At 34.6% G+C, this 72089-nt stretch overlaps 1 protein-coding gene and 2 pseudogenes across 2 annotated transcripts; all 3 read right to left on the bottom strand.

Moving 5' to 3' along the window:
- Window positions 1-16900: 16900 nt before the first annotated feature.
- Window positions 16901-38333, bottom strand: LOC143537613 (chitin elicitor receptor kinase 1-like; annotated as a pseudogene). The gene is made up of 12 exons (XR_013136088.1): window positions 38270-38333; window positions 38147-38186; window positions 37301-37521; window positions 20878-20886; window positions 19935-20047; window positions 19279-19368; window positions 18332-18425; window positions 18095-18246; window positions 17919-18001; window positions 17356-17495; window positions 17157-17255; window positions 16901-17072 (listed from the first exon to the last, which is right to left on the bottom strand). The product of XR_013136088.1 is annotated as a chitin elicitor receptor kinase 1-like (transcript).
- Window positions 38334-46550: 8217 nt separating this feature from the next.
- LOC143537611 (triacylglycerol lipase OBL1 pseudogene) lies at window positions 46551-48355 on the bottom strand (annotated as a pseudogene).
- A 217-nt stretch (window positions 48356-48572) lies between these two features.
- LOC143537610 (triacylglycerol lipase OBL1-like) lies at window positions 48573-49246 on the bottom strand. Its single transcript, XM_077031347.1, has 2 exons — window positions 48955-49246; window positions 48573-48769 (listed from the first exon to the last, which is right to left on the bottom strand). The coding sequence occupies exons 1-2, from the start codon at window positions 49244-49246 to the stop codon at window positions 48573-48575; spliced, it is 489 nt and encodes a 162-aa protein (XP_076887462.1).
- Between the last annotated feature and the right edge of the window lie 22843 nt (window positions 49247-72089).

Genomic DNA, 72089 nt, shown 5'->3' with positions numbered 1-72089 from the left:
AAGTAGAAGTGATACAAACTAAATATCCTCGATTTAATGTGGAAAACCATTTTGAGTTGTGCATGTCTCCATATACATCTTTCCGAATGATAGGCAGAAAAGTGATTACCCAGTCATACACGAGCCCGTGAGTGGTCTTATTCCCGAGAAGATAGTGTTAAGTACCTGCAGTGATCCAGATTCGGGACTTGCAATTTGTCTTCAAGTTGAAGTTGTATTAATGTCATTATTTGTATCAGTATTAAAAATAAATTATTATGTATAGTTTAGGCCTTCTAAAGCTTAAAGTGTTTCAAATATCTAGAAAGAGACAAGAAAGAATATTTCAAGCAGAAGAAAGAACGGGAAGAAGACTCTAAAGATAGATGTGTGCTCATTGATTAATCAGACACTACGGGTCGAAGTCAACTCGGGGTGACTTTGGGAAAGCCAAATACGCTTTGAGAATAGATAGGAGGCATCACAATCTCTCATGTGATATCCATCGAAATGTTGAGCTCAATTGAACCTAATCCGTATCACATAAGCGATGAAAACCATACTAAGTTTTATACCTGCCTACAACCTGCTTCTTTATGTCATAATACCGCTGAACATGAATCTGAGTGTCAGCCGCTTAATCAGTATGATTCCTGTTCGGATCTTTTCTAAAACATGCAGGTTCTCGAAATGACTGAAATTTGAACCCGTTTATTTAATTATCTTTACTTTGTTTTATATTTTATACCTCGGTACGTTTTAATAAACACTTGGTTACTTGTTTTGATCCCTTTTTCTTTAATTCTAGTCAACTTCTCCTAAGGCGAAGTTTTTGTTTAAGCGTAGTTTGATCTGGCGAAGTTATCAAAATAGCGAAGTTGACCAGCTGTTTGACCTTAGGCGAAGTTGTCAAAGGGGCGAAGTTAACCATAACTTCGCCCCTGTATTTTCAAAACTATATAAAGGTGAAACGGTGGTCAACTTGGTCAAATAATTTCCAAACTTATAACCCTCGGCTAACTTATACCCATGAATTAACCCTCATTATAATCTGATTTTTGTTCGAGTTAAAGGTTTGTAAGATCATTGTGACCCGTAATTCGTAAGACTTGGTAATAATCGGCGTCTTGATGATCCAATGTGTGGCTTCGGTTAAACGGACCTTAAAGCCTCATTCAACATCTTGTGTTAACTGTGTTTTAGTCTTCATATGGTCATCTGAGCCTATATCGGCTACCAATTTCATGTTTTCATTCGCAAAATCGATCAAACACAGCCCCAATTGGGTCATTATGATGCGCCGATTAGAGAAGCGAAGTTAAGGTTTAGGCGAAGTTGCTCATAACTTCGCCGACTGATTAACTTCGCCTTATCAGAAACTTCAACCATAAGTTATCTGGTTTATTTCGTTTTACTCAGGCGAAGTTAAGCCACAGCGAGGTTAAACATAAAAGATGTCATAACTTCGCCACTGGTAACAGGCGAAGTTATGATATGTTAAGAAACTATTCTAATTTAGACCGTTTGTTGTGCAGTTATGGCTGCTGTGGCAGGGGCTGGTGGTGCTGGTGGTGACGAAGGTGGTGACAACAACCGACAGTTCTTACCGGGTCACAACATGTATATCACTTTGGATCCGGATGCTAGTGGTATAGACGACTATCGTGAGATCATTTCATTCCTCGTTCGCTCACTTATTTTTCACGCCATCACGACTACTCTCCCCATTTCGCTACCAAAGATCGAAGACTTTTGGCGAACGGTTGAATATGACTGTAGAGTTGATCCTCCGGTTATGCACAATACAGTGAACAATCAGATGGTACAGTTCTCGGCAGATCAAATAAGGGTTGCTTTACAGTTCGGGGTTGAAACTACAAATGATCCAACAGACTTTCCGGCTACATTCAGGGATGGTGCGTTTCTGCGCATGGGTTATTCGGGTCCGTTGGGTGACACTCAAAGGAGAAAGGGATTTTTATTAGATCAGTGGCGTTTTCTAATGCACGTGATGATAGTGTGCATGTCTGGTCGTAAAGCTGGTACAGACGGTATGGGGGCAACGATGCAATCTGCAATGACTGCCCTGACTTACAACAAGCCCTACAGCTTTAGTCAGATGGTGTTTTATGAGATTGATCGTCAGAGACGCGCGGTCGCTAGGGAAAGATTTTTTATGTATCCGAGATTCCTACAGATGATTCTGAATCACGTAGCTCCTACGCTGCCTCAACTACATCCTATCCGTTATGTTGAGAGTGTGAGTAAGAGGATTTTTGCGCAATGCCGGTCATCAAGTGCTCGTAGCAAACAAGAACTTCGTCCACGACACACTGCATTGTTTGGTTATTTCGTGAATCCTGCTTATGTTGCTCCTCCAGGAGACGAATTTCTTGATCCGGAACCGCAACAGGCTGATGTTCCTCAACCACCTCTTGTGGTTCAACAACCACCTATGGTATAGCAAGCACCGACTGCTGATCCGATTGCAGCTCCGGAAGAACAGGTTGACCTTGAAGTCGCCTTTGGAGGGCAAGGGTTCTTTGACATGGAACGAATTAATCCAGCTGCTGAGGTTCGAGCCTCAGTAGCTGAGGCGTCTGGTGTGAATGTTTCTATGGTCGCTACATCTGTGGCGGATTCTGAGAGAACCGACTCTGACTCCTCCACTGACGATATCGTTGAAGCACAACAGATTCTGGCCAGACAAGAAAGAATACATGGCAAGAGAAAGAAAGACTCGGATGACAGTGAATCTGACTATGAGGAGGAGTTAGACAAGTTGGTACGAAGATCGAAGAAGGCCAGGGCTGGTGAAAGTTCAGGAGTTGGTGAAAGCTCAAGGGTGGTTCGTTTCTCTCCACCCTCGTTATCTGATTCCGAGAGGATAGCAGCTCTTGAACGGGTGGTTGCTGAACAATCAAGAATTAATCTCATCCAAACTCATGTCATCCAGAGACTTGTGGCAGAGAATCAGTTACAGTCGTCCCTCCTTGTTGAACAAGGTAAATTATTTGATGCCCTTAAAGAGTTCTTAGCATCTCAGGGGGAGACGAGCTGCAAGGGCGACGAGTTGAGAACCAAGAAGAGACAAGATAGAGACGATGATCCCAATACATCGAAAGGTGCAGGTGGTGAGTTTCCAAGAACTGAACAAACTCTTGGGACTTCCACATCTGAAGGGGAGTCAACTGGTACATCTGGTGGATCAGGTGGTGAGAATGTCGTTGTTGTTGATGATGAGGAAATGTTGGGTGATGATCTAACAGATGATGTGTTAACTATTGGTGAAATTGAAAAGATAGGAGAGCAAATTATGATTGATAGTGAGATAGAAGAAGGTGATTGTGGATGATAGTGTAGAACATGATATTCCAGATGTTGACAAGGTGAATGTGAGTCAAGATATGGATGTGTCAGATGAGTCTGAGTGGGAAGAACATTCGAGATGGAAAGAAGGCTGTACTCAGTGGTTTGTCAAGACAAAGAAGCCAGCGGTTCCAACAATGTTTAAGAAGAGTTACAACATCAAGGGATACGCTGAGTCAAAGAAAGGTATTATTTGCTGGCTGTATGATGAACAGTTAAAGTTGTTTGTGATTAAGCGTTATGATGGAATTCAATATTTTAAGAAGACATTGAGATCGCTAAACACCTTGCCTGAGTGTGAGGTGAAAGATTTGGCTCGGTTGAGATTGATTAATAGGAGTGATGATGATATTGCAAGAATAATTGGAAAGATAGTATGGAAGGAAGCTATTAAGGAGAAAAAGTTTGAGCTTCTAAAGCCTCAGAAAGGAAGATTGGTTGAAGATAAGGATCGGGGAATGAGGGCTGATGGCAAGCCTTGGATGGTGATGAAGTATAAGCCGATTCGGTGTTTGAAACAAGTGCCGATGAAGATGATGCCCAAGGATGTTTTAAAGAGTCTCAAGTGGTGGTATGTTGATAGTCAGACAGCTGAAGCTGTTACGGAAGATGAGGACGAACAGGAGATTCTGAGAGTGTATGATCCCATGCACTTGGTAAATTTGTCCCAGGCTGATTTGCAGGTACTAAACGATAAGCAGATATTCTACATTCCTGCGAGGAAAGATGAAGCCAAGAAGTACCAGAGGGTGGTCTCTGTCTGTGTAAGACAGGGCGTTCATGCTTGAAGATGGGTGGCACGAGATTTTTGGGATTACTAGACACGAGAAAGAAGATAGAGATATGAAGCTACTGCCAAGGGGGATTCTGTTGGTGCATAATGTCAGTAGTTCAGTATCTTGTGTTTTGTCTGTGTCTGTAATTGTTTAGTTTGTTTGTAATGTTTTGAATATTGTTTATTGTATGTTCGCTAGTGTTAGGCGAACTTGGAGGATAAGTGAAGTTATGACGACTTCGCCTAGTATGTTAGGCGAAGTTGTCGAGGTCTATTTAAACCTCCACTTCGGCTTTTAGGGTTAAGTTTTTTTCAGAAATCGTGTTGTTTTGTGAACTTGAGTGTCACGTGTTGGTGTTTGGAAATATATCGAGTTTAAAGTATTACCCTGTGTGTTTGTTCAACCGATTCAACGTGTTATCTATCTTACACTCGTATCGTATTACGTGGGAATTCTGCACCCTCGTGTTACGAGATATTCCTGTGTGATCCGGCTGGGAACCTACATTATCACTAGAGTTATTCTTGATTTAGTTTTTCCTAAGACTAATCAAAATAACTCATATGATTCATGCATTCCTTCTAAATTCTAACTATAAGGTTAAATGGTATCGTTGAATAGATCATAATGTACAAAACCATGACCCATAAAGTTAAGGGTTTACACATGAAAATAAGTACAATTTTATAGTACATTACATACTAAAATTTTCAATAGTACAATTTGGTGCCTTAAGAATCAACTATAACACTCAGAAGTACCAAAGGAAAATGAGTGTGTTGATCAGCAACATATGTACAAGAAAATAAATGCCTAATATGGGAAATAAGATGTTATTCAACTCACACCACTAAAACTTAAAAGAGGATAATTCTAAGGTTCATAGAAAAAATAAAAGTATTACTTCCAGCGTCAAGTTCTCTAAAGAGAAGTCTCGTAGCAAATACATGTCATTATATTAGGCATAAGCATTACAAGACTATCTATAATTCAAAAGAACAACCGACTAAAACTGATAGTTGTATAATGATATTTAAGTTTTCTAATCCTAATATTCATCAACACATGATTGATTGAGTCTAGTTCTATAAGTTTCTTTACTGATATCAACAAAAAACTAACATGAGTGTTAGTGACAAAATTTAAATGTTAAGGCTATTATAACCATGAAACTGTCTACTAATTACGCTTTATGATACCTTAAATATTCTAGAGATTAATAAAAATTTAGTATCAATACTTATGCTACAGTATGACAGTTGTGAGGTTTGCATAGCCAACATAAAGTCACTCTTACCCTAAAATCTCATATTATTTGTTACCAGTATCTGGGTTGAAACATTTATAAAATAGAACTAGATGATACTACATGCTTTTACAACTTTTGCTATTATGCAATAAAGATTTAACAAAAGACAAGTGAGACTTATAAAATTCATCCATTAAAACCAAATTTCATGAGAAATCATGACATGGTTGATGAGGGTGATTTTTTCATCTAATCTCATTCTTAGTGATTTTAATCTTGTGTTAAATGCCATAAAACATTACTTGGCTTAAGGAATAAGTATGGGTCCACCATAAGTTATATTTCACTGACATTCGTGGAACTTATTCAAATAGAATTTCAGACACAATTCTTTTATCATTTAAAAGGCTATTCACTTGTATCTAATATGTCTTCTATGGTCAACAGTCTTAAAGGGATTCATTCATATATAATTATTATGATTTATTCTAAATATGTCCCTAAGTTTATTATGACATCTGGACGTTAATGAAATCAAATAAAGTCTAACATATATATGACAGATTCCCACATCACGCCCATAATTGAAACTTCTCTTGTAGTTTTCCTAGAGATATTAAAAAATCAGTGGTAGCCTTAAGTGTCTCAATCACAACTTATAAGATTTATCTTAATTACACCTCTTGTACAAGACACTACTCCATCACAACACTATTCTATCAAAACTTATCTCTTTAGAATTTACAACTACACTTACAAAAGTTTCATTGCTTCTTAAATGTGGGCATACTCCGATGTCTTACTAAAATAATCCTCACAAGAGAAACTACAACAACTTATATTATTAAATTGCTTCTCTATTAGAATCTGTTGGTCTTTAAATATTGACCATAGGCATGTAAATTTCCTAAAGGCTTCTAAGGTTAGTGGGAGCAGTAAAAGTCCTTAAAATGACTTGTCAAAAGTACAAGATGCGGGGGGAAGAGAGTCATTAAATTTTACTCCGAATTTCACTCCAATTACACCTCTTCTACACCATACTGCACCAACTCTTACACACTTAGAATCCTGAAAATGATAATAACCTAACCAAGAGCTAATCCTTAAAACCGAGACTTTTAAAATTACCCAATAATCAACTCAGGAGCCCAACTAGGTTTTAAAACCTACTAACATTGATGATTATGTAACCTCCCTAACTAAAGTTGAAATGGATGTTGGAAAGTTTAATGATCTCACCCCTTATAATTAAACCATTAGCATCAATCATAATTGACTTCATAAGTCAGGCTAACGCTTTGAGATATGGTTGAATAACCTAAGTGTGTTCATAACTAAACTAAATCCCAATACTAAACGCTAAGACAGTAAGAAGCACGATTGATTGTAAAAGGTTATATTCAATGATAAACCAATTATTAAAGAATCTTCTTACCTATATTATAAAAGATTTCTTTAAGGATCATTATTGTTCTAGTAGCCTATAATAGTTAAGAGCTACATAGATGAACATTAAAACAACTTTCCCTAACAATCGGCTTACATATTTATATGTTCATAAAACAACCTAAAAGTTTTAAACTGAAGGTCAAAGAACATTTAGTCTATAAGTCAATAAAATCCATATATGGGTTATTGCAAACATCAAAATGTGATGAAATCTTTATTCAATTATTCTCATCAAAAACCAAGTGGATTAATGTACATACCTCAAGATGAGTGGGAGCAACTAAATACAAACTTGTCCTTATATAGATGAGTATATGCTACATAAGTCAAAGCATTGTTTACACACTTTGATATTATAGATCTCAGATATATTCCTTACACATGTAACAAATAATACTGCTCCTTTAGAGGATAATAGGAACACATAGATTATTTCCGTATGCTCCATTAAGTAGAACCCTTATATAAGTTCAAGTCTATACTCGTTTAAATATTACTCAAAATTGCAACACACTAGATATGTCTAGATTAATATGAAGCATCTAAAAGAGTACTAAGATATCTTTAAAAGAAACGAAAGACTTGATTTAATAGAAGAAGTGAGAATTCAAACCGGTAGATTACTCTAAATTTTGTCATATTCAGAGAAAAGAAAATGTAATTTTCGGGATATATTCTTATGTCAATAGACAAATCTATCTCATGGAGGAGTCATAATGAACTGATAATAACAACCTAAGTCATAACGACATAATATGTTGATTAATTACAAAGTTGTTGTCAATAAATGTTATTGAACATTTATTAGTGGAATCATAAGTTTTATTAAACTCCATATAAATTATATATTGAAGACTTATTGTGATAAATTCAGCTACCATATTTTCTCAAACAGTAATAGTTTGAGAGGTGTTGCATTAAATTTTGATATGAAATTAATTATTCTTTTATGAACGAATTGAGGAATCTAAATGTTCATATCGAATACATTCATGATATGCTTAAGGATCCTATAACTAAAGGTCTATTACCCATAAATATTATGAAAGCGCTAATAATCATGAGGGGTTTATTGATGACCGCGCACAACTGCATATCGTAGTATGAATGAATAACTATTAATTTTCCTCATCAGTTTTGAATTTGTATGTCTCTTAATATGTTCTGCATGCATAATGACACATAGACAAATTATTATACAAATAAAACGTTTGAAGGGCTTACTTGAAATTATGATCATAACTACTTAGGTTTTAAATAAGGACTGTAGTATGATTAATGGGGGTCTTGAGCTGATGTTCAATTCAAAGACTGTATTTCTCTGCTCTACTTTAAGTTTAAAGCTAGAATGAGTGTTAACTCCTAATCAGGCTTATCTAATACTCATAATAAATGATTACTCGGCCAAGTGGGAGAATGTATGAATAATATATAATAATATATATTTATATATGGCCATTATAATCATTTATATTATAATAGATCAAAATATTAACTATACCTTATTATATATTAGTCTGGTAATTGTTGATGGGCCATATTACCTATAATTAACTAATAAAGGGTTTCCCCTTGGGTGTATATAGAGAGAGATAAATATTAACATCATAACCTAATTACACACAAATAACAATCTGTGTGCCTCCTCTCTCCTAAAACCGGTTTCCTCTCAAGAAACCTAACAATCCTTAACTATACATTTTAAAGGGGAACTCGATCAAGATGACAAGCATGTCGACTACATCATACCCTGTTGCGGTTACTACTCTTCATGCTGTAACAGGTTCATAGGTTTAATACTTATCATGTTTTCTATTACTTACATGAAGAACTGAACAACAAATTGAAAATAATTTGGAGAGTAATGGAATTTTTCAAGCCACTCATGTCGGATGGTTGGAAGCAGCTCTTTTATCTTTGTATTTGTGCTAAATAAATGGCGAGAGATGTTGCAATCTTACCATTTATGGACAGCATATCTCAAAATAGGGTTGTGGTATAAATGGAGTTTAAGATATGAAGAAGGTGTGCGGGCATTGTAGAAATGTAGAGTTACGATTACGTTTCAGAGGGAACTGAATTTTGCCGGTATTTTTCTTGGGTGGGGGGGGAGAGGTGTTAAGTTTTTTAGATGGAGGGAAAAGATATTAGGTAGGCGGGAAATCAAAATAAATTTTTTAATAAACTAGAAGTATTTAAAGAATTAAAAATAGAGTTGTAAGCGGACCAGACCGGACCGAATCGAACTGATCCATATGAGACCTTATCCGTGTTCTTCTGTTAAGTTTTTGTTAGAAAAGTGGACAATTCACTACTACTTTACCAAAGGAAAATCGTGTTTGTTCATTAAGAAATTGAGTTTGCTAGTGTTTGTTTGTGTTTGTATGTTAGCATTATAAACGGACGCTAGCGGACACTAATGGACAACTAAACACTAACAAACACTAATGTACAAACAAACATCAAGGGACGTTAATGAATGCTAATGGAGAGAAAAACATAAACATATCAAAATACATCACATAAACACTAATGATCAGTACACCATATGATATTAAAACATACTAAACACTTAACAAAATAACCAAACACATAATCATATAAAAATAATGTTTTGGAGTTCAAAATCCACAAACTTCTAGTGTTTCACGAGAAACAAGCATCAAATTCTTCATTTATCAAGTAAATTTGTAAGGCCCCGGTCCCGGTGCCCTACATTGGCGTTTGATTTACTCATAAACACAGTCATAAATATGAGAGTTAATTAAAACTTTTTGTGGAATAGATAAATGAAAACCATTCATCACACAAGTCTTTAAATTTAAATCACATAAAACATGTCTTAAGTTCAAACATCATAAAATTAAGTCTTCATATGTCAGCTTCTTTATTCTTCTGCCATGTGCCCCTCTTTAAGCCAGCTGTCTCATCATAGTCACCTGCGTGAATTCTAAAAGTCTGCCGGTCCCTTTGATTTCAGCTGGATCTTGAAATAAGGAAGAGAAAACACCGGTAGATTGTAGATCTGGAAGAAAAATGAAAAACAGAGTTGCTGACGGCATACGTTTGTAGGCGAACGTACCGTAAGGGCAGGTGAAAGTGGTTTTCTCCTGGTCATCGGGAGCTATGGGAATCTGGAAATACCCGGAGAAACCATCCAAGAAGCAGTAGTACTGCTGACCCGCTAAACGCTCCAACATTTGATCAATGAAGGGTAAAGGAAAGTGGTCTTTCCTGGTGGCATCATTCAGTCTGCGATAGTCGATGCAGACTCGCCATCCCGTCACAGTCCTAGTGGGGATAAGCTCGTTCTTCTCATTGGTGAAGACAGTCATGCCACCCTTTTTAGGAACCACTTGGACTGGACTCACCCAAGCACTATCAGAAATAGGGAAAATGATCCCCGCATCAAGGAGTTTAATGATCTCCTTCTTTACGACCTCTTGCATTTTCGCATTAAGCCGCCGTTGCGGCTGGACGACAGTTTTGAAATTATCCTCCATGAGGATTTTATGAGTGCAGAACGAAGGGTTGATACCCTTGATGTCGATAATCTTCCATGCAATCGCCTCTTTGTGCTCTCGTAGCACCCTCAACAATTTCTTCTTCTCGACCTCGGTCAAAGCAGATGCAATGATAACTGGAAGCTTCTTTTCTTCATCTAAAAATGCATACTCAAGATGGGCAGGCAGATCCCTAAGCTCTAAGGAAGGAGGAGGACTCTCGACCGAAGGTCGGTCCATCGGATTGTCTCGTACGATCTCAGCAGACACACCAGATTCAGAGGTATGCGACTCGATGTCGTCATCTAAGGACTGATTGGTCATGGCAACCATCTCAATCTCAGGAATCTCCCTATCGAGAATCTGGGTGTCGGAGGCAGATCCTCCACAGATCTCGCTGAAAAACTCTCCAACATGCTCCATGATGGTATCGATGAAGTACAAGGAGTCATCAGCAGACTTGGGGTGTTTCAGTGACTGTCGAACGTCAAAGGTGACGTTCTCATCCCCAACTCTCAAAATCAACTTACCCTCACAGACGTCGATCAACGCCTGTGCAGTGGCAAGGAATGGTCGGCCTAAGATAAGTGGGACACTATCATCATCGTTCATGTCAAGGATGACAAAGTCCACCGGGAAGATGAACTTGTCGACACGAACTAGCATGTTCTCGACCACCCCTCGGGGGTATTTTACAGAACGATCAGCAAGCTGGATACTCATACGGGTAGGCCTCGGTTCGCCTAGTCCCAACTTGCGATACACGGAATACGGCATGAGATTAATACTGGCACCAAGATCTGCCAGCGCATGAACGACCGTATTATCACTTAAGATGCAGGGAATCGTGAAACTCCCAGGATCGGACATCTTTTCCGGTAACTTTCTCTGCAAAACTGCAGAGCAACCAGCACTCAGCGGGATGGAAGAGACCTCAGCTAACTTCTCCTTATTAGAAAGAATATCCTTAAGGAACTTTGCATATTTCGGCATTTGAGTTAGTGCCTCAAGGAATGGAATGTTAAGGTGAAGTTGCTTCAGGAGATCAAGAAATTTAGTGTTCTGCTCCTCATCTCTCTCCTTGCGGACTCTCCCAGGAAATGGGAGTCTAGGTTTGTAGACTCTCGGTGGTGTGCTGGGTAATGGCTGGTCCTCGGCCTGTGCTGTACTTACTGGGCTTCGCCTCTGATGCACCTTGGCCGGTGGAGACTCCATCTGGATCTCCTCGTCTACCTGCTCCTCAACATCTACTGCAGGCCCCTGATTCACTGCTTACTATGTGCCCCTGCACCGCTCCTCGTCGTTACCGCCTTCGCGAAGGCCTTCGGGTTCTGCTCAGTGCTACTCGGAAGTGTACCTGGCGGCCTCTCATTCAGACGATTCGCTATCTCTCCCATCTGCCTCTCAAGATTTTGAATTGACGCCCCCTGATTTCTCATGAATGACTCGTGTTCCCGAAATTTCTCTTGAGTCTCCTTGTAACGGGAATCCTCTCGAGTCATAAGCTGCGACAGCATCTGAGTCTGCTGTGCCATCATCTCCTCCAGCGTGGGCTTCTTCTCCCCACCACTCGCTCCTTCACCGGAATCCTGGAATAGACTCTGACGCGGCTGGAAGCCGGAATGATTTCCGTTCCTCCAGTTAGGATTTTGGTTACCTCTCCAACCCAAATTATAAGAATTAAAAGAATTAGGGTTTCGGTTTGGATTGTTAACATAGTCGACTGCCTCCTCCTGGAAACCTACAGGGCACTGAACGGTATCATGCCCTCCTCTACAGATCTCGCACAATTTACTCTTCACCTACAGGTCCTTCACAATCTTCGCTAACGCCTCAACCTGTGCCGCGAGGGCGGTGTTCGTGTCGACTTAATGCATACCGCGTGATAAAGCGTCGACGGTTTTGGTGCTCTTAGAAGGTGGTCGCTGGTATCCACTCATGGCTAAACCGTTAAATAAGGCAATGCACTCATCGGTATCCTTTGTCGTCAATAAGTTGCCTCCTGCAGCAGTGTCAAGCATATTCTGAGTCGCGTACGTCACTCCGTTATAGAACTTTTCAACAACCGCCCAGTCCTGCAAGCCGTGGTTCGGATAAAATGATGTCAGAAAATGCAGACTTGTTTAAAGCTGACTAGAGCTTGTGAAGGAAGAGAGAGAGAGAGAGAGAGAGAGAGAGAGAGAGAGAGATTGTGACATAAAGTAAACAATTTGCAAGAGAGATAAAATGATGTGACATAAAGTAAACATGAAGGAATAGGGGAAAAAAGAAAAAGTATGTGTGGATGTGTGTAAGAGAGAGAGAAATGTATATTTTTAAAATATGGTGACTTTTATGTAGGAGAGAGAGTGTGATGGTGACATAAAGTGTGTCAGAAAAATGTGTGGATGTGTGTAAGAGAGAGTGTGTAATTGTGACATAAAGTGATGAAAATGTAAAAGTAAAATTTATGACTTTGATTTGATTGATTTTTGAAAAGTACAATTCATGTCTCCCACACTCTTTTGAATTAACTTTATCACATTATAATTAACTCCTAATAGGGATTATTCAAAAATTTAAAACCCTTTACCTTATAATGGTTATATAGAAAAAAGTAATAATTAAAATGATGGTTTTGATTTAATTGATTTCTTAAAGATACAATACTTATCTCCCACACTCTTTTTTGTATTAAATGTTCATAAACTTTGTATAGCCCATCTCTCACTCTCTCTTGCACATTTATGGGTAACGCAACTATTAAAAATTGTTCATTTAAATATTAATATTCCGATACAAAAAACCATATGTTTTTGCATATTAAAACATACGTTTATAGACAAGCGTAACATATGTTTGTGCATATTAAAACATACGTTAAAAAAACATATGTTTTTGCATGTTAAAAACATATGTTTATAGCCAAGCGTAACATATGTTTTGCATATTAAAACATACGTTTATAGACAAGCGTAACATGTGTTTTAAAAATGCACGTATGTATTTTAAAAAACCTGGATAATAATATTTCCAGTACAAACTATGAACACCACCCCACTCCACTGTTTTCCAGTAAAAAATGAGATGAAGATTTATAACAAAATTCAAGATTTCTTCAAGAACTGCAACAAAAACCAAAAAAGTTTGAATCTTAAGATTTCCGGTTTATATTTTAAAAAAATTGGAGAATAATATTTTTTTCAGGTACAAACTCTAAAGACCATCCCACCCCACCCCACCATCTTATTTTTCCAATACAAATTAAGATGAAGATTTAGTATAAAATTTAAGATTTCTTCAATAATCGTAACAAAAATTAAAAAAAAAGTTTGAATCTTTTTAAGGGCCAGTAATAAAAAAAAAATCGACCTCCTCTCTACTCTAAAAATAGCAAATTTCAAAAATTGTAAAATAAGATATACATTCAAACAAAATTTCCAAGAACATCTTTAAAAAAAACTAAAACGACCCGATCTTGTTCAGAATTTTGTCCAGATCTGATACGAAATGACCAGATCTGAACCGGAAAGCGCTATCGAGTTTCAGTTTTCCGGTACACATAGACCTTCATCACCCTTGTTTGGGTTCACCCACTGTTAATAGCTTATAATTCGTCGGAAAAATCATTTACATTATGATTCGCCTGAAAAATCATTGATTAGATCTAGTGAGGTTAAATGGTAGGGATTGATGTTTGGGTTGTTATAAGCTTCTTGATTTGAAGATTGAAATGGTTTTTTTTTAATATAAAAGGTTCTTTGGAGAGAGGAATGTATATAAAAAGTGGAAAAAAGTGGAAAGGTAAGATGAGTGTGTTGAACGGATGGATTCTTGATTAATGACATAAAGCAAAAGATGTAAATTGTCCAAGTTGCCCGTACATTTTTCATGTTTTATTTAATTACAAAATAAGACTTTTTTAAATCATCAAATCTCAACCATCTATTCATCAAGATCAATGGCTAGTATAGGGTTTTCAGGGTTTTCGCAACTGAAGTGGGTTTTTATTTTTACCCTGCCCTATATATATATATATATATATATATTATATATATATATATATATATATATATATATATATATCTCATTGTAGCACACGAAAGATATAACATGCTCTGCGTACATATGTGAGATTTTCTTTCTCTATATAATTCTTTACATGTCACTTTGCTATTATGCTAGTTACCGATTTATCACTTTGTGAAATCTATCTTTTCACTTTTTTGTAACGTATTTAGTTTATTTGACAACATCATTAAACCGACCTTTTTTTTTCTAAAAGAAACTAGAAAAAAATATTTTGATCTTTCAACAAAATAAACTAAGAGAAAACCGTTGGACAGTGTAAGGCCCCGCTACCGGTGCCTCACGTTGGACGTTGGATTTACTCATCAACATTGTTCTAAACATCAGAGTTAAATAAAACTTTCGCAAAATATTAAAACTTTCATAAAACATTACATGATAATTCATAATTTGTCTTAATAAAACATTCTTGTCTTTCTAATTAAACATAAATTCATAAAACAACGTGTGTCATCAGATACCAGCTCCTTTATTCATCTGTCATGTGTCCCGCTCAAGCTAGCTGCCTCATCCTACTCACCTGCGCGCATACTAAAAGTCAGCTACGCTGAGTGAGTTCTAGTTAATCGGGTAACATACAGTACATCACATGTTTATACATACGCCTTCGAAGATACATATTATATAACTTACTTACCTTTCTTGCATACACATATTATCAAATACTTTCTTTCTTCATTCTTTTCTTTTCTTTCATACTTTTATGTTAAACCTTACTTTACATAATTCTACGTTTTAAAGAGCATTACGCCCTACTGCCTCGAGTATTATTAGGGCTCGGTTCCCTTTCTGCCTCGAGAATTATTAGGGCTCGGTTCCCTTTCTTCTATACAACCATACCATACCTGTCTATATATCCATAATCATAATTTCCATACATACATACATCATTCATACATCATATATAACAATCATATCTTTTAACTATCCCTTGACGGCAAATGCAATATCCGAAGATCGTTCATGCATCGTCAAGCATTCATTCATACATAAATCATGTAAGGTATACACTTACCACTAAAGGTAAGTGTATTAACTAATCACATCGAGTATGCACACAGCCCCGAAAACATAACAAGGAACGGGACTAGAAACTCACATGAACTCGGTTACGTTCACCATTAATGGTTATTCCTTTCTTTAGCTGAGCGTGACTAACTATATAACAATTACACGTATCAATTAACTATCACTACCCATGTCGCGTTTCTAGTTTAATTATAACCCTTAACGAACGGGGGTTCGGGGGTAGCACCCCTGGCAGCGGGGTTTTAGGGGCGGTAGCCCCTAGCAAGGTCCAAGGGGCAGATCCCATGGCTGGGGTTAATTTATAAATTGTTATTTTATTTGCTAATTTATAAAGTTCGAGGAATTCTTTTGTAATTAATCCATTTATCTTAAGTCCAGGGATCTTTCTGTCATTCTTTCAAACTTTAGTTCGTTGTTCAGCTCTTTTAACGAATGGGGGTTCATAACAAATTGACTGATTCGTTATCTCATAACGAATGGACCTTTATAACGAATTGGTCTTCATAACGAATTGAACCTTTATAACGAATTGCCCTTATAACGAACTGGGGGTTCATTCGTCAGTTCTCCGTTAACGAATTACTTAACGAATGGCTTAACGAACTGCTTCTAATTCGTTATAACGAACTGCTTCTAAATCGTTATTTCAACTTAATGAATGGTCATGACGAATTAATGCTAGTTTGTTATTTCCCCGCTAACGAATTAGGGTTAAGTCAGAGAATGTCTGAAACATTCTCTGACATTCCTTTATTCTCATACACATTTTCCGGCGCCGTCATCGCCAGAAAAACGGGTGGTGGCCGAAAAAACGTATTTTCGCACTGCTTTCACCGTTTTTCGTCCCGTTCAATCCAGATCTGAGTTAGGGTGACCCCTAAGCTCATCTTTTGACCGGTTTATACCCGATCCATACGGATCTCGTGACTTTAACGGTTGAGGGTGTCGGCTCGTCGTTTCGCGACTAGATCTAGCAGGTTTGGATCCATACAATATCATACTATCATTATCTTGGGTTGGAATCGATTCTTCTTCTTGGTTTCGGTTAGAGAAAGAGAGAAATATGAAAGAGAGCTTAAGTGTGTGTTTTTTTTGGTGTATGGAGTTAGTGGAAATGAATGGATTAATGCATAAGTATGACTTATATACTATGGGTCATGGGCTCAAGCCCATGGTCTTTTCTTCCTTCCTTTTTAATCCAAGTTCATAACCCTTATCTATTTAACCCAACATTAGCCCGACTAATAATAACTAATATTTTTATTTTATTAACCGAAACGAGAAAACAAGATATTATAGACAAAAATATGGATATTGACATGAGATTTCTATTTTGAAAACATCCATCACAACTTCTAGTAGGATATTTACAAATTAATTTTGGGTTTTAATAAGTCTCTTTTAATTCTTTTAAGTTCTATATGATTCGCAAGTACGTTAAAAACAAGTCAAGAAGTAGAATCCTATGTAAAGTGGTTTATATGGATATTAACAAAGCCGCCATGCGTCCACTCCTTGGCCTCTAACCAAGACTTGTTCTTAACCATCTTTCGGGGATGACAAAAGAATCATCAACGCAACCACAATAGATCTCATGTGTGGCCTTCGTTGGGGATCATCATGTGTGCAAGCTTTTGCGAGTTGAGCCATCTGCAACAAGTTCTCAAATATTATTGTTTTGGGTCAATCGAAAACAAATTCATTATATTTATTTGTTGTACATAATAAATCTACCTTGTGCATTGAATCCATAGGGTAGTTATCCCCCATCCTAGGGTCAATCATTTTGACCAGGTTATCTTTTGGATTAGCATGGCTAAAAACTTCATTAAACTGAAAGTTATCAAAGATTGAACTCGTTAGTTAAATATAACATACTAACCATTAGCATCTAATGAAAAGAAAACATAACCAGTTAAAAAGCAAAACTTACCAATGCAACAAGTCCCTTTGGTTCACCAGTAGAGCCATTTTTTTCTAATTATGTCTCTTTTGGCTGAAATAAGTTCATAAAGTACGACTCCAAATGCATACACATCTACCTTTGGAGAAACATCCCCGTATTGTGCATACCTACACCCATTAATTAGATAACTTGATCAATCACATTAATCATTCCATGAATCCTAGAGGATGGTATGCCTCTCCAAAAATTGTGGAAAACGGTACAAGTTGAAACTCGTAAATTAAGTGTAAGTTGAAATAGGTTGGGTTGAACCATAAGCCGCAACCGACCTATTTGTCCATAATGTTTTGAAGTTCAATTATGTCTATGGTTAAAACTTAAATACTTTAGTTTTACAAGTATGAGGTAAACAATTATTCAAATTGGCCCGTTCATAAGCAAATGGGTCAAAAACGTTGTCACTATCGACCACAATCAATAACATTGATGCAGTGTTTATGAACCCATATACAATGGTTGTCATTAGGATATTTAGGTAAAAAAAAGCATGCTAGTTGACTAACTAAATATGTTTAAAGAAGAAGACTTACTCTGGTGACATATATCCAAATGTGCCCATAAGACGTGATCTGCTTCTAACATCTGTCAGCCTTGTTAAACCAAAATCTGCAACCTAATAGAAAACACATGGCATGATAAATCAAAACCACAATTTAGATAACACCATATAAACTAACAAAAACAATTCATTATAATGTATGCAAACCTTCCCATGGAAGTTCTTGTTGATCAATATATTTGCTGACTTAATATCGCAATGTATAAATACAGAGATTGTATATTCATGAATATACTCAAGACCCCTTGCTGAATCAAGGGCAATTTGGACCCGGGTAGACCATGGTAGTGGGTCTTTTTCTGAACATTAAAAGAGGCATAACTCATTAGTTTGTTGAAATTAAAAAGTATTACAAATGAGTTTTTGTTTACTTGTTAAATTGACCTGGTTCATGTAAATGTTGACTCAAGTTTCCATTTTCAATGTACTCATAGACCAAGAAATGGAAGTCCTTGACACAATAACCTATTAAGGGCACCTGAATCACATATGACCAATAGTGAGACTTCATATATCATTTGGAATTAAAAGCTTTCAGTGATGAGCCCATTCATCAAGCATTGTAAAAAAATATAGTTCTCATCATAATGTACCTCGTGTTAGTTGATACCATAAGTTACGGATGACAAATCTTACAAGATAATGTACTATTACTGGTTTTCATAATAGGTAGTGTGCATCGGAATGGTACATTGTGTCCATCTTCTCTCTAATTCGTTAACAAATATTATAGACTTGAAATCTATGAATTAAGAATCTCTCTCAAAACTATAATGTAAACTAGTAAACAAGGAAGTTTAGCCTCTCACACACCAACTATAACCAATTGCAAATGCTACACGCCTACCTAAGGGGTAACAAAATCTACTATGAGACACATTGATTGTAGATACATAGGTGTTGATACACACAAAAAAGGCTATCTGTCATAACTTTGAGTAAGCAAAGTTTTTGAATAAATATCGGTTTTAATTAATGTTTTTCACTAAATTCACCTTTTATAGAAATATAAGTGTTTTGTCATGACTAAGCATGCGCAAAAATGAAAATGGTGATAAGAGACGTGAAACATTGAATCAGTCACATTGAAGATGCATTTCTATATGCATTAATTGTGACTTAAGTGCTGATACACAAAAAAACGCCATAGAATACATATGCAATACATTAACTACTCCTAACATTGTCAAAGATATGCACACTAGTACTAGAGGATTCGAACCCCTCACCCATAGATTAGTATAATGTTCACCATTTATTATTTGAGTGTCCCTTTTGGGAACTTTTAACACCACATATCAAATTATAAGTTCAAATTTAACACCACTTACCAGGTTTAGGTGATGAACATTTGATAAAACCTTTAGTTCGGTTATAAACTCTTTTGATGCTTGCTTATCCATCTTCTTGATAGCAGCTTTCTAAACAAGCTTAAACAAATTAGAAAAACAAGGCAACTGACACATACATAAAAACACATTATACTAGACACCTTAGATGCAGTCTATGAGATAACAAAACGTTATTAGATTAAATATGATGCCAAAGATGAAATGTAAAACCATATTCCAAAGATATAAACTAATTATGTTAATAATAACCTAATTACTCCCTTCTACATTTAAAGTGTCCATATTTCCTTTTTATTTGTCCCATTACAAATGTCCACTTTCAAAATTTATTAGTCAATTTCCAAGTTTACCCTTAAACACACACAACTAACATTAATAAGCAATAATGATGGACTCAATTTCCAAGGGTATTATTGTCATTTGGTAAACAAAGAAAACAATAATTTAATTTATCTTAAACTTTGTGTTTTTCAAACTAAGACACTTTGACCGGGACGGAGGGAGTATAAAACTTAATGTGGATTACTTGAACTTTCACCCCAAGATCATGGTGAGCACAGTAACTTTTTATTTAGATTTATTATGTGTCACATAACTGAAACAACATAATAGAATATAAAGTCATAGTTCCAGACCTTGCCTCTGAGCTCTACATAGTAAACAGCACCAAAACCACCCTGACCAATCTCATTTCCAAGACTGAAGTCATTTGTAGCTTTTGAGAGCTCTTCATATGAAAACTCCAACACTACTTTGTCTAGTATATCTGTAATCCCAGCAGCAAGTGCACAACTAGACTTTGAACCTGTATTTGAAGAACCATTGGGAGCTAAAATTGGCAAAGAAGACAAGTTAGTGCATGATTATGAACAAAGATGTATCACATGTGTAAGATATCTGCTTTAACATCACCTTACTAAATGATAATATGAGTCTACTTATTCGAATATATGAAAAGTGATAGTGGGCTAAATTTGATGAACAACTTAATTTCTTATGCCAGACAATCAAAAACAGATATTCCAAAATTGTATTATTCGGAGCAGAAATGGAAATAAACTACAACTTTTACCATGAAAGAACAAGAATGTTCCGTTTATCATGGTATACCATGTTTCAGTATACCCCAGTAGATCATGATTCAGCCACCCATATCAAGAACAAAGAAAACATCAGGGAAGAAACAATATACAGAAACTTCAATTTTCAATTATGGTTCATATAATATTGAATGTTTACATCTAATCGGCATAAATACCGACATCGGATACGACGATTCACGAATTGTCACAACAATATTTTAAACGACACTTCCTAAATGATGTAGTATAATTAAAAGTTCTTAACTTCAAGGATTAACACATGTCTTAAATCCTTTACTGCTATATATTACATTCTTGACTCTAAATACAACTACTTAATAAATGCATAATTGGCTCATAACTTTATATAAACTTGTATTCCTGACCATATTTAAAGGGTATCTCTGTTGGATCTAGTTTATTGGTTCCACAAGTCCTTATACAGACTCAAGCAGGCACCCTGCACATGGTATAATTGGTTCGCCACTTACATCACCTCTAGCAGGTTGCACAAATTTGTCTATTATAACACTCTTTTCGTGTATGAATGGGGTGCTTACAGTTTATTCGTTACTTTATGTGGGTGACAAAATCCTCACCACCTCAAACTTTGTGCTTATTCAGATCATCATTGCAACACTCTCACGATAGTTTCCATGGCCAACATCGGTCTCTTTAGTCATCATTTTTGGGAATTACCCTTTCTCGAGACAAACATAGCCCATTTTTGTCTTAGTATGCTCGTGGCATAATTAATCGTGCAGGCCATGTTCAAATCCCCTTGGATTTATTGTCAACTCTAACGCACTGTTCTTGAGTTTTTTTAAAGGAGGGAAATGAAAGAAAAACTAAGAATAGTTAAAAAATGGGTGTTCTTGAGTTTTTTTTTAAAATGGAAAGGAAAGGAGTAGGAGGAGTTAGGAGGGATTAAATTAATGTATTTTTCCAATAAGTTATCCTCCCAAAAATGGGATGATTACTAAGGATAATAACATAGTTATCCTTTCCTTTTCTCTAATTTCCTTCCAACTCAAAAACACACCTACTTAAAAAAAATTTCTTTCCCTTTCTTATCCTTCCCTCTCCTTTCATTTTCTTTCCTTGGTTAAAAAACTCAAGAACAAAGCGTAAGTACTACGGATTGGCCTCCTTTTCAGGATGCTACTCTATACTGCAGGCTCGAAGGTGTGTTGCAGTACTTAACATTTAATATGCCTAATATATCTTATGTCATTTAACCAGATTTTCTTGGTTATGCACGCACCTCATGAACCCTTCAGGGTACTCTTGACTATCGTCTTTGAAGTTCCCCTTCTCAATCGAGCTCATTCCTTGACTAGTTAATCAGATGCAGATTGGGAGGGTGTCTTGGACCCAGGCGGTCAACATCGGGTTCCTGTATTTATGTTTGAAACAACTTAATTCAGTGGTCGTCATAGTAGTTAGCTAATTAAGGAACTTACTTCTCGAATTACGTGCTTAGTTGCGCAAAGCCATACTGTTTTACTACCATATTGTTTATGTAGTCTATCTGTTCGATAATCGCTTCAGCATCAATGCCAAGTATGTTGAGAATAGAATCCATTTTGTAGAGAAAAAAATTGTGTGGTGATGTACGACTATTGCATATTTGCATGTTCGTCATAATACGCAGACATATTCACCAAGGGTCTGCCACACTGGCTCTTTCAAATCCACTTTAAGTGTATTCTTTTCTCCCGCTCTAGCTTCGAGGGAGTATTAACAACATTATATTATTGTATATTATGTATGCTTATATGAGTTTTATGCCCAATCTATAGTTAGGCTCATTGTAATCTAACCCTATAAGAGGTATCTCTATTAGAATAACACCTAAAGAATTCCATACTATAAATACTTTAAAACAATACTCATCTGAAGACTAGTTCTTATAACTAAGAAAAGTTCTGTTGCGATTGGCCTTATGCGATCAACTCTAAACATAATCGATCCACAAATCAAAATATAATTAGAAACAAACAATTTTTCTACATAAGCATTGTAGGTAGTTGGTGTTGATCAATTCCTCATGGTGATAATGGAAGTATAAAATGATAAACCCATTAATCATATGCGTACATGTTATAGCATGGAGAGTAGCAACCGCATCGGAGAATGATGTAGACAACATAGTTGTCAGCTTGATCGAGTTCCCCTTTAGAATGTATAGTTAAGGATGGCGTTAGGGTTATTGAGAGGAACCCGGTTTAGGAGTATGGAGGCACATAAAATTGTATGTGTGTAAGATTAGGTTATGATGTTAATATTTATCTCTCATTATATACACCCAATGTGAAACCCTTTATTAGTTAATTAAAGGTAATATGACCCATCAACAATTATCAAACCAAAATATAATAAAATATAATTAATATTTTGATCTAATATTATATAAATGATAATGATGTCCATATGAATATATATATATATGTTATATTTATTCTTACATTCTCCCACTTGGCCGAATAATCATTTATTATAGGTATTAGATTAGTCTAATCAGAAGTTAGTAGTCATTTTAGCTTTAAACTCAAACTGGAGCAAATAAATACAGTTATTGAATTGAACATCATCTCAAGACTCCCATTAATAATACTATAGTCCTTATTTAAAAACCCAAGTAGTTATGATCAAATATTCTTGTAAGCCCGTCAAAAGTTTGATTTGTATAATAATTTGTCTATATATCATTATGCATGCAAAACATATTAAGAGCAATAAAAAATCAAAACTGACGAGAAAATTTAATAGTTAATCATTCAAGTACGATATGCAAGTGTACATGGTCATCAATAAACTCCTCATGACTATTAGCGCTTTCATAATACTTGTGGGTAATAGACCTTTAGTTATAGGATCCTTAAGCATATCATGAATGTATTTGATATGAAAATTTATATTCCTCAAATCGTTCATAAACGAATAATTAATTTCATATCAAAATTTAATACAACACCTCTCAAATTGTTATTGTTTGAGAAAACATGGTAGATGACTTTATCACAATAAGTCTTCAATATATTATTTATATGGAGTTTAATAAAACTTATGAGTCCACTAATAAATATTCAACAACATTTATTGACAACAGCGTTAGCGTTGTATTTAATCAACATATTATGTCGTTACGACTTAGGCTGTTGTTATCAGTTTATTATGACTTATCCATGAGATAGATTTGTCTACTGACATAAGAATATATCACAAAAATTACATTTTCTAATCTCTGAATATGACAAAATTTAGAGTAATCTACCGGTTTGAATTCTCACTTCTTCTTTTAAATTATAGCCATTCGTTTCTTTTAAAGATATTTTAATACTCTTTTAGATGCTCTACATTAATCTAGACATATCTAGTGTGTTTCAGTTTTGAGTAATATATGAATGAATATAAACTTAAACCTACATAAGGCTTCTACTTAATGAAGCACAAGGTAATAATTTCAACGATCCTATAATCCTCTAAATAGAGCAATATTATTTGTAAGATGTGTAAGGACCCATTTAAGGTAAAACTTATACAACAAATATAACATCCCTTTGGGTCTATCTCAAAATGTTATGATATCTATTACATAAGGGATGTCTCTGAGATCTATCATATCAAAGTATGTATGAACAATGCTTTGACTTATGTAACATATACTTGTTAGAAGAATGTCATCTATATAAGGACAAGTTTATTTTTAGTTGCTCCCACTCATCTTGAGATAGGTACATTAATTCACTTGGTATTTGATGAAAATAATTGTATAAAGTTTTCATCACATTTTGATGTTTGCATTAACCCATATATGGATTTTGTTGACTTACAGACTAAATGTTTATTGGCCTTCAGTTTATAATTTTTAGGTTTATTTATGAACATATAAATATGTAAGCCGGTTGAAAGTTTGTTTTAATGTTCATCTAATGTAATTGGAGTTAAATATGGTGTACAAGATGTGTAATTGGAGTTAAATATGGAGTATATTTTAATGACTCTCTTCCCCTGCATCTTGTACTTTTGTCAAGTTATTATAAGGACTTTTACTACTCCCACTGACCTTAGAAATCTTTAGGAAATTAGCATGCTTAGGGTCAATATTTAAAGACAAATAGATTCTAACAGAGAAACATGTTAATAATATAAGTTGTTCCAGTTTCTCTTGGTGAGGATTAGTTTAATAAGAAATTTTAATTTACCCACGTTTAAGCAACAATGAAACTTTTGTAAGAGTAGTAGTAAATTCTAAAGAGATAAGTTTTGACGGAATAGTGTTGTGATGGAGCAGTGTCTTGTACAATAGGTGTAATTGAAATAATATCAAGTTTTTACTCCCCCACCTCTTGCAAATCTTATAAGTTATGATTGAGACAGTTAAAGCTCCCATTGATCTTTAATATCTCTAGGAAAAATACAAGAGAAGTTTCAATGATGTACGTGACGTGGGAAACTGTTATATATATATATATATATATATATATATATATATATATATATATATCTTAGACTTGATTTGATGTTATTAATGTCCAGATGTCATAGTAAAATTAGGGGCATATTTAGAAGAAATCGTATTAAGTATATATGAATGGATCTCTTAAAGACTGTGGACCATAGAAGACAGATTAGATACAAGTAAATAGCCTTTTAAATGATAAAGAATTATGTTTGAATATTCCGTTTAAATAAGTTCCATGAATGTAAGTGAATGTAACAACCCCAATTTTAGAGCCAGAATTTTTTATTTATTATTATAATTATAGCAACAACGTATCAAACATGATTTAAGAAAACTATAAGATAGTTACAGAAAAGGCTCAACGAGTCTAACTCTTCAATGGTTTATTAAGCTTAACCCCAACATGCCAAATACCATAACAATCGAACCCAAATCAAAATAATACAAACTTACAAATCTAAACCACTACCGTTTAAGTTGACGAGTTATATCATAAATATATAGACGAACTCATGCTTTAGCCACCTAATAATCCTTAATATTCAAACTTAGTATTTATTACTACATGAAGCTTATTATGAAGACTAACATATTGCCACACCTATCTATTAAACTAAAACACATGTGCATAAACTAACCAAGTGTGAATAATTCAAAAATTAAAAACCAAATTCATTTTAAAACATCGGATTTATAAACTAATATTACTTTATCTTACCTTCTTTATTTTCTTCCTTTATCAATATATAACCTCTACAACATATAATTAATAAATTCCGTATATAAATAATGGAAAATAAAAACAAAAACTGAATCTCTAACTCCCTAAAAATCCTACGATTATTATCTTTTATCTTCAATGTCAAACCCTAGGAATCTACACAAATCTCCTGGAGAATAACAAAGATCAACTGTCTACAATATCATCCCAAAAACCATCGTATCTTCCATAATCTTCAGAATTCCAAGGTCAACCCCTAATCCATCAACCAACCAAATCCCATGCAAAGACTCTCAAGATTTCATCCATGGATTTTCTTCCTCTATAAATCATTCCCCGGTGATGCTAATATTCTTCACCCATTTACCCATCAAATTCCATATTTTCTCACTAAACTCCAGGCTTGTTAAAGGGGTAATCAGTCCCTTGAAGTTTCCCTGAAGATAACTTAATCAGCCTTGAAGGGGAGTAAAATGTTCATCATGTTTGATCAAGGTAGACACGTTAAATTAACCTTCAATTAATATTTAAACCTTGATTCTATGATCTCTGAAAAACCCTCTGTTTCCCAGCCATATCCACGCCTCAGTTACTGCTGTAATTTTCGATCAGGAACCCTCCATAATCAAGCCCTAAGCAGCTCTAGATCACACCTAAACGGTAAACCGAAATCCAAATAGTTCTTTGTTTTCGCACTTGAAACTAACCCACTGTTGTCATTCCTAAGATATTATTATGCCAACATGATCTCAGGTATCTGGAAATCTTAAAGTCATCCACTCGTGCGTATTATCAGCCCTAACTCAAAGGTACATAAAACAATACCGAAACTTCATATTTACAACATTAATTTTGAGTTTTACACACTAATTAGGCACGTGTGATACCCCATATGACCAATGCCTTAAAAACACTAATAATACAGTAACCAAACCTAGTTCACCCTACTTGTTTCAAGTCATGGCTGGAAACTCGATTGAATCGCAAATTTGACTAAAAACCGTTGAAAACGATTTCACAAAACAAAATAATTCAAAAACGGTATTTTTATCAAATAAATTGAAGAACTTAGTTTTTCCAGTAGAATTAGTTCCAAACCAAGTACTTTTACAAAAAGAATCACTCGAAAATCTTTTTCTATACACCCGTGCGATTTAAAATGAGTTTTAATGTCAATAAACGGATTAAATAGTTAGACACTGCCAAAAATTATAAAAATTTACAGAAACACTAAATATATTATTCTAAACACGGGGAAAATAGGTAATTAGGTTCAGGTCTTAATCTTGTTGTGTTTATAAAAATCACTCTAAATAAATCTAGAAATGACTAAAATAACCTTACAATAAAAAATTGACCAAATAATATAACTAATAATTTTTTAACACATATATACTGTATATTAACCATAAAAAGTTATTTTATATTTATTTGATACGTTTTATATATATTTACCAATTATAGGCTTTAAAAGTGACAAATTTACATAAAAAAATTATAAATTACAGAAAGTAAATATTTAAAATACATATGAATATATATATTTGGCATAATATACTGTATAAAAACGAAATATTATAATATATACCTTAAACTTAGGTATTTTTCATTTATTCACCATTTAAAATTTAAAAATAGGAATTTTAAGAATAAATGACAAAATAAACCAAACAATATAAAATAAATACATATTTTTATAGTAATATAAAACCACAAATAGTTAATATAGTCTTGTTATAATTATAACTTTCATTTTTACCAATTAAGCCTTTAAGAAGTGACATACAGTTAAAACCGACAAGCTAAAAATCATTAAAACAAACTATTAAAATTTGATTTCTGGAAAATTAAAAATTAAGATATGCATATATATTGAAACCTTAAAAGTAAACGTATTATTATTTGTAAAGTTCTAAATATTATAAAGACACAAATATAAGAGTAATAAATAACATATGAACAACAAAAGGTCTTTGGCATGTGGCCCGACACCAAGTTAGGATACAAACACATCTAGAGTAGATTCTTATATAAGTTATGTTGTAACACAATGATATAATATAGGGTCCTAATTTATCAAGCTTACAAGACACGCATTGTGATAAAGTCATTAAGAGGTGAGTTCATGTGATCCCCCTTTTCAACTATTTACTTAAAACTTTTTGGGGCATGGAATACATACTCCTAAATATTTTTATGAATTATTTTGGTGTATTATTAATCAAGACCGATTTAGCTTCCTTAAACAATACCCGACTTTTTAGCACAATCATTAACTCCGAAAGGAGCCACGGGATATATGGGTAGTACTATCTGGGAGACCCCCGCACACAGTGGGCCTACATAATGGGACGACCACCCGCTGAATGATAAAATGTATATCTTGTGACATATATCCGCGCCATTTGTAACTTATATTGGGCAGACATAAGTGTAATTTGACCCATAATAATAAAGGGTATGGGTAAGGGGTATTCATTTTAGATGTTCACGGGTCGTGGACACAGGTTTGATTATGAACTTGTTTAATATGCACCATATTTATTTGTGTCATGTGTCTTAAACTCATGTTCTCACCAACATATTGTTGACGTATTTTGAGTATGTATTTTCAGGTATAACTGAGGAGCGATGCACTTAGGCACGATGCAAAATGAAGTTACAACTAGAAATGAAGCTAGAAGAATAAATAGACTAGATTCATGAATAATTCGTTTCGTTGTAAACTTTATATTTTGTTTTCTGTTAGTTGTATTTGGGACCAAGACACTTAGTATTGTAATAATTTTATTATTTCCGCTGCGTTTGTTTGATACCGGTCGTCACAACTAACCCCCTAGTCGGGCTGTGACAGTGTAATATAACTTCTGGTGGACCCATACTTATTTCTTAAGCCAAGTAATGTTTATGGCATCTAACACATGATTTAAAATCACTAAAGATGTGATTATGAAAAATCAACCTCATCAAACATGTCAATATTACTCATTAAATTTGGTTTAATGGATGAATTTTATAGGTCTCATTTGTCTTTTGTTAAATTAGTATGTGCATATAACAAAAGTTGTGAAAGTATATAGTATCATCTAGTTTTATTCTATAAATGTTTCAATCCATATATTGATAACAAATACTATGAGAGTTTAAGGTAAGTGTGACTCTATGTATGCTATGCAAACCTCATAATTGTCATAATTTAGCTTAATTATTGATACTAAATTCTGATTAATCTCCATAATATTTAAGGTATCATAAAGCGTAATTAGAAGACTTGTTTTCATGGTTTCTAAAAACCTTAACATTTAAATTTGTCACTAACACTCATGTTAGTTATTTGTAGATTTCGGGTAAATATATAGAAGTAGACTCAACCAATCATGTGTTAATGGGATTATTAGGATTAACATACTTAAATATCATTAATATTATACAATTATCAATTTTAGCCAGTTGTTTTTTTTAATTATAGATAGTCTTTTTGCTTATGCCTAATCTAATGTCATATGTTTGCAATGAGACTTCTCCTTAGAGAACATAAATATGGAGGCAATACTTGTATTTTCTCTATGAACCTTAGAATTATCCTCCTTTAGGTTTTAGTGGTAATGAGTCGAATAACATCTTATTTTTCCAGTACCAAACATTTCTTTTCTTGTACATATGATGATGATTAACACACTCATTTTTCTTTGGTACTTATAAGTGTTATAGTTTATTCTTAAGGCACCAAATTGTACTATTGAAAATTTTAGTATGTACTGTACTAGAAAATTGTACATATTTCCATGTGCGTGCCCTTAATTTTATGGGTCATTATATTGTATATTATGATGTATTCACTAATGTTATTTAACCTTATAGTTAGAATTTTCAAGGAACGCTTGCATCTTAGGAGTTATTTTATAGATATAAGATTAGTTTTAGGAAAAACTAAATCCATAATAACTCTATTTGATAGCATGAGTTTATTGATTATCATAAGAGACATTATGTTTGACTCATCCCATTTTTCATGCTCTAGGTTTCTTCTTTATATAGAAGGAGCAACGAGATGGTCATGTCTTGAGGATAATCAAAAAAATGGAAAAGAGCTCAAAGTTAATGAAACACTTTATAAAGCAAAACTTATTTGGGTTTTGAGATTAAAGTGGATGATTTGAATAAGATAGTTATTTATAGAAGAAAATTATAGTGAGTATTATGGGATACTAAAATAATACATATTAAAATTTATGATCATTATTAACGAAGGATCATTAATGTGAGGATCGTTGTATTTTGTTGAAGATGTGATAATCCTATTATTAACATTAAACTAATAGACTATATTTAAAAGTTCTACTTAAACAAAAAATAAATCACCTTTGGGCAGAATTAAAATTTATTTAAGTATATGTGTGCAAAACAATTGTAACACATCACATTTTGGCAGAACTGAGACAATTATTTTGATTATGCACGTTAACTTTGCTGGATATAAATCTAACATGTCATGTTTGGGCAGAAATGAGACATTTAAATCATGTAAGAAAAATTAACAAAGCTTTGTATATATACTTGAATGAGGGGTAGATGTAACACATCACTTTTGGGCAGAAGTGATAGATCAAAATTCATTCAAGTAAAGATTTTATGTTTTGTAAAAGGTTTTTAAATTTTAAGTATTTACAAAACATTTAATTAATTAACGGTAACCTTTTTAATTTGGAAAGTTTGATTTCCGGTTTTTCTAGTGATGAATTATCGATCAAATTATGAGTTATCGGTCAACACTTGGGTTCTCAGTTTTTATTGGGTGTTCGTTTTTATAATAACTATTCAGTTTTTAATGAGATCTCGGTTTTAATGAGATTTCGATTTTGATAAAATCTCAGTTTGACCGAGATCTTGGTAAGCATTAAAATACAAAAATTATTTAAGATAATAATATTTTGGTTCAAATTGTTAGGGATTAATTTTATCTCCAAGATTTGTTTAATTTTGAAATTTATATTCTTAAGAATTATTCAAATTTCAAAAAATCTTGGAAGATTTGTTTATCCAATTATTTTAGGAAAAACACAAGCATAATCGGAATTTTAACCAAAATATGCATTGTTTTCAGAAAAAAACCCATGATGAACACGAAGAAGGTCACCGAAAACCATAAATTTTTAACATGTTTTTTTAATATGAAATCGGGTTCTAAAAGTTTTAGCCAGTTTATATATAATCGATTTCAATAAGTACAAGCATAATAATAAATCAAAATTAGGGTTTATCAAGACTTTAGATTCAAGTCTTCCTGTTTAAATCCAGATTTAATGGAAAACCATGAAGAACCGATTAAACAACATTGCTTTTGATACCACATGGTGACCAATTCCTTATAGTGATAATGGAAAACATGATAATATGATAAACCCATTAATCATATGCGTACATGTTATAGAATGGAGAGTAATAACCACATCGGAGAATGATGTTGACGACATAATTGTCAGCTTAATCGAGTTTTCCTTTAGGATGTATAGTTAAGGATGGTGTTATAGTTTTTGAGAGGAACCCGATTTAGGAGAGAGGAGGCACACAAATTGTATGTTTGTGAAATTAGGTTATGATGTTAATATTTATCTCTCTTTATATTGTTCCAAATGTGTTGTTCCGGACACGCAAACCGGCCCACGCCAAACCATCTCAGGCCCATCACGTGAGAGGTAAACAGCCTCACTCATCGGCAAGGCGATTGGCGCTTAGGATCGGTTTCGAACCCGCGACCTCTAGGTTATTGTTCCAAGTCTTACGCCCCTTAACCAACTAAGCTACACGGTGGGGACATCTCTCTTTATATAAACCTAAGGGGAAACCCTTTATAGTTAATTAAAGGTAATATGGCTCATCAACAATTACTAAACCAATATATAATAATGTATAATTAATATTTTAGTTTAATATTATATAAATAATGATGATGGATATATATATATATATATATATATATATATATATATAGTTGGTTGCCCTTTTTGCCGGGTTAAAGTTGGATTTATTAAATGAGATCACTATAAACCATAGGTGATAGTTATATTATTATATATATTAAATTAGGAATTATTATATATATTAAATTAGAAATGTCTTTACAGACAAAAAAAAACATTGCTTCTTGTAACTTATTGTTAATCATTCGTACATTTCGCTACTTATACCATATGTAGTCATAATGCCCCACCTTTGGGCATTATGTGTCATGTGGCGCACAGTTAGAGTTATGGTTTTTTTTTGTTGCAAAAATAGGATGTAGTCATAATGCCCCACCCATGGGCATTATGCGTCACATGGCGTCCAATCACTTATACAATTTTTTGTTTTTTTTAAATTTTATATTAAAAATAATCAGATAATAATATTTTATTAAATAAATATTACGTTAAAATAAAAACAAAAATGACTCGTCTCCATCGTCTTCAACCTTATTGTCGTCTTCATCATCGTATAAATCGTTGCCCTCGTTTTGGTTTTCACTTTCACCTGGAAAACGCGATTCATCCAAAGATGTTGGACAAAATCCCCCTTAAATGCGTTATGTATTTCTCTTGACCGCACGAAATACGCGTTTTCAAGTCTTTGCTCCATACTTGCTGGAGTTCGTGGTGGATCCGAATCCGGTATGAAAGTTGGACATATTGCTCTTCTCTCGTCTTCGATGATCATGTTATTCATTATAATACACGCATACATAACATTTTTCATTCTTACTAAAGACCATAGACGACAAGGATTTTTAACAAAATGTCAGTGTTGTTGAAGAACCCCAAAACATTTTTTCCAAAATACCAGTGTCATAAATAATATATATATATATCTTCTTCTCCAACCTCATATCCATTTTATACAAAAATACATATTTTTTCCAAAAAAAAACTACAAAAATGAATCCAAGAAACAACCCGAACCAGCCATTCCCTCCTTTCGGGCAATACCATGGTCTGCAAAACTAACCAAACCAACCGAGCGTAAAACATTCATTGGTTCCCGAACACCGGAAACCAATCGAACCTACATTAGCCGTATCATTTTTCCGACCCGAACTTAAACATGTACGCCAAATTTCTCAGCCCCCAAAACCCCATGCTGGTGATCAGGTCTAGCCAATCGGAGCCGAAGCTGGTGTCAGAGACTCAAACGACACGGGGCTCCGGTTCAACTCAAAAGGCATCTCGTAAAAACAAAAAGAATAAACCGGGGGAGCCGATGGTGCCACATGATCCATACTAGCAATGGACGGAGGATGAAGAACTAGCTCTCACAAAAGTTTGGACCGCCGTTTCGAAGGATTCCAACGTTGGTAAGTTTTTTAATATTAAGTATTTATATAACTTTATTTATTATTTGTTAAAAATTAATATTAATTGTAAAATAGTTTTAATTGTAGCTAAATTTCAAGCCACCGGGATATTTTGGAAGAAAATATTTGAAGCTTGCCTCAGGGTAACGGGCTAACAGGAAGAATACTAGGGTAAAGATGTGACATTCGTCAATTTCGGGTCCTATTTGTATTCGTTTATCGCGTAAACCGACCCGATTTATATTCCGAACATTTCAAATATATAAAATATTGGATTTTATGTTACCAAATCATTCCCACATGTTCAATTTGAAAAAACCCCTTTTACGGATTCGAAACGCCTTTAAAACGATCAAACTACATCGAAAACGAACTTCCGGGACGCAAAACGAACCACGATAGATGAGCTGGACCAACCCCACCCCTGAAGGCCGCCGCGCCGTGAGGCCACCAAAAGGCAGGGGGTCGCGCGTGGCGGCCTCATGTCTACAGCATATATTTTGTTTGTTATGGTTTGTGGTTTATATCACTTTACCCAATCCGAATTTTTTACCCTTTATACCTCTTGCTTATCCTCTCAACCTTATACTCTATTATCAAGACCCTTTACTTCATTCATCCTTGCTCTCACTTCATCCTTACTTCAAATTCTCTCTCAATTCTTAAGATTCAAGGGTTGTTCTTCATATTATTATTAGTTTGACATCTCAAGTCAAACTAACCATAGTCTTTCATTCTAACTTGTTCATCTAACCTACTAACACTTGATTATGGTGGTACAACATATATATAATATAATACCCCTTGATACCTTTGGTAGTTGTTTCTCCGACTCCGGTCGGTGAGGTTTCGGACCTTGTAAGGCAAGGCTTCATGGAGAACTTCGTGTTCTTGATATATATATATATATATATATATATATATATATATATATATATAACAAGGTTAAAATAAGAAGTAAAACTATCCTAAGAAGTGTAAGAAGTGGTTTTTACCCTTAAAAAAATAAAACACACCGAACTAACAAAATAAAACACACCGAACAAAAAACACACTAAAAATATCCACCATCAGATGATCAAATCCAATGCCCGATATTACTTCTCACACTTCTTACAAATAACTCACTTCTTATTCTAACCTCACCCTATATATATATATAATTATATAACTTGTTGATACATACTAACCATGCTTAACTTCTGCTCATTTTAGTTTATTTACAAGTTCCATGGTTATGAGTTTGAGGGTCTATGCTTCGGTTTAACCGTAAATAGCTCTAAACTGTAAACCGAACTTTTGCTTACTAGTTTTGTTAAAATAGTTGTTTAAACATGTTTAATGTTAGATTTGAGTTTTTAAAATCATTTTTACAAGTTCTTTGATATTGGGCATGTGGAAACCATCTATGAACTTATTGGGAGATGGAAACCGAACCAAAACCGAACTCTTGTTTTTTGTTTACTTTTTGGTTGTAAAACTTAAGTTTCTTCAATTACAAACTATTATACAAGTTCTTGGATATTGGGCATGTAGAAACCATCAATGAACTATTTTTGAGATGGAAACCGAACCAAACCGAACTAAACCGATTTTCACTCGCTTAAGACACACAAGTGTGTTTTTAGCTATCAAGACTTGTATATTTCTTTAAAAATGGTTTACAAACTGATTTTAATTATTTTCTTAAGTACTTGGAAATGTTGGATCCAACTTGCCTCTCATAACAAAGTTTGGACCGACAAAACCGAACACTCGCTTAACGTACGTTGATAGTTCTAAAAAAATAGATCGACATACTTGGTTAAGTCTTATTAAGTTTTATTGAGTTATCTCATAACATTCATTATTTTGGAAAAATTGACTTTGGGTTTTGACCAATTATCAAGACCCGAAACACTCGTTAAAACCCGTTTTAGTATCTTTATTCCAAAGGGACTTGCATTCTTGCATTTTTACCCACCTTATTACTCAACATTGGTTGGGTAAATATTAAGGTTAGATACTTTAACCCGGTTTCGAGCAAACTTACATTTTAAAGGGTTATTGTTATAAATTCGTAAATATTTACATTTTAAACCTTAAATTGTTGCATTTCTTATCATTTATTCTATTTAAAAACTTCCTAGACAACCTTTTAGATACAAGACTTCCTTTCACCTAAACCTTGCCCATTAAACCTTATCCTTTCGGTTACCCGTATTTTACCGACCAAGTTTATAACTTGAATGTGAGTATTTTCATACCCCGTTTTCCACCTTTCGTTTTGGGGGTGACATTTCATACTTATTCACTAAATGTTTTATACTTGAATCTTAAACCACAAACGTTATTGTATACTTTACTTGAATAATTGCTCGATTTGGTGTTCTATGATTCTACGCCCATGTGTTTATCGCTTTTGGTTGGTTGATCTATAAATCCTAGACTACTTGGCATCCCCTTGTAGCAGGGTGTCATTAAAGTAATTCAATTAACGATAACTATAAAATCCTAGACTATCTGGCATCCCCTTATAGCTAGGTGTCGCTAACGTAATTCTATTAGCGATATCTATTTATCCAAGTTATTGCTTTTATTTATTGTTTCATATACTAGTTTTGTGGCTTTTCCTTACTATATACTATATGCACAAACTTATGAATTGCTCACCAACCTTTGTGTTGATAAACTTTATTTTATGAAATGTTACAGGTTTGACTTTGGTTGACTCGAGAACTTGACGAAAAATGTTATCAAGACAATTAGGATATTAGAAAAACGAACAATCTATTTGTTTACTTGTATTTAATTTGTTTGTATGAACAAGATGTGTTGTTTATTGATTATGAAATAAATGAGTTGATTAAATATTGTCACTTCAATAGTTTTTTGTGTTTTGGGCAATCCGTTGCATCCCGACATGTTTCGCCGCCTTTGGTCGGGGTGTGACAAAAGAAGCGGTTCAAACCCATTTGGAAGGTCATGAATTCAGAATGCCAAAAATATGCGGGGATATACAACCAGCTGACTGGACATGGTTGGCGTAGTGGGAAAAATGATGCCGACATTCAATCTCGAGCGTTAAGCGACTTTCGAACTCATTGGCAAATGGAATGGTGACAAGGGAAACCGTTTAAGCATTTAAGTTCAAGGCTACTAAAAAGTCGAGGACCTCGTCGTCGACAAATCCGAGCTCACCCGCAACACCCTCCGATGCTCGTTACTTCAACCTCGTTCACGAACATGACACTGTTAATTTAGACGACGACATACAAAAGTTGGCTCGACCCCGCGGGAGAAGAAGAAAAAAGAATACGAAAAATGTGGAGGGTTCGTTGTCGTCACGAGCTAATGCGGGGTCAACGAAGAAGGTGAACATCTAAACGAGGTGTCGGTCGTTTTGAAACCCATACCGTGGAACGTAGAGCTACCCTCCGACAAACCAACCAAAACCACGAATGGCTTGCTGCTTTGTTTGAATTGCGGCAAATTGAACGAGACTACGACTTTCTCGTTGAAACCGGGTTAAACGAAGAGGCCGCGTTAATGGAAGAACGACGAGTTTGAAAATTGAGAGAATATTATGGATATTAGTTTTATGTTTTTTTGTGTTACGTATTTTTCTTGTATTATTTTTAATTTTTATCTATTTTTATGTATTTGTTTGTTTATTTTAATGGGTTATTTGTTTAATTTAATTATAAAAAGAAAATAATAAAAAAAGATGACGTAGTAAAGGATGGGCTACAACACCATTACATATCTAAAACAGAAAACCCACCATTTATTGTTGGGCGCCGTATGTCACAAGTCGTTTCATTTTATAGTTCCTTCGCTACACGTAACCTTGAGTGTATATTGAAATCATCTTCCTCATCTATTTTACCTTTTTGTATTAAATTTCAATGTTTCTTCACCATACTCAACAAATTTATACCTAATAACGGATCGAACATCAATTTCAATAATGCTCGATGTCAGCAACTTCATGAAACAAGTGAAATTTATATATCATGTAAACGTATAACACACTTTCAAGCATGATTAAAATCAAATTATTACCGAAAGAAAAAAAAAAGTGAACTAATTGGATGACTTGAGTTTTTAAAACCTCATATTCAATGAGTTGAAATTAGGGTAGATATAGATAAAAAAGAATATGTTAGGCAAATTATTTTAGAAAAAATAAGGGCAAAATGATCATCTTTTGTTAATTTTAATGAAATTGGTAAATATGTAATATATATAATTTAAGGAGAGAAAATATTTAATTGATATTAGGAGGGTGGGTAAATAAATAATAAATGATCTTAGCAATAGGATATATGTAAATACCCTATAATATTTTAGTCTAACAAAGTTAATATTTTAATTTAACAAAATGAATAAAACGTATTCCCAGGTCAACGTGAATGAAGAATGAGAAATACCTTGTGCGGGTACAAGTTGAACTTGTGCGTTCTTTAACAACTCTGAGCTGGTTTCAACGTTTTTCTTTCTATAAACTCCGTTATATAAGCATCTTGCAAGGAGCAACACCAAAGCTACTACTCCTACAGTTATTCCAACCAGTGTTTTGAAAACTGGTCCAAACCGGTTAAACCGGATTACGCCCAGTAGGCCGGTATTTTTGACCGGTTTGCTAGAACATCATACCGGCGGTTTTTGTCTAAAATACTGGTTTTTACCGGCAAACTGGTTTTAAGCCCAAGAAATTTTTGATATTTGCGACCTATATTATTTCAAAATTACTTTTAACCCAACAATTAACATTAAACCTGTAAACTTTAGGACTATTTTTTTTAAATTGAGTGTTTTCGCATTATTTTTTTTAATATGGATTAACTTTTGAATTATTTTTTGTTGTAGGAATCATTTAGTTTTGGGTTATTTTTTTATTGAAGTTACATTTTTAGAAAATTATAAGGTAAATTTTTCAACCGGTTAAACCTCCCGGTTCAACCGGTTGTATCATTTTTTAACCCAATCCGGTTCAAGTAAAATACCGGTTTTTAAAACATTGATTCCAACTATGGTCCCATTCGATAATTGTGGTTCTGTGAATGCAGATGCCAACATAATAACTAACATTTTATTTAAGCAGATATCATGGAGTAATTAAGGCCAGTTTGTACTAATGTAAAGGGAAGGCTGCAGGGTCACCTGAGCTGCAAAAGATGATAATAACGGGGAAAGTACTTGTTAATATTTTGCTAAGAGTTGTCGACAACAAATAACAATATGCCATTCAAGTGAAAGAGAGATACCAGGTTTTTAAGCCTAGTGGATGCTTAGCATATGCAATATCTGCCAATGAACAGAACATTAGAACACATCCACTTATAAGAGGATGCTAACACTAGAGAGGAAAACAAGCCTACGCAACTAACAATTGTTGAAATATAACTCAAACTTAACTATAAATGCTATCAACCAGGCGCCGATGAACCACATTGGTTTCGCTTGCTCTGCTAACTTCTAAGAGCATTCTCACCCAACCCCTTGTTTTATGTGAGTGATGTTTTTATAATTTAGAGAGTGATTAGGGATGGCAATGGGTCGGGTTTAGGTATTCCTAAACCCATACCCGGTTATGAAAGTCCATCCCAAACCTGTCGGGTTTTAATCGGGTAATTACCCGTCGGGTTTCCAATCGGGGTTTGTCAAAAAACCCGTTGGGTATACTCAGCCTAAAACCCGTCGGGTTTCTATCGGGTTTTGACAAAATATAACTAATCGATCACAAATAATTGTTACTATAAAAATAAAATGTCTCAAATAATTGTTATAAACATGTTTCAACATATAATATATTATAAATATTTAGAGTATATTATATAAAAACATAGGTGCTGTTTGTTTTTTCAGAGGTAAAATGTCTGCAGTCTGCGGACCACATCTGTAGCAGAAGAGGTGGACAAAACCTCTGCAGTCTGCAACAAGAAGACTGTTTATTTTTTAACATCTGCAGACTGTTAAAATGAACTGAAATTTAAATAAACTGAATTTAAATAAAAAAAGGTCTTAAAAATCCAAATTTAAATAATAGTCTTGTTGCCTAGTAGGAACAACAGCATGTATCAAGGTCTCATCTAATGCACCAACCGCTCCTTTAAAAATCTTTCGCAGCCTCTTCGTTTGGATTCGGTGAATAGCTAAATGATGCATTAACAAACTCAAAAGGACCCTTCACATTTGGCAATTTTGACCCTGTCATGATTCAACATGCCCAATTAGTTAAAATGTTAAACAGTACGTGTTTTAGATGAATTAAAAAGATTACTTGCCTATAAAATACTTGGATGGAAATAGATATGTGTGCATATGAACACTCGCCGCCTCCGCCCTTCCATTCGCATCCAACGCCGTAGTCAAGGTAACATTTATTATTATTATTATTATTATTATTATATCCCTCCGTCTACTAATGTACGTAGTATTATTATTATTATTATATCCCTCCGTCTACTAATGTACGTATCCATCAATATTAATATCCCTAGGGTTGGGTTTTGACAAAATATGTATTAAAATTCAATAAGCAGCAATAATTTTCAAGCTTAAACATAAAAACATGACAAAATATGGGTGAAGAAACTCACAGCAGCCCGCATAGGTAATTAATTAAAGTGGAATTAGAAACCAAGCGAGCCCCCTGGATGGTGAGAATATGAAAGATACGCAATGAATACTGCTGGAGAAATCATAGGCGACGGCGATGGAGGAGTGGAGGAGTGGAGGCGGCGACGGTAGAGTGGAGGCGGCGGCGTGGGAGTGGTAGCGGCGTGGGAGAGACAGCAGGCTTTGGTTGCAACGGTGGAGGAGTTGGGCGGCAGTGGAGAGGAGGAGAGGATTAGGGTTTGGGAGTGAGATGTAGAAGAAGAAGTGGAGAGGTAGGGTTTGAGAGTCTGATGTTTTTTGAGAGGGAGGTGAGAAGAAATGGGGTAGAAGAGGTGAGAAGTAACAATGCCATCACTTCTAGGAGAAGAGGGCGCGCAGACGTTTTTTAATGAAACGTCTTTGGAAAAACAAACACATTGCGGAGCCCAACGTCTGCGCGCCCTCTTCTCAGTGCAGACAAAAGAGGTGGAGAAGTGCTTCAGAGGAAAAACAAACAACACCATAAAAAAGTTATGTCGGGTATATCGGGTATATAATCGGGTAAATGGGTTAATGTTATCGGGTAATCAGGTATATTACAAATCTCAAACCCGTCCCAAACCCACGAAAATTTCGTAATTAGTCCCAAACCCTAAAGGGTCATGTATTACCCGTCCCAACTATGTCGGGTTTCGGGTTTCCCCATCGAGTTCGGGTTTCATTGTCATCCCTAAGAGTAATTTAGGGTGTTGTGAGTGAAAAGTTTTTATATATTAGAAAACCCAGTGTTTTTTCTGTATATTTGAAAAGTTACTGTTCACACCTTATAATTTTTTAATATATTTTGAAATTGGTTGTGAGTGAAAAAAATAGTAATGATAAAGGTATAAAAATATATTATTTAATTAAAAAAGGAGAGAAAGTTTAATGATTTTTAATGTAATTTTAAATTTAAAGATAGAAGGTTGGATACGAAAACTTCTGTATCTTTATAACTTTTGATGTGATGGTGGTTTGGAAACTTAAGAAGAAAGCATGGCACGTGTCTGGTCAATCCAGTATAGGGCTTAAGGGATGGGTCTTGTGAAGTGAGCGTCGTATATCAGTTTTGACGCAATATTGTAATCATTTTTGGAAGAACGTTGTATCTAAATATACATGTTAAGCCTGTATATTCTGTAATCAAATACAGTAAATTGCTGATATTATGGCATACTTTTCTAAAAAAAAATAATATAAAAGTTATATGTGATTGTAAAAATAATAGAGGAATGACAAGGCAACCACCACAAGCAGATATTTTCATTTGAGCCATATCTGAGTTCATAATTCATAGTACGCCTCAACTTGAGCAACTGAGTTAGGGGATAATGACAAGATATGCATTTTATCGGTTAAATTAAAAATGTTTATTTGGTTATAGTTTTCTAAATATTCTTCACCATTAGTCTCGTCAACCCAAACACAGTTTAATCATTAGCCTAGAAGATTTTCAATCAATAAGATTTTATCACGCGTCATCAAAATAATATATTTCATTTATTTTTTGGAACCTAGGGATTTTAGGCGTCTGACAAAATTTATTATGGCGTTCGACTAGATTTATCTCATCTTCCAATGAGATTTTTGTGGCTTTGCCGATAAATTTTTTTTGACAAATAGCAAAATCAGAGTGATTAAAAATCCCACCAAGTAGTGATCAAAAGCCGTTGCTTTGACAAGAGTTAGGGATTTAAGTTTTGGAAATAAAATGGTTAAATGGTTTCTGTTCAAATATAACATTTTGATCATTTTCCCATTGTATTGGTATGATTGAAGGTCCATAGTTATTTGATATGGGGTATGTTTGGCATGAAGCTTTTAAGAGCTTCAAGTTTCAAGTTTTTAATAAAAAAGTTTCTACTTAATTAAAAGTCTTGTTTGGTTTAAGAAGCTTGAAGCTTTTAGGTCAGGATAAAAAGTCTAAAACTTCTATTAGTAGCGTTTAGAAAGAGCTACAAGCTTTTAATATTTTAATTTACTTAAATAACCTTTCAAAATAAATACATTTACTATTATTGTTTTTAGTTATGCTCATTTTAGTAATTTTATATATTTTATTAAAAGTTCCAGCTACTCGGCCAAAATCTAAATATACATAAAAAGTTACAGCTACCTGCTACAACTTTCAGCCACCAGCTTCCAGCCACCCGCTAATAGTTTCCAGCTACAACTACCAGTTAGTTTTGCCAAACATACCCATGATATTGGTAAATAATATTGATCAAGTGTTGTATTCCCACATCAATCTATGAAAAAAAAAATCCTTCAAAAAGAGTTCGATATATATATGCAAATACTGACCTTGGCCGAAAGGATGTGGCAAACTAGCATTAGATTGCACGTCGAAATCAACAGGTGGATTATGACTCCGGTTTAAGCTGGAATGTTTTTCGGAGACGGCAACCCAAGTGAAAGTATCCTTCCTCCGAAGCACGCACGGATAAAACGGACCAGTATTCTTTGAAACCGAACTGTCCCCACACGTACAGTTCACACTCACGTTAGTATAACCCGTATCCGGTAAACGATTGTAGTCATACAAATTGCAGCTATCAATCCACTTTGCAGTTGTGAAATTAGTTATATACTTGGGAATATTGCTAGTGTTTAAGAACTGGGAAACTGAAGTGCTGATATCCTTTCTTTGTTCAACGTTGTAGAAACCAGGCGTAAAATCGCATCCTGTGTTACAGATGGATTGAACTAAGCAAATGAAGAAACTTAAAATGATGAACAAAAATGCTACAAATCGGTTGAGTTCCAACATGATTTCTTTGGGTTGATCGGAAATCGAAAGATGTTAATTTGCTGAATGGATTACTTGAATTATTGGGGGCAACTTGATTGAAGATTAGGAATTTAATTGAATTGAGAAGACCCATGAAAATAAATGCTATGTAGGTTTAATTGACTAGTGACAATGTAGTTGACGGTCGAATACTGCCACCATTGGAAGTTTCAATTCAATTACCTCATTCTTAAATCAGTTTTTCTCTATTATTTCCGTGAACTTACCTAATTAAGGTGATGGTATCAATCTTAGGCCTTTTATAAACTTCTTTTTTAGGTTATACTATCATAAGGATGTGATCGGGACCGTACCCGATACCGACCGGTCCCAGTCCAGAAAATCTCGCTCCCGAAAATCACGAATTCTTGGTACCGGTACCGGTACCGAAATATTCGGTTCGGTACCGGAACTGGGACGGTACCGGTATTGAAGGTAAAAATTCGAGAAATACCGGTCCCGTACCAGTACCGAAACTCAAAACTTTGGTACTGATTCGGTACCGACGATACCAAATCGGTACCAATTTCGGTACCGGTACCAGTTCGGTACATGTACCGATTTTGCTCATCCCTACCCTCCACGTCCATTCCCAACTAACTAAACACTTTAGAGTCCTTCAAGTCAACAAGTAAATGTAAAAAGCATTTAAACCCAATACCCCTCACCCTCCCTTTTTTTAACCACCAACAATTTTTTTTAATGAAAATCACCATGGTCTCACTATATTTAGCAAAATAAACATTGGAAGCTCTTAAAGTTAGACACTTCATGAAAAGTAAGTTTTTAGATTTTAGATTTTTTTTTCTTTCTTTGTGGTAAAATGATTTAAATCATGGCAAACTTTCATTAAAAAGAAAAAGAAAAAGTGATTATAAACTAAGAGCTTCAAAAAGTTTCTGGACATAAACCATAGATCAAACTAGACTTCAAAAACACATCAAACTATATAAGAAATTTAAACATACTAAAATAGCAAACTAACAACAAGCAACTTACTATACTTTCATTTTCTTCTGACTCCACATCATCATCATTATTAAACAACCCTTTGTAGTATGCTTGGAGACTCGTGACTATTTGGAAAAAAAACAATGTCCGATGCTTTAGAATTTGTATCAAATATCTATGAGCAACAACGTTTTCACTTTCCCAAACCCCGATCTCTCCATCTAAGTTCTCTTTCATATCATTTAAAGCATTGAACTTGTTTGAATTCAAAATACCATTTTGCTTATTAGGATCAATCACAACCGGTTCAATAAGTGGGCCCGAACCCGACCCAAAAGAGATTTCTGTCCCAAGCCCAAAACAATATTGATAGAAGACTTATGGGCCAGCATGCATTGATTGGGCCAAAAGTTGAGAGTTTGGGCTAGTTCACCTATATCAAGTTTGGGCATAGGCCCAATCAGATTAAGTCGAGAGACAGCAGCATTAGTTTGGACACGTACTTCTTGTAGGTTCAGTAGGTTTTGTTTGGGCCAACTTAGACCCATCTAGTCTAGAGGTGCACACAGAACCCGCTTAACCAGTTTTGGGTTCTAAGTTTGCTTCATTTTCTTTTTTGTAACCATTTAAAACCCATCTTTATCAACAATTTTTTTTTTTTTTTGTGTTTTTGTGAAACCACATTTGGTACATGACTTTGCACTTCATTTTTCAACTCGGGCATTACAATTGGATCATGAAATGAGTCATGATGTCCAAAAACCTTACACTTCCCACATAGAGAAGGCTTCCACTTGTAATGAAACTCAAGTTTTTTTTTTTTTTTTTTGGTTTGGGGGGGGGTGGGGGGGGGGGGGGGGGGTGGGGGACCATCTCTTGAAGGAAATTCAGCTTTAAGACTATCCGGTAAGCCCCGGGAAGCACTTGCTTCAACTAAAACCCGAGCATAAGGTATAGGACCTCTTTTGCTTTTACATTTTTCAAATGTCATTTTATCCATCATTATAGGCTTGCATATTCTACTTACCACTTGTCCAATGTTACCCTAGTTCCATGAACAAAGGGGTAAATCCTTAACAATCACCCAAACAGGGACCGATTTAGGTTTCGGTTTTGATATAGTTCCCATAACCGCAAAGCCTTTAACAGACCATGGACCGCACTCCAAGACTTTCTACAAACCATCTACATTATCAAAGCTAGATAAAAACCATTCGTCTTTTAATAATTGATTTAATCCAATATTTATGCCACATTTTGATCAAGTATTCTTTCACATCTTGAAATGATAAAATTTTCAAACAATTGAAGTCGGTGAGCTTTAAGATATTCCTTCAGAAAATACCCATTTAATTTGACAATAATTTCCCGATCATCACTGACAATTTATCACTATCATCAGCACCCTCCCTCCCCACTAATCAATTTATCAAATAATTCATATTTTATACACTTGTTGTTTCCATAATCATCAAACAATTCCAAAAGTTTATATTTTTATCACATTCAAATTTAAGGATGAAAATTGAAGATCATGGATTGAAATAGCAGGTTTATCGGCATCCACAGCTTGTTTATAGGTCAATGGTTCAACACCGGAGGGTTCAGAAGCCCCCAATTCAACATGAATCCGAATGCAAATTATGACCCGCTTCATATGAACGAACTCTAGAGATGGATCTCCCAAATTATTTGACACCAACGATCCTCCCGATGTATCAATACCACTGAATGAGCCAGGTGATGTGTTAATGTAACCTCTCGATTTGTGGTTTATGTAAATATGATTTAATTAAACTTATAATGCTCTATAAATTCAATTGTTTATATGAGGGTTTAAGTTATACTATAACAATTTAAGCCTTTAATAAGAATATGACAGAGATTGGGGTTTAAACGGCAATTGTGCAAAAGCATTTGACGAGTCAACCCTCTGCCTAAACTAACAATCTGGAAATTGTTAAAGTGCGGATGAATGTATGTGGTAGCGACGAGAAGAGAGCAAGGTAGGGGTGATACGTTGGTAAAATAATGTTTTTTTAATGTCTACCATCGTGTGTTTTTAGTTATTTATATCTATCAAACCCGATTACTTGGAGTGGTTTTATGATTGCATGTGTTCAAAGCTTAAAGAAACTAACTTGGAGCATTCAAGATGATGAAGAATCAAGGTATCGCTGAAAGGAAGCAACCGACGTCGGAACATCACATGAGCATCAAGAAACCGGGCGGGCCCACCACCGTAGCTTACCGTGGAGTCAAACCACAAACGAGCTGTAAATAAAAGAACTCCCACCGTAGCTACGCTGGGTCTAGGGTTTTTATTAACAAAAAACACCGGTTCACAAAATTTGTAAAACCATAAAAATACTGGTTGTCTTTCCATTGTAAACTATTATAAATGCCGGTTACAAATCCGTTGTAAAAGCATAAATACACCGGTTCGTTAAAATTATATTTTTAAAGAACACCAATTATGTAGCCCGTTGTAATCACTTCATCACAGCGGTTGTTGGTTCGTTGTAAATACTTTGATAACAACGGCTAACAACATGTTGTATTAGGTTCTTTACACCAGTTAAGAGCCAATTGTAAATAAAGTTTTATGATGGTTACCAGCCCGTTGTTAAGTATGATATACACCAATTACAACTCGTTTTTATATCTTCTATGATATACACCGGTTTTGAAACCGTTGTGTAAACGATATTTAACCGTTTTAAAATGGCCATTTTCTATACTAGTGATAATAAAATCATCTAAACTCAAATTCTTGGTCATTATCTAGCGCTAAATTCCTTGTAAATGTAAAGTTAGTGGAATTTTAGATGGAAATAGAATGCTGTTAAAAAAAATCTGGAGCTAAAATCGTATTTTAGAAGCTAAAATTCTGATAAAAGGCCAAATTGCCCTACAAAAATGTAAATATTTCATGTCTTTGCTTGTTGGTAAAGGTTTTTACCATTTGGGGAGAAGTGGTTCAAATCCTGGTATTGGACTAGATCATTCTTTTGATGTAGTTTGGTAAGAAGTAGATGTGTGTGTGTGTGTGAGTCAGTGTACAAAAAGTAAAAATAAAAATTCCATGGGTAAACTACTTGACATAAACAACTTAAACTGATGCATTACATAACATAAATAACTTAAATCAAGTGTATCTTTGTATGCTACAGATTATATGGTAGTAATTAGGACGAGTAGCACCATTAACTAATTTATTTCAACACAATTTATTAGTAATTTATAATCATCATATTCCAGTCGTCCATATGACGTCGTCTTTGTTTGGATTAATTATCTTCTTGAATCGTATTAAAAGCGTCAGGAGAGCCCAGCCTAGTGAGATTAACATAATCTTGAGGACAATGAGCCGATAAACCAGGAAATATTAGTCCAAAGAATCGAACCCCCAAAAGAAGTATCCCTTCTTTGTACTTCCTCCCGAAAGCATATGTCAATGCACCACTTCTTACCATTTCGAAAAGCGCATTCAAGTACATCAGCCCGATCGATACAGGCCAGTATACAGGCCAGAAGTAATTCTTGTTTGGTACTTCCATCATAACCTTCTAAACACCATTCCAAACTAAGTTAAAGTTTATTGTAATTATCTTTCACATACTTAAATTATATGATTTGATGTTGTCTCTTTGTAAAGCTATATGCTGTGGGCGAGTAATAGAGGGTCACATGGGCGACAAGGGGCGCAGAACCCCCCCCCCCCTCTCAGGGCGACAAAAGGGGCGATTAGGGGGTGGGCGACTAGTTTTGGTCGCCTACCATCTTTGTTTTATTTTATTATAATAGTTTGTAAGTGAGTGACACACACACATATATATAGAGGTACAACACCATTACAACCCTAAAACAAAAACTCACTCTTTGCTGACTGGGTGTCACATGGTGCAAGTCGCCCCATTTTGTAGCCCTCCACTACACATAGCCTTATCATTTTATTTTTCTATATACCTAATTAATAATATATAATATCTTATGCGGTCATTAGTATATTATACAGAAACAATCCCTTATGCTGAAGTGAAACGTTAGGGTTACATAAAGAATTTTTTAGGATAGGTGTTTTAGGATTCATCAAAATATTTCTAGGCATTTTTGTAGTTCTTACCAATCGCTACCCTTGTAAGCCAATTCAGCAAGTTCGCGTAGGTGGCAAGTATACCCCCATAGAGTTTAATGAAAAACTTTAGAATAAGAATTAAGTTTGGTCGAAAACTCTATGAGTTCCTTTGTCACCGAAGCTAATTTGCTGAGTTAGTTTGTCACACCAGCGAACTTAAAAAAATATTGTCAAAACATGCAAGAACTTTAAAAAAAATACCTAAAGATAAACTGATTTCTAAATCACATGCTAAAATAATAGAAATTACCTGCCGTTTGTAGAAGCTGCTGAAGTAGTAACAATCGCCAAAGTGTTTGAACTTAAAAGCAGAATTATCAAATGGTATTCTCGGCACAATGTCATTTGAGTAAACAAACCGAAAGTATCGCTCTGCGCCCAACAGAGCTTCCATGGATTTACAGAACTCACCATCTCCAACCCTCGGTTGCCCAAATGTATACACACCTGCAAGTCTGTCCAGCAACTCGGACTCATTATGGAATTGCAATATCGCTGGAAACAAGACCGCTAGTGCACCACCTAAACTATGGCCAGTTACAATAAACCGCGTGTTCTCATTTTCGTCCAGTTTTTCTCTAAGAACTTGCCTGATTTTGTAATAAGCAAAAATCTTATCATCATATTCTTCGTGTTGTTCAAGTTCTTTAGGCCATGAGAATTTTTCTTGTAAGCCTAACGCTTTCATGAAGCCCATGTGGACTTTACCTATGCCGTGAAGAAGGAACCATGAGAAATCAAGATCCGTGCACCAATCGTCTGCGCTAAAGGGAGATGTTCCACGAAACGAGACGCAGATTAAATCATGATCTCCAGTTTTATCGATAAATATAAACGCTTGCGTGGGTTGGCTGTTACCATCGGAACAGTTGTAAAATCCTACAAACTCCATCTGCACAAAGAATGTTTTATATATAATTTAGTTGTGTCTAGAAGAGAAAATATTCCAATCAACCATTTTAAAATAGTATTTCTCTCTTTTATTAAGGCCCGTGATATACTTGGACATCAGACTTTACTCTCCAGTCGATATACGAGTTGGATAACCCTATATGCATGAATAGTATTGTTTTGTAAAAATATCAAATTTAATTTACTATAAAGTTTTATGCATAAAGGCTTTTCTTCAAATTTATCATTCAATATGACCATATGATAGTAACATTTTATTGTATTAAACCTTCCAATCCTCGACTATTTTCTTGATATGAGCTTCGTTCTCGTATGCAGTTTTAGCAGCCATGATTGCAAGCGCGCTAATGTAACGTGGATCATCACGATGGATTTCATCATCCAGCTCCTCTCTTGTGTCTGTTAACCCGACCGCAGATGAGAATTTTGGTGATTCTCGAGATAGTTCAGCGTTCTTCCCTGGAAAATGTTACTCATTTATTAAGAAAGAATCACAAATAAGAACAATCTAACAGTTACTGGTTACCATAACCAAATGATTCGTTATGTATTTTATATTTAATTCGATCATGCATGAAAAAACGTAGACATGCGGACAATACATATGGCATTAAAATGAAAAGTTATTTAAGTTAAAGAAAAACCTTGTATTGTTTTCATGATGAGCATGTAGAAGCTATCATAGTGCAACCAGAGATTCAGGAAAGACTCGATGAAACGCCCCAAACATTCCAACGGTCTGGAAATTAACTTGAGACCCCTAATGAAGACAATGGAGATGAAGATCAATAATCTATGAGTGAATGTTCCACGTAAGCTCTCATCATCATGGGAGTTTATGAATCTTCTTGCCCCGATTTTTTCGTCAAGTAGAAGAAGACATAATTCCCAAACTCCCACCTCGTTGAGATCCAACCGCATATATTCATCACCCATGTTGATTTAATTTGTTTCTCTAGAGAAAAACTTGTTCTAAGATGTAGACGAGTATGATTGCGTAGCATTTTATAAATGGTGTGAGAGAATGAATAAAGATTAGCTTACTCGTTGGATAAATATTCTCTGCAAAAGATGAACATGCTTCCTAAAGTTTAATTGGGCAGATTTCCATATTATATTATGATTATCTCTTCACGAATGGTACGTTACCATATCCTTAGGACTTTTCCATGTTTAGGCTGATTAGCTCATTAAGGTTTTGTTATTTATTCCTTTACTTTCTGATGTAATTCTCAAGCTAAAAACACAATAAGAATTCTCTTGATTACCATTAAACTTTAGAATGTTTGTGGGTTCTATGAATTATTAACTAATTAATCGATAAACATAAAACTATTAAGTAATCAAATATATGGGCCAATGAGGTTGGTAGTCAACTGAGAAAAACAAAACATTAAGGGGTTATGAGTTCTTGTATTTAAGTTCACCAAATGACAAAAATTCATCGTTAAAAAAGAAATATATATGGATTTCAAGATGCATAAGGTTCATTGGTTGAAAGAGATCGAATTCAGCATTCCTACTATGAAAAAATCAACAAATATGGTAAGCTTTTCGTCGTATGAAAAGGTTTTTGACGTTTTATAATGATGTGAGAATTGACATGTCATGTATGTAAAGAGGGAAAATCAACAAATGTGGGTTATACCATTTATGCCATTTTCATCATTTGCACTTACCGATCGCCTCCTACAGGTCCTGTCTTCGGTTCCTGATTTTATGAACTTCGGGTTTTCGGTCCGGGTCGGGTGTTACACGGGTCGGGTCGGGTTTCTCAAATGCGCAGCCCTATTTTCTAGAATAACTCATTCCTGCTTCCTAGTTATCTTGTAATTATCTTGAAGTTTGTTACTTAACTTTGGAACGTGTGATTTTAATATGGATATGGATCAGTTTTGTTGTTGTATGCATCATTCTTCTTGCATGTCTTCATAATATCATGATCCAAAATTTTCTTTAAATGTTTATCTTTATGATCTCTTTATCGTAATTAGAATATGTGTTGTCAAAGAAATATTAGCTCATTGTAAGGGTAGAAATGCTACAATTTATAAACTAAAGGAACAATATTATATTTGTTAAAAAGATCAAGAATCAATCGATGATTAAGCAAAGCCAGCTAATCTCTCCCTTTTGATATGGATCTAGGTTAAAGATTCTTGGATCATTCTTCAAGGAAATTAAAGAACTATTTCATGTTACACCTGTAAATATGCTGTGCATCAGTTCATGGCAGGAGGATCTCATTCTTTACTTTGAACTTGTTCACACAATCACACATGTTTCATATTTGGCAATTTTAAGTACATACGAAGTTCTATGATAAAAGGAGTTACCTTTTTAATATGTTAAGTTAAATTACATTTTATTTTGTAGTAACTATACCCAAAACCTTATTCATGACCAACTGTATATAATTTTTTCGAAATGATGCTTTTAAATGACGTGCAAAGCCAAAAATACTAATTAAAACTTTTTTGTATAACATAAAACTGACAGCAATATTATACTATATATTAAATGACAGTGTCAGCGTACTGTAACAGCTACAGTAATACGGGCATTTAGGGTATTCACTACAATAAACTGAGTCAACATTCAATCTTGATTATGAGCCAATGGGCTTCAAGATTCTTTCAAATACGAGCCCAAAACTTTAAACAAACATCTTCTTGTATCCCTTGACCCTATTGTTGTAAAATATTTTAAAAGAGTAAAGTGCCAAAATCGTCTCTGAGTTTAGTCAATATGCAACTTTCGTCCAAATAGTTTCTTTTTTGCAACCGAACACTTGAGGTTTATCATTTGTTGACAATGTCGTCCAAATTGTTAACTCTGTTAGTTTTCATTATCAACTGAGGGGCATTTTTGTCTTTTCACCAATCTAATATATTTGATTATTATTCTTAACTTAAAACAAAATATCATTCATCTTTATCTTTCTACCCACCCTCATTCATGTTCACCTCCACCACCATCCAAACCCACCAACGACCACCATATCCACCTCACCACATCCCACGCGCCGTCACTACACTCTTGTCGCCGCTGTCAACCATCCCAAAACCTCATTCAAGATCTACCTCACATTCTCTATCGATCTTCTCCTGTTTCCAACACCGACAATCACCACCACCACCACCAAAGCACACACTTTGGTAACTATTCACCATACTACCGCCACCGCCCAGATCCGCGACCACCACCATAACCAGATTCACTTTCGAGAACCTAACCCACCTTCTCCGCCTCTTTTGAATTAAACCAAAGCGAAGCCAAATCGAATCAAAATAAAACCAATTTTTATTTAGAGATTGAGAGTGTAGATCGATGTGGATGGTTTTAGGTTGTTGATTTACCTGGAATACGGCATGAAACGGGGCGGCCGGAGAAATGTAGGTAGTTGGGGTGTTGACAGGTGATGGTGTTTGGCTGGTGGTCTCCGGTGGGTGGGTTTGGCCGAAACACATGGTGCTATTGTAGACCGTGAGCCTTGTATTTCTTCAGTAATTAGTTTTTCAAACCAAAAGGAAACACATATGGTTAGGGTTGGGAGATGATGATAATTTAGTGTCTATTTGTATTCAACCATAAAGACATATATGCCCCTTTATACCTTAGTAAATGGTCAAATATACCCTTGACTTAACCATGAAAACTAACAAATGTAACAATTTGGACGTGATTGGCAGAAACAGGAAACGTCAGTGGTCCAGATGCAAAAAAAAAAACATTTTTGGACGAAAGTCGCAGAATTCACCAAACCTCAGGGACGATTTTAACACTTTACTCTATTGTAAAATAAATATTTATTGTAGATTTGTAGGTTGCGTTAAATAATAATTTTATTGGGTAGGATCTAAGTTATCGTAATTTATTTTCTTTTTAGATATATCTATTTAGAAAGATTTCTATGTAATAATTGTTTTATGTAAATTTTATAGTTGAAATTTAAAAAATTTAATAAATTTATATTTGATGCTTTCAAATTAAAATTTTATATAGCTGCATGGTTATAAAGTTCGTTAATAATATGTTAACAACCAATTACCACCTTTAACAGTGTAGTACTACACTGATACCATAACGAGTTGAACCGATACTAACCAAGTTTTTTAATATTTAGATAAATTTGTATCATTTTTATATCGAAGTGATAGTCTTTATGTTGTGTTTATATATCTGCATTTAAAAACTCGAGCTTGTTACCAAGTTTCTAGAGCAACACGTGAACGGAACACACAAGTTCATACGAAATGTGAAAGAAAAAAGATTTTAATTATACAAAATAAAATTATTATTTTTATTATTGTAGATGTAGGGAAATCATATGTTTACAAGAGGAGGATGCATTATGGTATGTTTGATATGAGATAATGAAATGAATGGGGAGTGAAATACACTAGGGTATATAATGAACGAAATAATGAACTGAATCATTGATAACTACAAAAAAACAAAATAGGAATGAAATATATATATATGGCAAGAATACCCCTTTCTCAATATAATAAAAATTTATAGAAATAAAAAAATTGACAACGGTGACGGTGGTGGTGGCAACTGAGACAATGGTGATGGTGACGACAGTGGCGGTTAGACAACGACAATGGTGGTAACGACGACAATGGAGATAATGGTTATGGTGGTGGTTTTGACAACGATGGTAGTGGTGGTGCGGTGGTGGAGGTGGAGGTCATGTGGTCGTGGTGGCGGAGTTGGTGATGGAAGTGATCAAGTGATGATGGTAGTAGTAGAATCCAGTGGTAGAGGTGGCGGCGGTTGTTAGGTGTTTGAGGTAGTGGTGGCGGCTATGTTAGCGGTGGTCAGGCGGTAATGGCGGCGCTCAGGCGGTGGTGGTGGTGGTTAGGGTGTTTAGTATTCGAATCCAACTTGAATAACTCGAAATTCGATTCGACTCGCATTCGAATTGGAATGTTCGAATTCGATTTTCAGTCCTTCAAATTCGATTCGGTTCAAATTTGTTTAGAAATCGAATTTTGAATCGAATACGAATTTATGATATTAAATTTGATTCTATTCGAAATTCGAATTCAAAGTATAATTTTATTTTTGTTATATATATACATACTTATGAAAAGATAAACCACATAAATCTTTTGAGTTAGAGAGATTAAAATTTGAAAGTTTATCACTTTGATCAATAGTTAATGTAATTGAACAATACCATTTTGAATATTTAGGATATGATAACTTTAAATAATTTATAATAAATTTTATGTGCTTGTACTTTTTGTTGTTAAAAAACTTAAATTTGTAGTGGTTTTGAAATTGAAAGAGATTTTTTAACTGAATTCGAATCGATTCGAATTCAAACTCCATTCTCGAATCAAAACGAATTTCGAATTAGCTTTTCTGAATTCGAATCGAATCAAATCAAATTTGTCGAATCTATTTTGAATTTCAATCGAACTCGAATCCAACTTCTAAATTTCAAAGTTCGAATAATTCGATTTGAATATTTTCGAATATTCGTAATTCGGCTCGTTGAACACCCCGAGTTGTGGTGACCAAGAGGTGGAGGTGGTGGCGTTCAGGTGGTGGTGGAGGTCAGGTGGTGGTGTTGTTGTGATGATGGTTAGATGGTGGTAGTGGTTGTTGTTAAGTGATGTTGTCAAGAAAGTAAGGTGAAAGACGGGGGAAAAAAAAAGGAAAGGTGGGAAGGAATGGTTTTCATGGAATGTGATTCATGTGTAATCATTGATTTAATTTCATTGACCAACCAAACATCTCATTGTTCATTCTCTCACAATGATTCATTCCATTCTCCCTGTCATTCTTGCATACCAAATGCTATATAAATGCTATATAAGTATTACTTCAAGATTATACAACATAAGTCAACATAAAGAATTGTGTATTAATAAATCAAGTGGTGATTCATTGACTACAAAAAGTTTTGAACAATTTTCATAGTAGACCGACATGCACCTTTTTACGATGTATAAATGAGGGAGAGCATCATAGACGTTGCACTATCTTTCCTTCACTAAGTTTCATCTCACTGGCTTTTCTTAGTAATGTTTTTAACGCGTCAACATAACTAATTCATAAGTATTAGGGGAGGCAATACGTGATGCACTATTTTACCCTTAGCTATGGTTTTGTCACAATGGGTATTCTTGAAAAGCTTTTTAACGAGACATTATCACTAAATATATGAAGTTGATAACTTAGGGGTGGTTATAAACTTTTATAATTATGGTTAAAAAATCTAAAATAGGTTATCTTCTTTCTCAAGTTTTTTTTCTCTCTCTCTCCCTCTCTCTCTCTCTCTCTCTCTCTCACACACACACACACACACACACACACATATATATAGGATATATATGATTGATTTCTTTTGAGTACCGCTTTGAATTTTAAGAACTCGAAAGAACTCAACATAACAATTATTTTTACACATGTGTAATATGTAAGTGTAAGTAATGTACAAAATATTACAGGTACCTTTTTACACATCGAATCGACTTATAACATGTGTAACTAACATTTAAACTTGTGTAATCATCAAAAAATAATTATTCTCTCTCCTGATTAATTTTTTAATCATATTTATTCTCAGCCACATATTTCATACTCATTTAATTAAATGTGTGGTCCAAAATTGAGTTCTTAAAGTTCTTACAACTCACCAAGTTCTCAAAATATCTCTCCATATATATATATATATATATATATGGAGAGATATTTTGAGAACTTGGTGAGTTGTAAGAACTTTAAGAACTCAATTTTGGACCACACATTTAATTAAATGAGTATGAAATATGTGACTAAGATTAAATTTGATAAAAAAATGAAGCAGGAGAGAGAATAAAGATTTTTGTTGATTACACAAGTTTAAAATTTAGTTACACGTGTGTAAAAAGTCGATTCGGTGTGTAAAAAATTACGGTAATTTTTTGTACATTACTTACACTTACGTATTACACATGTGTCAAGAAAATTCAAAAAAAAAGTTGTTACATTGAGTTCTTTCGAGTTCTTAAAACTCAAAACGGGTCTCTAAAGAAATCAATAATATATATATATATATATATATATATATATATTGGTATCCCTTACCTGCCTCTTTATTGTAATTGAATCCTTTTATTTGAAATGAAAATTATATATGTTAATTCTCACAACCAAACAATTTTTTAATTTTTTTTATATATTAACATTATTTAAGAGTAGTATTATCATATTTTGTATAATATTTTTTGATTACATATATTAATCACAAGTTTACATATATGTAAAATTTATGTACCAACAAATTTACATAGGTGTCAAACAAAACATAGATATGTATAAAAACTAATTTTCAAAATTGTAGTTGTAGATATACATATAAAAAATGATAAACTAATCTCAAAGAACATTAACATACAAATTTTTTATAAAAAACATTAGTTTTCAATGGTTCCTTCAAGTTCTTAAATAATTTTACAGTTCTGTAATGATACTCATCCTATATATATATATATATATATATATATATATATATATATATATAACTCTTTATATCTCATTGTAGCACACACCAATAAAAGATATAACATGCTCTACCGACATATGTGATATTTTGTTTCTCTGTATTATTCTTTTCATGTCGCTTTGCTATTACGCTAATTACCAATTTATCACTTTGTGAAATTTATTTTTCACATTTTTGTAACGTTTTAAGTTTATTTGGTCCAGTGACATAATTAAATTGACTTTTTTTTTTTAAAAAGTAACCAGAAAAAATATTTTAAGTGTTTGAAAGAATAAAAACTAAGAGACAAGGGTTGGATAAAAGGATGGATGGACTATGAGATTTCAATTTTGAAAATATCCACCACAATTTCTAGCATGATATTTACAAATTAATTTTGGTTTTTAATTAGTTTTCGTTTAATTCTTTGAAGTTCTATATGATTCGCAAATATGTTATAAAGAAGTCCAGAAGTAGCATCATATTGCGAAGTGGTTTAGATAAATATTAACAAAGCCACCATGCGTCCACTCATTGGCCTCTAACCAAGACTTCTTCTTAACCATATTACGTGGATGACAAAAAAGTCATCAACGCAACCACAATAGATCTCATGTGTGGCCTTCATTGGGGATCATTATGTGTGCAAGCTTTTGCGAGTAGAGCCATCTGCAACAAGTTCACAAATATTATTGTTTTGGGTAAACCGAAAACAAACTCATTATATTTATTTGTTGTCCATAATAAATCTACCTTGTGCATTGAATCCATAGGGTAGTTATCCCCCAGCCCATTTTGACCAGGTTATCTATTGGATCAGCCTGGCTAAAAACTTAATCAAACTGAAAGTTATCAAAGATTGAACTCGTTAGTTAAATTCAACATACTAACCATTAGCAACTTATGAAAAGAAAACGTAACTAGGTAAAAAAGCAAAAAATACCAATGCAACAAGTCCCTTTGGTTCACCTGCAGAGCCATTTTCTCTAATTAGGCTCTTTTGGCTGATATAAGTTCATAAAGTACAACTCCAAATGCATACACATCTACCTTTGGAGAAACATCCCCGTATTGTGCATACCTACACCCATTAATTAATTAGATAACCTGGTCAATCACGTTAATCATTCCATGAATCCTAGAGGATGGTATACATCTCCAAAATTGTGGAAAATTGGTACACGTAGGAACTTGTAAATTTAAGTGCAAGTTGAAATAGGTTGGGTTGAACCATAAGTTGCAACCGACCTATTTGTCCGTTCCTTAGACCTTTTATATTCTAATAATGTTTTGAAGTTCAATTATGTATATAGTTAAACACTTTAATTTGACAAGTATGAGGTAAACCATTATTTAAATTGGCCATTCATATGCAAATGGGCCGAAAACGCCATCACTATGGATGCAATACTATATGAACCCACATACAATGGTTGTCATTAGGATGTATAGGTTAAAAAAAAGCATGCTAGTTGACTAATTAAATGTACTTAAAGAAGAAGCTTTACTCTGGTGACATGTATCCAAATGTACCCATAAGACATGATCTGCTTCTAACATCTGTCAGCCTTGTTAAACCGAAATCTGCAACCTGATAGAAAACACATGGCACGATACATCAAAACCACAATTGAGAAAACACCATATAAACTAACAAAAACAATTCATTATAATGGCATAAATGTATGCAAACCTTCCCATGGAAGTTCTTGTTGATCAATATATTTGCTGACTTAATATCACAATGTATAAATACAGAGATAGTATATTCATGGATATACTCAAGACCCCTTGCTGTATCAAGGGCAATTTGGACTCTAGAAGACCATGGTAGTGGGTCGTTTCTTGAACATTAAAAGGGGTATAACTCATTAATTTATTGAAATACAAAAGTATTACAAATGAGTTTTGTTTTCATGTTAAAATTGACCTGGTTCATGTAAATGTTGACTCAAGTTTCCATTTTCAATGTACTCATAGACCAAGAAATGGAAGCCCTTTACACAATAACCTATTAAAGGCACCTGAATCACATATGGCCAATAGTAAGACTTCATATATCATTGGAATACAAATTAGAGCTTTTAATGATCAACCCATTCATCAAGCAATGTAAAAATTACAGTTATCATCATAATGCACCTTATGTAACTAGTGTTAGTTGATACCATAAGTCACGGATGACTAATCTTACAAGATAATGTACTATTACTGGTTTTCGTCACAGGTAGTGTGCATCGGAATGGTACATGTGCCCATCTTCGCTATGATACGGCAACAAATATTATAGATTGGAAATATATGGATCATGAATCTCTCTCAAAACTATAATGCAACCTAGCAAACAAGGATGTTCAGCCTCTCACACACCAACAACTATAACCAATTACAAATGTTGCACCTCTACCTAAGGGGCCGGTAACATGATCTACTTTGAATCACAACGATAGTAGATACATAGGTGTTAATAAACGAAAAAAGTTATATGCCATAGCTTTGAGCAAGCATGAGTTTTTGAATAAATACCGCTTTAATTAAAGTTTTAATTTACAAAATTTGCCTTTAATAGAAATATAAGCATTTGTCTTGAGTAAACATGTGAAATAATGGTGATATGCAATGTGAAACATTGAGTCAGTCACATTGAAGATGCATTTCTATATGCATTAATTGGGACTTAAGTGTTGATACACAAAAAAACGTTGTAGAATACATACGCAAAACATTAACTACTCCTAACACGGTCAAATCTGCACACTAGTACTAGAGGATTTGAACCTCTCACCCATAGATGAGTAGAATATACCATTTACCGTTAGGATGTCCCTTTTAGGACCTTTTGACACCACACATCAAATTATAAGTTCAAGTTTAACACCACTTACTAGGTTTAGGTGATGAACATTTGATAAAACCTTCAGTTCGGTTATAAATTCTTTTGATGCTTGCGTATCCATCTTCTTGATAGCAGCTTTCTAAACGAGCTTAAAAAAATTAGTAAAACAAGGCTACAGAGACATACATAAAATCAAATTCTACCAGACACTTTAGATACAGTTTGTGAGGTAAAAAAACGTTATTAGATTAAATATGATGGCAGAGATCAAAGGTGAAACCATATTACAAAGATATAAACTAATTATGTTAATAATAACCTAATTATAAACTTGATGTGAGTTACTTGAACCCCGAAGATCATAGTGAGCACAGTAACTATTAATTCAAATTTATTGTTTTTCTCATAACTGAAACACCATAATAGAATATAAAATCATAGTTCCAGACCTTGCCTATGAGCTCTGCACAGTAAACTGCACCAAAACCACCCTGACCAATCTTGTTTCCAAGACTGAAGTCATTTGTAGCTTTTGAGAGCTCTTCATATGAAAACTCCAGCACTGCTTTGTCAAGTATATCTGTAAGCCCAGCAGCAAGAGCCCCACTAGACTCTGAACCTATATTCAAAGAACCATTGGGAGCTAAAATTGACGAAGAAGACAAGTCAGTGCATAATTATTTACAAAGATGCATCATATGTACACATTTCTACATTAACATCACCTTACCAAATGATAATATGAGTCTAGGAGGCTTTGAGGGTGGGCAATGTGGGCATCCGTCCAGGGCATGTGTTTTTCAAGGGCACACAAATTTAAAAAAATACCGATATTATATATATATTTAGAAATTAGAATACCTGAACTTTTTTAAGCCCGCTAATTTATACTAATACTCAAACACTTTATCGTCTATTTGTTATGTCATAAACTCATTCTAATACCATAATTTTACTAATTGTTATGTTTAATACGATACCTTTAATCGTCGTTTAAAAAAATAGTTTGCATTATTTAGTTCCTTAAGAGATTTAAAGGGCATATTATTTCAGGCTCGATCGGGGTATGCGAATTTTCAGGGCTGGCCCTGAATATGAGCATACTTATTCGAATATATGAAAAATGATAGTGGCTTTGGGTTTACCATTTACATTGATGGACAACTTTCTTAAACTAAATAATCAAAAAAGGTATTCCAAAATCAAGTATTATTCAGAGCAAAAATGGTAATCAACTACAACTTTTACCGCTAGAGAACAAAAATGTTTAGTTTATCATGCAATACCATGTTTCTGTAGATCATAGATCATGATTTAACCATCCATGTCAAGAATAAAGAAAACAACACGGAAGAAACAAGAAACTTAATTTTTTCTATTATGGTTCATATATCCTTGAACGTTTACATATGTTGATGACCAGCGTGACAATGTAGTATAATCAGTTTTTAACCTTGAGGATTACCACACTTAACCCTCTAGTACTATATAATTACATTCATGACTCCAAATTAAACTACTTAATAAAGACATAACTGAATCATATGTATTCAAATTTGATCACACAATTAACACTAACAGTTTCTAAGTAACTCAAATTAGCATCATTATATTATTCTGCTTTGTATATGTTTATATGCATGGGTTTTCTACGATATACATAGGTAGGCTCGTTGTATTCTTAACCCTATTGATTTGTATCTCTACTCCATATGGTTTGGTTGCACAAGTCATTATACGGACACAAGCAGGCACCCCCGCACAAAATATATCAACAACATTATATTATGGGGAAAGTGAATACGGTGCTGTAAACCGTCTAACCTTACACGTAAAACCTATCAAAACCACGTAGTTTTGATAAAAAAAACCCTAAAAGCATAAATCAATTAAATAGAAAAACACGTACCTGCTCTTTGCTCTCTTATGCTTCATTGCAAACCACGAACGATTAACAATTAACAAGGACGAAGATTGATGCAGTAGACTACAAAGCAATTAATCGTGCTCTTATAATCCATCTGGTTCTGATATACTATGATTTTATCTCCTATTTCTCTCTATTTGCATAGAAATTAGATTAAACAGACGAGCATAACAGACGAATGCTCGTCTGATGCTTCCAAACAACCATAGGTCGTTCCTTGTGAAGACGTAGATCGATGATCAACCAACCATAGGTCTGATGCTTCCAACCCTATCAGTTTTGAAGGCTATGCAGGTAATAATATTTTCTTCTGTGTGTGTATGATTCTTTCGTTTATGATAGGTTCTGGTATTACCTTTTGAAATTGATCATCCAATTACATTTTTAAATCAAAGGAGGCTTAATTAATCCCCGAATAGGTATGATTTTTACCACTGGTTGGGGATAATTTGACTTTAATGGTCAAACTTAAGAGTTTAAAAGAGAAATTTGACATGAATCTTGTCAGATTGTGAAGGTTTAAAAACTTAAAATCTGTTAATGTTTTAGTAGCATGTACATGGAATTTTTTTTCCTTTGTATATATGAGAGAATTCTTGTATGCCATCAATTTTGACTTAACAAAGTCAATATCTGTTTCACTTTTTTTAACTTGGAGAGAAACAATTAACTACCGATTGATTTTACAAGAGGTGGTAATTTTTGTGTGGGTTGGGTTCAGGTCAAAAACCAATATTCTATAAAGTGTTGTACTGTTAACATCAATTTGAAGACTGCGTATATGTCTAACTGGAAGATGATGTTTAGTTATATTGAATGTATAATGAAATCTTTGTATGGTCTACCATTGTGTTTGCAGGGCTGCATCTATTCCGAGGGGTAAAAGTGGTGCTTTTATTTGAATGGAGATGGGTTACGGTGAGTATTTTACTTTGTTTTTGTTTGAAAATGTTTTTGGGTTTGGCACTCTTTTTTGTCGAAGCTTAATTCTTTCACCAAACGTTTTGACCAGGGAGTGATTTACGGATTTTTTGGATGGCGAAGTCTTCCAATGCGTCATAGAGTAGTGGGTTTGTTGGGTGGCGAGAACCATGAACAAGTATGAAAAAGCATTTGCAAAAACCGTCAAAGTAAAAAATAGAGTTTTTTAAGTTCTTGGTTGTTCTTTGGCTTGTATTTGTTGTCAAGCTTGACCTAAAATGTTGTAAAGGTCTTTTTTTTATAATGCTTGACTGGTTGTAAATGTCTTATATATTGATGTACTAAGTTCATATTAGTGTAATGCAATTCAGTTTTTGATGCAATAAGTTGAACTATTGGTTGTAGAGTGTTCACGGCCTGGTTTTATATTATTGTATTACTGTTCGGTTTATATAATTTCAATGGGTTATTCACTTATTCTCTTGTTTCATCCTTACAAGTTTGTTCTTATTATCATGGTTGAACTATGATCTTCTAGGCCTATATAGAATGCTAATCCCAACCCCTTTTTACCATAATTTTAGGCGAGTCATGACAATTATATACTAAATTCGAATATATTATTAATGATCAAAATTTAATACCTTGACACTCACTATTTTCTTTACACATGTAACTGCATATGTTCTTTTGAGTTTCTTGACAGCTTGTATTACCCACTGTCCAATCTAGAAGCATCTCAGGCGATCCAAGTTCTTTTCTTTTCAACTTGCATACATCAAACGATGAGAAATCATACCGGCCAATTTTAACAATGAATGAATAAGCGTAGCCCGTTTCGTTTACTTGTCTCGTTGTAAGTTGTAACAGACATGACCCACTTTTGATATAACCCGTAGATGACCATCAAGTGAATGGTAATGTAGGCCCATTTCGTTTTATATTACTGTATTTTGACTTGTTAGAATTTAAACTGCTGCGTTTAGACCTGTTTAAGTTTATATTGCAATATTTTGGCCCGTTTCATTTTGTATTAATGTATTTTGACTCGTTTCAATTTAAAGTGTTGCGTTTTGACCCGGTTAAGTTTATATTGGAATATTTTGGCCCGTTTCGTTTTATATTAATGTATTTTGACTCATTCCAGTTTATATTGTTGCGTTTTGACCTGTTTAAGTCAACGTTACACTAGAAAGCATTTTATTTTCTACGAGTGCATTTCAACAGAAAAAACATTGCAACATTCTCTCTTTAAAAAGACTAAACAGAAACATATTGTCGTTAAAAAATAAAACTATTGAAAAGATTTAAAAACTTCATTAATCTTCAATAATATTCAGGTATCCAAGTCGATTCACATGTCATCCTTCTCTTTCTATCAATGACTCATCATCCTGGAAAAAAAACTAATGTAAGTACCATACTAACAACCGCTATTTATTAATAAATACAGATTTACCTTCTTTTTTTTCGGACATCCGGTGATGTAATGACCCGGTTGCTTGCAGTACGAACAAGTTTTCTTTTTTGGTGAAGCTAGGGAAGACTTGATTCTAGTTACACTTTTGGGACGACCTTTATTATTTGTTTTAACTTGTGGATCACGAATAGAAATTTGAGGCATCAAGTTTACTTGCGAACTTCCCGCATTAGAATTCTGTATAGTACATTTCAACTGTTTGGAATGTGTTTGAACACTTTGTTCTTCTAAAAATTTTACCAAGATGGAATTTAGTTTCTTTATTTCACATGGGGAATCTCTTGCATGTTCAATTGCTTTTCTAAAGTTTGATTGAACACGCCATAAAGTTAACGCACTAACTTCATTTCCAGTATTTGTGTCTTCGATCGCAATCGTGTGATTATCAGATTTATACCTAACATCAAGTGTCCACCTAGGTAAAATATAATGATCAGGAATGGTTTCAACATTCCTCTTCTTCAACACATATAATATATGCTTGCATAATATCCCGTCTGTTTCAAATTTTGCACATGAACATGTTACATTTATCTTATCTGAGAGTCGAAAGGTTACAGTTCTCCAGTATATTTTATCAATAGCAAGTTGTCCAACCTTACATTTGATTTCTTCTAAAGTTTTGCTTATCGTCTCATGGGTTAAATTAAAGGTAGCTTCGGTCCATTCTTTCTTGAATATATCAAAAAGCTTTGTTAGTGCACGGTTTTGGTGTCCGTAGCGATCGAATAAGTTATAGGCGGTTTAGTCTTTGTATTTAACGTATATTGTAAATAGCCTATAAATAGGGAGCTTATGCTCATAATTTAGTAGAGAACTAGTACATAGATGTAAATTATCCTCTCCATAACTTATTATTCTCTCTAATGTATTTACACTAAATTATCAATAAAGTATTATATTTAAATACATTCTTTAATTCTTTAAATTTTTACAAAATACCAAAAATATTTTCGTCTTCTTTATACAAAATACTTAAATAAAATTTTAAGTTATGTTTCGGAAATCTGAAACATTTTTAACGTATCTAGTTGTCGGGATAAAAGGATTTCTCGATAATTTAATTTATTTGTTTATTTAATTCTTTATTTATATAGTAAAAAAAAATTTATAATATATATATATAGGGTTTAAATCGTCTAATTTATGTAAATAACTTAATTCCATATATTTTTGATTATATATATCCAATATCTATTCTCATATTCGGTTTTATTTATATAGTAAAACATGGCTGATCAAGAACAACAAACTCAACCGCCACAGGAACAACCTCCACAAGGACAACCACAACAACAAGATCAACAAGCTGAAATGATTTTATTACCGTTTGATAAGAAGCACAACATCTGTGCTTATGTTGATCAAGACGTGACTGATTTGAGAACGTTCGGAGCTATGTTGACTTTCTTACGCCGTTCAAAGATACACTATGCAATCACTGCTAAACCTAAAGTGTATCTTAGTATAATCAGACAGTTTTGGAACACAGCGGAATATGTTGAGGAAAATAATGGGTTCAAGCTACAATTAATCAGATTCCTATTACGATTGATGTTGAGGTCATTCGTCGGGTACTTCAATTTGCCGATAGTGATGATTACCCGAGTGAATTTGACAGGACATTGGTTAGGGGTTTATTCACTAGATTAAATTATGGGGGTGATATTCGTAGGTCTATGTTGAACAAGAATGGGTTGTGTCCACCATACAAGTATCTGCTACATGTTTTACTTCATTGTATGAGTGGACGTCGTGGTGGTTTTGATGAGTGTAGACTAAGTTTGCAATCGGCATTTGTTTCTCTAATCCTGAACAAGCCCTTCAACTATTCAGAACTCATCTTTGATCATCTGAAAGAGCAAGTTCAGCAAACTCTACCGTCGAAGAAGTTCTTAATGTATCCACGCTTTTTACAGCTAATTATTCAGGATCTGATACCGAATTTGGTGATTGATCGATCGTTGGTGAACGGTGTTCTTGATATGGAACACATGAAAGTTGAAACGGTGCATCGTATGTTAATCTATAGAAAAGACAAGCCACAGGATAAACGGATGATTGGTCATATAATCAATCCGGATTACGTATGCCCTCCTAATGAGCGCTGGATCCATGATGATTCGGATTCCGAGCGTGAAGGGGGAGAAGGTGTGAACAATGATGGTGGAGATGATGGTGATGGTGGAGCTGGTGAACGAGCTCTTATTAAACAACAAGATGTAGTTGATGCTGCTCTAGCTGCCACCATGAAAGCTCAGCTAGAACGAAAATGAAAAGGGAAAACTGTAGCTACTAGTGAACCATCAAAGAAGCCCAGTGTGTCTGCTGGGGCTGGAGTAATTATTGAAACACCACCACCACGTCAATCAACTACTCAAAGCTCGGCGGTGCCGCTAACTACTAGCACTCCGATGCTCACCTTGACAACGAAGATGGTGTCACATGAGAGGCTCGGTCTTATTCCTCAAATGGCGTTGACCGAGATACCGAGGCCTCCTGCTGTGTTGTCTACAGTATCTTCCACCACATCAATGGAACCTCCTCCTCTACCAACAACTACTCTTCCTCCACCTCCGCCTAGTGATGTCTCATTCATGAGAATAACTCGGCCTCAAGGACCTGTTCAACCTGTTCATCCATCCGTATACAACTTGCCACCAGGTCGTCAAACTGAAATGCTGCTAAATCTGCTACATTTATATGAAAATCAAATGGCAGCTGATCGACAAACTCAAGAACGACTCATGGAGAATCAACGAAAAATGATGAGTTATATTTCTTTCTGTCAAAAGGAGACTAAGTCGTTGCGTACGATTGTTGAGTCTCAGGGGGTGAAATTAAAGGAACAGGATGAGTTGATTCTACAATTAACTTGTAAAGAAGATGCCCTCAAGAAACTCAAAAATGATGATGATGATCCTGACGAATCTGATGCAGGAGGTGAGCCTAAACAATCGCATGGTTCATCCTCTGGTGCTGGTGTTAGTGGCGCTGATGATTCGAGCAAGCAGATAATTACCTATCAAGATCCAACAGCTGCCAAGCCAATAGAAATGATTGAGGCTAACACGGTGATATTTATTGATAGATCGGGGGTGGTTAGAAGTGTGGTGAACAGAGATGAGATAGAGGTCGGTGAGTTTGTGGTTAGATCTTTGACACGGGAGCAGATTTCGATTCTGCTTGGGCTGAATGACGATCAGTTGACTGCTTTAGAGACTGAGCCCGATGTCGAAGTGATCAATGAGGATGAAATGGAAGTTGATCCGTTATTTATGGATACGAATTTTATTTATGAGAACGAGGAGATTGAGATGGAGGATGTGACAGCTGAAGAGTACCCGGACTTGTATTAACACGCAAACGTTGATCAAGGTGCTCCGGTATTTCATGAAGACGTAATTAAAGAGACTGAGGATGAACTGGAGAAGATTGTGCAGCGAACAGTTCCCTCACTCAAAGAAGTGACTGATGATGACATTGAAAGATGGTTCAAACGTCAGAAAGTGGGTAAGATTATAAGTGCTTATCGGTTTGTAGATCAAGAAAGAAAAGATACTGCTGCTGCTTGGATTGAGGCGAATCAGGTGACTACCTTCAAGACTGTTTCTAAGGTGCATGGTGATATTGTCTCCTGGCTCTATGATTCAGACCTTAAGGTATGTATAGTCAAGTGGGAAAAGGGTGTCCAGTATTACGAGAGGATAATGGATGTTTTAACTCTACCGCGTTGGGATGTACGTACCCTCGCGAGACGCCCATTTATCAATCGTGGGGGTCACCGAACGGCTGAGTGGTTTCATCAACACTTACAGTTCGAGGTCAATCATGGCTTCAAATTCTTTAAGCCCCAGGTCCCAAGACGTAAGCGCACTGATGAGATTGATCCAAGGACCGGCTGGAAGAAACTTGTCTTGAAAGTGAAGTCGCCAAAGACAATGAAAAAGGTTCCTGTGAAGACAATGCCTCAAGATATTTATCTGTCTTTCAACCGTTGGTACTATGACAATCGTACTGGCGAGGCCGTTATTGTTTGTGGTCGAGGACTGCAGACCGAGCTCATCAAGATAATCGACCCGATGTGGTTGGTTAATTTATCAGAGACTGACAACGACGTGCTACACAGGAAACAGATTTTGTTTGAACGCCAAGAAGATTACGACCTGGCTATGCAATTCCAACGAGTTGTTCGTGTGTGTCACGAACATGGAATTCATAGTTGCAGAGACTGGCAGTCCAAGCGCTTCAAATAAGTTAAAGACAAAGAGCTCAAGACGAGGGGGTGTCTGTTAGTGCACGGTTTTGCGTCTAGAGTCTTTGTATTTATCGTTAATGTTTATTTGATGATTAATGTAATATTTAAAGTTTATTTTGAACTAGTTCGTTAAGTTTAAGTCTAGTTCGCTAGGGATGTTAACGAACTAAGACTAGTTCATTAAGGTTAAGTTTAGTTCGCTAGGGATGTTAGCGAACTAAGACATTATTATATATTCCCTCCTGATTCGTTAGGGGATGTTAACGAATCAGGGGGTGGTTCGTTAAGTTAAATTATGTAACGAAGGGGAAGCTGGTTCGCTAGGGTATGTTAGCGAACCAGGTCGCCTTCTATATATAGTGAACAACTGTTCACTTGTAAAGAGAATAATAAGTTATGGAGAGGATAATTTACATCTATGTACTAGTTCTCTACTAAATTACGAGCATAAGCTCCCTATTTATAGGCTATTTACAATATACGTTAAATACAAAGACTAAACAGCCTATAACTTATTCAATCGCTACGGACACCAAAACCGTGCACTAACAGACTCCCCCTTTTCCGTAGCTATCGAATACTTTATCCTTGAATACTTTAACTGCAAATCACCAGTCACAAACCGTGCACTAACAAGCTTTATAGTGTAACGTTGACTTGCTTTTTTCTCTATCATACTTACAGAAGAAAGATTCGGCTTTGAGTCCATGGTCCTGAAGTCTTCATCGTTTTCGGAATCCCTTCGGCAAGCAACAGCTTTATCATACTAGATCACCAACTCATTCAACATGGTATTTGAATTCACAAATCCATCAAAAAAAGAATGAATGCTCTCGCTTCTTCCACTTGATGTCATGCTAGCAAAAAAACAATCTTTCAAGAAGGCTTTAGCCCAATACTTGCGTTGATTGTACATCTCTGTTATCCAACTTCCACTTTCAAATTGGTATTTACCACATAAAAATTCCCATTGATTTTCAAATTCTTCAACAGTATTACTCTTTATCCACTGCTTATATGGCTCTTCAATGTCACAATAACGAACTGTAAGTGCTCGAAGATGTTCAATCTGATGTTTTTTTATATGCCATGAACAGAAACGTGTCGGGTTTTTGGAAAAACTCTTTTAATTGCATTTCCAATAGCTTTGTCTTGATCAGTAATTATTGCCAATGGATGTTTATTAAACATGCACTTTAAGAAATTTTCAAATAACCATTCAAAAGTCTCTTGTTTCTCATTCTCCAACAGCGCACCCGCAAAAAGCACGGATTGGCGGTGATGATTCACCCCAACAAATGGAGCAAATGGCATCATAAACTTGTTGGCCATATATGTGACATCAAACACAACAACGTCCGTAAATTTTATATATAAGTCTCTTGATCTCCCATCTGCCCAAAAAATATTTCTAGGAGACCCATCGTCAAATAAATCGACAACAAAATAAAGGTCACGGTCTTCTAGTAATTTATCTTGGAAATGTTTAATAAGATCATAAAACTCCTTACCCTTGTATTGTTTTCGTTGTTCACCTAAGATACCAGAACATTGTTTTGACGTAACATCATTTTCACTTGGATTTTTCATAGTATTTACGACCTTCTTGATTTGACAAGGTCTCAACCCGGAGTGACCAAGTTTCAACATCAGAGATTTGCAAACCAGTGAGCGGTGAAACTTCCCATGAGACCTGTGTTTCATTACCTTTGTTGGACTAACGGTTAGTTCATGGTTGTGTGCATTGTTAAATGCATCAACGAACCATTTCCCATCTTTACCTTTTGAAATCCGAAGAAACGCTTCACATCCGGTCCTCAAATCCCTGCGACGTTTCTTAGCTTCTCCCGCAGAACCATCACACTTCAAATCTTTAAAACCCTCTTTGTTGCATACATATATCCTTCGATAAGCCTCATTTGTTGTTTTATTTTTATGAGCCGCACATTTACGTATTCCAAAACCATGTAAATACGCATAACCATTATAGAATTCATATGCGTCATCAGGAGTATCGAAAACCTGCCCAATTACTTATTTTGTTACTTCTTTTTCAACCCTAGAATCCAAGTTTACAACTTCTGTCTCCTATACTTCAGAATCGAAACAGTTATTTGTGACCAAATACCCGTTTGCATCAATATGTTCGATATGATTTCTTTCAAAAGCTTCAATCTCTGATTGAACTGTTACTAAATCCATTATGGTGTGGATTTCCTGTATCAACAAAAGAAAAATATTGGAACATGTAAACTGATAATCAACAAGTGAAAGAAAGAATCAGAGAATCAGAACGTGGATTAGTACATAAACTTCTTAAGACTGATTGATTAACCACTTTGCTGATCTAATCAAGTAAATAGAGAGAAATAGGAGATACAATCATAGTATATCAGAACCTGATCGATTATAAGAGCACGATTAATTGCTTTGTAGTCTACTGCATCAATCTTCGTCCTTGTTAATTGTTAATCGTTCGTGGTTTGCAATGAAGCATAAGAGAGCAAAGAGCAGGTACGTGTTTTTCTATTTAATTGATTTATGCTTTTAGGGTTTTTTTTTATCAAAACTACGTAGTTTTGATAGGTTTTACGTGTAAGGTTCGACGGTTTACAGCACCGTATTCACTTTCCCCTTATATTATTGTATTTTGTGTATGTTTATGAGTTTTTTACGCTGTACGTAGTTAGACCCTTGTATTGTTAACCCAATTTAAAAGGTATCTTCTCTATAGGAATAACACAAAGAATTCCATACCATAAACACTTTTTATATAACATATAAGAGCATTCCCAGCCCATTCCATATATTTTTCCCTATAATTTAGCTAAAAAACATCATTCCATAAATTTATTTATCATTTTTTAAAATTCTTCCACGTTTTATTCCATATTATATCCATAAGTTAATTCTTTATTATTTTTTTTCTCTTTTGTCTTGTTATATAGTTAATGGTGATTGGGAGATATGTGATATATTATATGGTATGGATCAAAAGTGAGTCCATATATTTAAGTTTTTACTTTAGTTGTCATATAACTCATCCATATAATAGATTATGGATTGGAGAAGTGATTTTGATGGTTTTCTTAAAATTTACCATAAATTATATGGGTTTGACAACTTTAAAGAATGGGTTGAGAATGCTCTAATTAAGGAATGTTTAGTGGCCATTAGGCCTTATGCAATCAACTTTATACATAACCCATCCACAAATCAAAATATAATCAGAAATAAACAAGTTTTCTACATAACCAATATAGCCGGTTGCCATTTTGCCTGGTTAAAATTAGATCAAGACATTTACCACATAAGCTCACTGTAATTAAACCATATATAGGTAATCTGATACCATAAGACGGAATTGTCTCGACAAGCAAGATCATCTGAGAAAGGCTTTTTTTTTTTAATTATGATTTCGTAATTCAAGATTTTCCCCTGATTTTGTCAATCTTCAAAAATCATTGATAACTTACGTGTCTAAATATATTTATGGTTCTGATTTGAAGTTACTAATTAATTTGTGATTTTGAAAATTTAGTAGGTAACTCGTATTTAGAAATCCCTCACCTCACGTGATGTTTTAATTATTCAAAAATTTATCAACTTTTCTAAAGAATTTGTATTGTTTTTGTGGTCAAATGAAAAAAAAAACACAAACAGGTAAAACAAATTGAAACTCACCCAATGTTTAGTTGTAATATGTACAACTTTTAACTCGTAATAATATTGTGTTTTAAGTTTTAATAATATATGCTACTTTTATGCATTTATTATAATTCTAACAAAATGCATAAAAAGTAGGAAGTTTGACCAACCCAATTTCAAAATGGTCCATCCAAATCCAACCGGCTCCATCATGTCCACTGCAAAACCACCCCGACATCACATATATTTTACACCGATACTAAACCTGCCAAAGATGTTCCCGTCGGGCCGTTGATTTTTCCAACCATCTGACACGTACCATTGTTCCAGGCTACCAAGAGTTGATGTCCGACGGTCGGAAAAATCGGCAGCCCGACGGGAACATCTTTGGCAGGTTTAGTACACGTGTCTATCGGTTATTAATTGGTGTAAAATATATGTGATGTCCGGGTGGTTTTGCAGTGGATATGTGAAGCCGAGTGGTTGAGGATAGGAAGTCTTGGAGAATTAGAATTAAAGTTAACGATTTTTAGGGAGAATTGAACACTTTAGGGCGTTTATTTAGCTTTCTGGTCACATACATTAATGGTATTTTCTCCCCATATAATAATAATTATTATATAAGCGACCAAATCCAAGTCTCCTCCTTTCGTGTACCACAATCCCAGCTTAGGCTTGCCTTTGAGATACCGCAGTATTCTCTTCACTCCCTTCATGTGAGATTCCTTTGGGCTTGCCTGAAATCGAGCACAGAGACAAACTGCAAACATAATGTCAGGTCTAGATGCAGTTAAATATATTAAAGAACCTATGATTGCTCGATATTGAGTGGGGTCCACATCTGCGTCACTGTCTGAATCAGCGCCCATCTTATGGTTGACGCAGACCGGAGTATCAAATGGAGTGCTGTCCTCCATCTTGAAGCGTTTGAGAACGTCTTGGACATATTTAGTTTGATGGATGAACAACCCCTCATTCTTCTGATCAACCTGCAATCCTAAAAAGAAAGTTAATTCACCCATTGCTCTCATTTCAAATCTCCTTTTCATGACTTCCTCAAATTCCTGACACATGGCGACTTTTGAAGCAGCAAAGATGATGTCGTCCACGTAGACTTGAACTAGGAGAAAGTCTCCCCCCCTTTTATAGAATATTATTTAAGTAATAATAACTATTATTTAATAATAGATAAAAGAAAAGAATACGTTTCTTAGAGAAGAAGAAAC

Source organism: Bidens hawaiensis, unplaced genomic scaffold (assembly GCF_021521415.1).
Source record: "Bidens hawaiensis isolate Kalapana, Puna unplaced genomic scaffold, B.hawaiensis_p1.1 tig00011233_1, whole genome shotgun sequence".
Lineage (NCBI taxonomy): Eukaryota > Viridiplantae > Streptophyta > Magnoliopsida > Asterales > Asteraceae > Bidens > Bidens hawaiensis.
This window is presented reverse-complemented; position numbering and strand designations above follow the sequence as displayed.

What these genes read in the sequence shown, in the direction of transcription:
- LOC143537610 (XM_077031347.1), bottom strand. Translation starts at nt 49,246, where the DNA reads ATGGGTGATGAATATATGCGGTTGGATCTCAACGAGGTGGGAGTTTGG. An exon ending in CATCATGAAAACAATACAAG is followed by an intron (nt 48,770 to 48,954) that starts GTTTTTCTTTAA and finishes AACATTTTCCAG; the next exon opens with GGAAGAACGCTGAACTATCT.